The sequence below is a fragment of the Chiroxiphia lanceolata genome, chromosome 16 (genome assembly GCF_009829145.1).
Source record: "Chiroxiphia lanceolata isolate bChiLan1 chromosome 16, bChiLan1.pri, whole genome shotgun sequence".
Lineage (NCBI taxonomy): Eukaryota > Metazoa > Chordata > Aves > Passeriformes > Pipridae > Chiroxiphia > Chiroxiphia lanceolata.
In genome coordinates, this window is record NC_045652.1 from 590,803 (window position 1) to 660,694 (window position 69,892).

At 55.8% G+C, this 69,892-nt stretch overlaps 2 protein-coding genes across 2 annotated transcripts; both read right to left on the reverse strand.

Annotated features, from left to right (window-relative positions):
• Positions 1-13,050: 13,050 nt before the first annotated feature.
• NTN3 (netrin 3) lies at positions 13,051-44,039 on the reverse strand. The gene is made up of 7 exons (XM_032704056.1): positions 43,964-44,039; positions 34,063-35,061; positions 27,123-27,311; positions 20,660-20,809; positions 19,661-19,714; positions 13,769-13,843; positions 13,051-13,501 (listed from the first exon to the last, which is right to left on the reverse strand). Exons 2-7 carry the CDS (start codon positions 35,030-35,032, stop codon positions 13,173-13,175), a joined length of 1,767 nt encoding a protein of 588 aa, XP_032559947.1. The 5' UTR covers positions 35,033-35,061; positions 43,964-44,039; the 3' UTR covers positions 13,051-13,172.
• A 22,966-nt stretch (positions 44,040-67,005) lies between these two features.
• LOC116794902 (noggin-2-like) lies at positions 67,006-68,231 on the reverse strand. Its single transcript, XM_032704091.1, has one exon. The coding sequence runs from the start codon at positions 67,710-67,712 to the stop codon at positions 67,077-67,079; it is 636 nt and encodes a 211-aa protein (XP_032559982.1). The 5' UTR covers positions 67,713-68,231; the 3' UTR covers positions 67,006-67,076.
• Between the last annotated feature and the right edge of the window lie 1,661 nt (positions 68,232-69,892).

Here is a 69,892-nt window from a genome sequence, read left to right on the forward strand (position 1 = left end):
TGGTTAAGGTGTCCCTAGCTCTGAAGAGGCAGAAGATGCTCCTTCCGGCTGTGGTTCCTCAGCTTCTTCAAGCATTAATGAAGACCCTGATTGAGCTTTGGGACCCTCCAGTAGCAGGAAGTTGGGGAGAGCAGGTGTGTTTGCCTGAGAATGGGCACTGCTGCTGTGACTTGGAGAGTCTCAGGGGCAGAACTTGACCATCACTGTGCACTGCCTGTGAGGTGACCACATGCGAGTAGTCTGGTAGTGGGAGGGTTGGGTCACCTGTGCTTTATCCTTCACCCTTCATTTCCCACTCTCACTGGGAGCAAGGGGGGGTCTCTGTTTAACCCAGTCCAGCTCAGTAGGAAAACATTGGTGGTGCTTTTTGCACCAAGTGTAACTGCTGATGTGGGGAACCCTGGGTGAGCCCTGCAGAGCTTCTCCTGTTCTTGGGCACTACTGAAGCATGAGGATGGATTCCAGCTCCCAAAAAAACCATACAGTTGGCCATAAACCCTGGGTTCCTGGTACCCACCATAAGACGATGTGGGAGCAGAAAGCCACCTACAAGACCCTAGACAGCGCTGGGGTTGGACTGACAACAGTATGGTCAAATCATGGAATGGTTTAGGTTGAAGGAGCCTTAAAGACCATGGGCATGGACATTTTTCACTAGACCAGGTTCCTCAGAACCCCATCCAACCTGGGCTGAACACTTCTAAGGATGTGGCAGCCACAGCTTCTCTTTCCTTGTCGATTCTCATGACAATACGAATGAGGGAGGAGGATAGTTCTGAACGTAGTTGTGTCAGGGGAGGTTTATGTTGGATATTAGAGAAAGGTTCTTCCCCCAGAGGGTGGTTGGGCACTGAACAGGCTCCCCAGGTCACAGCACCAAGGCCATCTGAGTTCAAGAGGAATTTGGACAAGGCTCTGGTTGTTTGGGCAATGCTCTCAGGCACATGGGGTGACTCTTGGGGTATCCTGTGCAGGGCTGAGTTGGACCTGATGATCCTTGTGGGTCCCTTCCAACTCAGCACATTCTGTGATTCTGTGGTGACTTCCCTGGACCCGCACCCTGGGTTGTAGGATGCTGAAGAACAGCAGGTTAGAAGAGGCCACGGCTTGGCCCTGGAGTAACAGCACTGGGAGCTGAGGCTGGAGGTGTCAAAGAGTTGGTCAGGCTCAGATGGATGGGTCTCAGCCTCTGCAGGACATCCAGCATGGGGAAGGAACTGTCCTGGCATGGCACCACTATTGTCCTGGGGTGCCACTCTTCCTTCTGAGCAGCCTCTGGGCATTTTCCTCTGATCAACTCCCCATTCTGCTTTTTCACATCATGGCTCATAATTTATATACCACTCATGGGCAGAAGGAATATTTAACTCCCAAGCATCCCTGGATGCACTGGTTCAGTGATGGATGGGCACCACAGGGTGGGGAGCAATGGACCATGTCCAGGGTGCCACAGAGGGGCACCCCCCAAGAGCTCGAGCAGATGTGCCGTGTCCAGCCCATGAGGGATGACACCTCCAGCTGTGGCAGCGGGATGTCGTGGTACATGGAGCATGTCCAGCTCAGGATGGATGTTACCCCCTTGGCTATGGCAGCCCTTGTTGACGTGGTCCCACTGCTCTCCCAACCAGCCCTGAAGTTGGTATAAATCCTCGTGGTCCATTTGCACTGACACTGATGATTCAGTAGGACTGGTGTGTCAAGGAGCTCCTTTCCCCAGGGAAGAAGCTCCAAGGCCTGCAGCATGCCAGTGCCCTTCCTGCCTGTCTGCTCAGCTGTGTTCACCAAGAGATTGAAAGATCTTTCTTTGCCTCGCTGGGAAAGCCTTGCTGCCAGAGATCCTAGGTAGCTCCCCCACTCAGATTGTCCTTCTGCAGCCCTATTCCCAGCTCCTCGGACCCTCTTCTAGACACATCCTCTGCTGCCTGGCTCTGCCTCATCCAACAACAAGCAGCACCACCATGAGCTCTCCCAGCCTCTCCATAGCCCTCTGCTTGGTGATTCAGTGTTTTCTAAGCCACAAGCTTGTCCTGTTGATGCCTCATTGTGACACCCACCAAGATCCCAGACAAACTGCCCCTTCCTCCTGGTGTGGGCAGCACAACCAGAGCAGGACAAGGAGGAGGTGAAGAGGGGCAGAGTGGGAAGGAAGGTGATGTCGTGTGGGGATTTCAATGCCTGACATGTTGACGTTTCCCAAGTAGAAGCCAGTCACTCAACATCTGGCCAAGAATATTGCATCTTGCTTAAGAGCAGCTCCAGATGTTCCCCAAACCTTTTTTTCATTATTTTATTTCTTTCTTTCATTCTTTTCTTCTCCCCCCTCCCTCCCAGCCACTCTTGACTCACTAAATCAAGGGAGACAGGCTTTTAACTCTCTGGAAAGAAATAAACGGCTCAATGGTGATATGAAACGAGTTCTCTGGAACTGTGTGAGCAGATGTGTGTAGGGGGGAGGGAAAGGGGGAGAAAGGTGAGGGAGATCAAGGGAAAGAGAGGGACATGTGTACATGGACATCTCTTCAGCATGAGGTGCCCCAGCTGGATGCACAGCATGATGGCTGGAGGGATGGGCAGTCTTCACTGCTCATGCAGGACTGGAGAGGGCAGGATTTGTGACTGGATGAAAAAAGAGAAATGGACCAGTTCTGCTTCAGTGGGTTGATGGTGATCTCCTCTTCGGGATAATTGGGTCCAGTTCTTACCTCCTGGAAGTGGCTCAGAGCCGAGGAGGTCAAAAGAAGGATGAGTCTGGTATGTTGATGATGCTCATCTGTAGAGGTGATTTATCATCCTTGACAGGAGTGGGAGAATGAGCAGCCAAACAGCAAGAACTTGGGAAAAGAGAAAGTTTGGCAGGAGGAGGGGAGAGGTCAAAGGCGAGAGAGGTGAATGAGATAAAGATGGAGGAGGGTGGTGAGAACGTGAAAGGAAGATCCAGAGATAAGGAAATGTGGTTTCTCTGTTGTGTTCCTTGTCTCCTGCTGAAGATCTGTCTATCTTGGTCAGGCCTGCAGCCTCAGTGCCCTCCATGTGAGGCAAGGGCCTCACAGATTTCTGATGTCCTAGAGGTGCCACCTCTGCAGTCTCTTCAGGCAGAGAATGACCAGAACAGTGCCTGTGCCCCATTACCTACACTGTGCCCGCCTGAGCCATCACCTCCAGCTCCATCCATTTGTCAGAGCTGCTTTGCCTGGATTTGAATGCTCCCAGCCTCTGGCAATCCCACCCTTTCCTGTGGTGGGAGGGTAGTTTGTTGCCTCCTTAGGTAAAGCCTAAGACTTAAACCCTTCGCTTTCTTCTCTTCCTGCATCTCTGATGGTACCCTGAGAAATAGCTCCACAAGGGTAGCACAGGAAAAGCTCATTTTGTTGCGTTTCCATTCCCCTTCTAGTTAACAAGCCAAAACAGGGGGGACCACTGCAGTCAGCCTAGAGAAAAACCTGATCACAACCTGTATATGGCCACCAACAAGCCTGAGAGAGCTCACCTCAGAGAGGGGCAGTTTGGATGGCAAAATGCAGCTCAAAGTCATTTAAACCCACTCCAGAAACCTGTCAGTGGCTCCAGAGCACCCGAGGAGCCAAACACCTCCACCAGCACTCAGCACATGGTGCTGGCAGAGCCCTTCACAGGACACATCCCACTATTAGATGAAGGCCAACAATTCAGCAGTAGGTGAGGCTGATGCTTTGGCCTGGTGAGGTCCAAGCTCTCCAGCCTGGGAAGTGGTTCCAGATGCCTCCCTTGTGGCAATGATGGAAAGGCTCCCAGCTTTCAGAGGGCTGATGGTCAACAACCTCTGATGTCTGGATCTCCAAGAGGTCTGAGGGTTGGAGGTTCACACACATATACAATCTTACTGAGGAGTTTCCTCTGTTCTGTACACACTCGAATCTCACGAGAAACCCTCAGAGACCTTCTGTCTGACAGTAAGAGCTCTTCAGAAAATGATAGAAGAAGTCTCGAGAAACCACAAGTACTGTCCAGCTAATGGCTGCTCACACAGTTCTGCAGAGCAGTTCAGCTCATTCATGAGCCAGAATTAAGTCTGGAGCTTTGGAGCAGGAGAAGATCCCAAGGGATGACAGCTCTGGGGCTGCCAAGTAGCCGGAACCTGTTTTCCATACCAGCAGCTGGCATGCATCAGTCCCATGTCTCATCCATGATCAACACCATGCTTGATGGTCAAAGAGCTGGTTAGAAAATCCCCAATCCAACTGATTTTACCCTCTGAAAAAGTCAGTTTGCCTGAACTGAGACAGCTGACTGTCCCCCTCCTCAGCATCTGGCCCAGTCCCCTGCATCCAAAGAGCCCTGGGGAGGCTCCAGGTGGGCTTGTGGGGTCCCAGTCCTGTCCTGGCTGCAGGTGGCCTGCAGTTCCTTTGGGCTCCAGCTTGAGCCATGGCTATGAGAGCTTCCAGGCTTCCTGCCCTGGAGCTGGCTCTTGGCTCTTGGTTCCTGGCTCTGCAGAGCGAGGTCGAGAGACCGTTCTGGCTCTCGGGAGGACCTGCACTTCAAAATTTTCCAAACAAATCACTTGGATTATTTCTAACTGACATTTTTGGGAGGGCTTTTCCTCCTGCCAGAAGGGAAGGACCTGATTTAATAATTTTTCAAAAATTTCTTTATGCAAACCTCCTGGATGCTCAAACGAGGGTGGAGAGAGGGAACAGTGAGTTTGGGCAGACCGGGTGCACCAGCCCTGCCTGAAGCTGGCAGGCATGGGGGGTTCTAGCTCCTGGCTCCTCCTCGCTGTCCCAGGCTTGCAGATGGGCTACACCTGAGTGCCCACAGCCACCTCAGTTCCCTGCAGCACCCTGCCACTCTTGGGGATCAGGGTGACCTCAGCCCTGTGCCCACAGCCCACCAGTGGCACTGGCTATGATGGAGCCACCAGTCCTTCTATGAGTGGAATTTAGATTTTTATGCATTGGTGTCTTTTGTCTTTCCATTTTTTTGCTTTTCCCTTTGGCCGGGGGAGCTCTGGGAGATTTCCAGGCCATGGGGTACACCTATCCCTCAGCCAGGGCACATAACTCTCTGCCTGCCCTCAACCACGGGGCTGCACCATCTTCCTATGCCAAGGTGCATAGGTGGTGGGTCTGTGCTGGTGGGTCCCCCAGGCTGGATGGGCATCATGGGAAGGGCACAGGTGAAGCAGAGGGGGAGCAGCAGGCAATGACTGGCTTGTCTGCAGCCCCCCTGGTGACCCTCACCTTCCCAAAATTCCCAACATTGGCAAGCATCACAGGATCTGAGCGGTGTGGGGAGAGGTGAGAAATCAGGACCTTGCTTGGAGGAATTGGAATACTGGAACTGGAAAGTTCCCAGCTTTGCTGTGCATGTCTGCTCACATGGGAGGGGTGGCAGAGGGGTGCTTGCACTGGTCATGGGGACAGCTTGAGGACAGCCTTGTTGATGGAGGCCTCTGAGCATTCCCTGTTCTCCCATCATCCTCCCATTGCCTGGCTGTGGAGTGATGCCCACCTCCCCCCCTGATGCTGGGTTTGGGGGCTACGGGGGGGAGTGGGTGTGGGTGTGGCGACATCTGACAGGCTTCCCCAGAGCGTCTCTTCTGGGGACCTAATGGTGACATCTCTCCCATGGGCTGCTCTCTCCCATAGCAGCTCCTGCCTGTGCCCCTGCCAGCAGCACTTGCAGCTTCAACTGCTCTTCCCAGCATTAGGGAGCAGTACTGGAGGCTTACCACCTTCTCCTGCTCCAGGGAATCATAGAATCATAGAATGGTTTGGGTTGGAAGGGACCTTAAAGAGCATCTCATTCCAAACCCCTGCCATGGGCAGGGACACCTTCCACTAGACCACATTGCTCAGAGCCTCATCCAACCTGGCATCGAACCTGGCACCAGGTCCTCACACCCACCCCACCCCACCCCACGGAACCTCTGCGGTTCTCACCTCCACCATTGAGGCTGTATAGTGGGAGAGGTGGTGGCACTGTTCTTCTTAGGGACAGGAGCCATCTGGGCAGGGGCACGAGGGAAGCAAAGCCCTGAGACACCTGCATCCCTGGGAACCACGCTGTTTGCAGGGAACAGGGCAGGTCTCTCCTCTCCAGAGAGGCTGCGAAATTCAGATGGAAAAAAAATCTATTTTCCAACCATTATGTTTCACGAAAGGAGCTGTTCATCCACTTAAAATATAGGTGACAAGTACAAAAGGCATTTGGCATTCTAAAGCAGGCCAAATCTTCAGGAGATCCAAGATATATGGTACACACCCGCGGCCCAGCTTCAATCTGCTCTTACACTGTAAATTCCAATTACATCATGCTGCCTTGTTTAAATACCGTGAAACCTGGCTCATGCCCTAAGTATGCTTTATATATTGCCACATCCATTTGAAATAGATGGGCAATGTATTTTACGGCACATGTGCAAATATCTCCGTATTTTTCCATCTGGGGGTTTATGGGATCTTTCAGAAAATTAATAATGGGGCTCGGAGGAAATGTTCGACTCGGAGGCAGTAGCGGAGATTTATGACCGTCCCACTGGATGCCAGGGAAAAGTCTGAAAGCACCCGGAGCAGACGAAGGCCCCACGATTTCACCAGGCGTTCCCTGAGAGCTAATTTTGCAGAACGGCCAGGACCAGGAATTTCCCTGCACAGCCAGCAGGTTGATGGGAAGGGATTGCTCAGGAAGTGAGGAGCTGAGCACTGGAGCAACAGATGGGGATGGAGGCGGAGGTAGGGACCAACATCCTGGGAGCTGCTGCCAGTGGCTCAGGCCCGGGCAGGGCAGGGCAGAGGAATGGCTGAGCCCTGCTGGTGCTGGGGATAGAGCACTGCCCAGCCACCCCACAGGTCCCCTTTGGCCACCCTACTTCTCTCCCAGCTCCAGGTACTGTCTGATTTTCCTAGAAGAGGGATAGTGGGACACTCCATATGTGTGTACTGGCCAAAGCCACCTGATTTCTGGCTCAAGATGCCAGCCAGAGCCTGCCAAGGTCTGCTGGATTTCCTGATGGATGAGCAAACCCCGGCTGCCACAGCGTGGGCAGCACCCAGGGCTCCCAGGGCACTGACCTGAGCAGCCCCAACCCTGTCCAGGGCCACGGGGATCACAGCATGGGTGGCCAGCGGGGCTGGGAAGGGACACTCGAGAGTCACCACATACCAATAGCCTCAAATGGCCACGAGGTCGGGTTAGTGACCCATCGCACAGTCCGGAGCTTTAAGCATTGGAGAAGCTTTGCTCCTGCTGTCTGGCAGGACACAGGCAGGACACAGGCAGAGGACAGGCAGGATGCAACACTTGGCTTTAACCACTGCTGCTGCAGAGATCTCTATGGGGATGCTGGTGCCGGGGAGAGACCCAACCCAGGCTTCTCCAGACCCCTTGGATATGCTGAGCTGCCCAATCTCCATCCCCTCTCTCCCCGTGCTGTGAGCAGGACCCTGGTCCCTGCTGTGGCCAACCCAGCTGGTGGCTGTGTGTGCCCAGGCTGGCCACTGCCTGCTCTCTGACAGGCAATCCCTCCTTGGAGTTACCCCGGTGCCAGCCATCTTCTGGGAGTGCCATGTCTCCCTGCTCCTCCCAGTAAGCCACAGCCAGCTATTTCCCATCGTGTGGGTGTGCCGGGGGGGAAGCAACGTCTGCTGTTTATTTTGACAGTGGAGAGGCTGGTTGTCCAAGCTTTTGGGGTAGAGCATCTTGTCCAAGATGAAAACATTGTCCGTTTATTGAGTCTCACAGTGGCTGTGTAAACAGAGGACTGGCTTTGATGGATGCTGAGTGGATGCTGAGGAACTGATCCTGCCCCACACAGAGAAATCTTTGATTTAGGGAAATGTAGCTTTCCTCTGAAAAAGCAATCCCAGTGGGTCCTGTGCCCCATGTGTTGGGACACAACGGGCAGAGGATGAACTGGGAGGGGTGAGGCTGTGGTGGCAGCTGAGCAGTAAAGCCTGAGCCCATTGCAGGGGGACCAGCACAGCTCTGCCGGGGAAGCAACATCCCTAGGCAGGATATTCTCTTTTTGTCATGGCTCCTATACCATGGGCAAAGCTCCTGGCACATGCCTTAGAGCTAACACGGCGCATGTGCAGGTCGTGGGCTAGGGCAGGGTCCCCCCATCCCCAAGGTGCTGGTGGGGACCGCTCTTCCCTTCTTCCTCATCCTCTCCATCACCGCAGAGGTGGGAAAAACCCAGAAGGAGGGAGCTGACAGGTTTCTCCAGATGGTGCCCTGCTGACCCCAGCCGTTCCCCGTCTTCGGCTCTTCCTTAGGAAAACACGGTGCGGGCCAACCCATCAATTAATGGTTTCCTCATGTTCCCCCCACACAGCCGACGTGGGAAGCTGTCTCCCTGTTCCCCAGGCCCTGCTGAATCGAGGCCCCCCCCCCCCCCCCCCACGGCCCCGCACCCCGCGCAGGTGCCGGATATCCCACGCACAGGGGGAGCACGTGTTTAACCAGGGAACGGTGCCCTCGTAAAGATGAACAGGGAGATAGACAGGTTGGATGAAGAAATAAATGAACAAATGAATGAATGACACGGTGATTAACTCTGAAGTAATAAGTGCCCCCTTGGCTTGTAAAAATACACTTGGCATTTTGAAGAACAGCACATTTCTCACTGCTTTGCAAGGACAAGAGGGGCTGGAGCAGCTACACTCCCTAAACACTTGTTTGACATGGTCATGAGTGGAAAAAGTGCATGCTGCCCTAGTCCTGCAGCCTCTCTGGGTGGGTGGAAGAGCCCTGGTTGGGACTGGGAGAGCAGGAGAAGGGCTGGGAAATGCAGAGGCCGAACTTTGTTTAGGAAGCAAAATTTAGGATGTTAACAGGGCTTGTGAAGGTTGTAAGTGCCAAGTAAAACACTGTGCTTGGGCAAAGGGTGGTGGGCAGAGTGCTGCAGTACCAAGAGCATGGCAGAGCTGGGACAGAGGATGGGGCACTGAGCAGGTTGGTTGGACAGGTCACCACATCTTGAGGAGTGACAACAGGACACTGTTCCCTAGTACACCATGTCCACAGGAGGTGAAGTATGACTTTTCTATGTTATTAAGCACAGAAGCATGGAGAGTATGGGCTGGCAGGGCCACCATCACTGCTCCCCAACAGCTGGAGCCACTGCTAAGAGCCACATGGATCTGCACTGCAGAATGGAGAGAAGTTTCTCTGTGTACCAGGGAGAATCAGGGGAATAAGGAGAGCCAGGACACCAGGTCAGACCATGACAAGGGGCCACACAACTAGGTCTTGGTCTCTTTAAGCAGATGTTGCCCCTTCTTAGAGACTCAGCTCCTCACCAGGCACCTTGTTCCCAGAGCCCAGCACTGAGCTGTGCCCCACTGGCCAAGCAGAATGCTTTTTCCTTGACTATGCTGCACCTGAGGGAGGTGTTCTCCTGTGGGATTCAGTCAAATTTTATTTATGTGGGCTTTGGTTACCAAGAGCAAAACGATGGAAAATAATCTACGTATGAATTTATCTGTCTGTCCACTGAGGTTGGGGTTCAGCTCTCCAAGCTCCTGTGGTCTCTCTTGAGTGGAGCTGGCTGGACAACACAGAAAAATAGCATTGAGTTTTCTGTAGTATTCTCACATTTTGTGTCTTTCCTTGGCCACATTCTGGGTTTCCATGAAAAACATCCACTGGTGTATTGAAATGAGAAAAATTTCAACCAGCTGCAAAATTCAGTCCCAAAGCGGGGAGTGGAACTTGCAAGCCTGGCCTCTCTCTCAGCTGCCGTTTAGTCTCAAACATTTTGGCCCAGCTGAATACTGGGAAAAGGCCTGTTAAATAAAAAAACACCCATGGAAATGTGCATGGTCGTTTTGGCCCTTCCCGCGTGGGGACGAGGCATCTGCTGCCTGCAGCAGCCGGTCCCAGCACGGTGTTTCCCAGCTCTCTGGGCTCATCCAGCTGCTGCACGGGGTGAGAGCTGTGCTCTAGGAAACGGGAGTGCACTGCAGTGTGCCAAAGTCCTTTCAAATCCTTTGCTGAAATAATATTTTTTCCTTGAAGAGCTATTTTGGAAAACATATGCCTTTGCAGTGGCAAGGCGAGTTTGCCCTGCAGGACCTCTTTCTTGCCCTTGCAAAGCTGTTGGCTGTAGCCACCAGGACATCCCCTACTGCCACCTGAGTCCCCCTGCCCTGTGTCACCCATGGGCCGTGGCAGCACCCGGTGGTGTCAAGCGCTCCCCACTTCCAAAAGGGTGGCCAGGGCTGGGTGTGTGTGGGTGGATGTGGCAGTGCCCCTGGATTTGCAGCCCTTCCCCAAACTATGCCTATGGCACCAAGCCCTGCCCAGAGCTGCAGGGTGGGACGAGCAGCATCGCTGAGCAACCCCGTGGTGCCTCCACTGCCCCTTGGTGCCCTGGCACCATCTCAGGGTGGCCCAGCTGCAGCGTCCCAGGGACAGCAGAACCCATGTGCAGCCCCTGGTCTCCAGCTGGCTGTGCCAGGCAGAGGGAGAGGAATAACAAAGGTGAATTCTTACTTTGGATGCTGAGGTGACACAAGCAAGTGAAGTCAGGAAGAGTTCTCTAGGCATCAGCCTCAGTGAAGTTGCAGTGGCCTCCAGGCCTTTATCCAGGATTTTAGGACATTCCCCAGCCAAAGGTGGGGAGCTCTTCTCCTCAGCACAGACTATGGGGTATGTGGTGGTCTCTGATCCTCCCCAGCAGGACACTGGGATGCCAGCTGGGAGCCATCCCTTCTCAGCAGTCCCAGATGGCAGAGCTGAAAGAAGAGGGAAGAGCCACCTAGGAGGATAAATGGAGAACATCAATCACCAAGTTCCTCAACTCCAGTTTTAGGTGCCCCAGTTCAGTGGAGGAGAAATCAGGTGCCAAAGGAAACTCTGGAGTCACCTGCCCCAGAAGGCTGTGCACAGCACTCTTGGGGAACACAGACACATTGTGCCTCTCCTGAAGGCTGTACTTCCTTTTAGAGGGCACATGCTGCTGAAGCCCTGCCCTGATGAGTATCCATGCCCATGGAACAGTGCTGCTGCCCTGCTCTTTCCTGGGCTGTGGCTGCTGAGAAGAGGGACCAGAGAGTGCCCACAGCCCATGGGTTGATGCTGAGCAGCCCCTGGGTCGATGGGGATGATGCCGATGAGAGTCCTGTCCTCACACCCAAAGGGTGCTCCACCACTGACTCCTGTGTGAGCACTCTTGTGTTTATCCACAGAAGCTGTGGCTGTTTCATCGCTGGAAGTGTTCAAGGCCAGGTTGGATGGGACTTGGAGCAACCTGATGTAGTGGATGGAAGGTGTCCCTGCCCATGACAGGGTTAGAATGAGATGAGTTTTAAGGTCCCTTCCAACCCAAATTATTTTGTGATTCTTTGACTGTTGGGTGCATGGGGTTGAAGTGAGCCTGGGGCAAGGCCAAATCTGGTGGGAGGAAGAAAAGAACTGAGTGGCCCAACTACTTGGAGAGCCATCTCATGGCATAGGCCAATAGTCTGTGACAACCAAAAGAAGAGGAAGCAGGGATGGGAGGGTCTATGTTAGGAATGTGGATAGGACCAGCTCATCCAAGCCCATGTGGTCCCACATACCCATTGCCCCTCAGTTTCTGGCCTGCCCGTGCCCTGTGTAGGCACCCCAGCACCCACAGGACTTGAATGATGGCACTGCAGGCCCTCCACGTCTCTGAAAGGTCACCTCTAGAATCTCCAGCAGCTTCACCAATGCATCTGCGTGCCCACACAGACATCCCCCAGGACCTAAATTGTCACTCCCCATACTTCCTTGTCCTGAAACCCAGCAGTGCTCCACCAGTCTCTTCAGCTGGAGGCTCCAGCACCACTCTGGGAAGCCCAGAAGCACCAGACCACCCATGGGATGGGGAGTCCGCACAAGCTGCCGTGGCCTGAAAAGGGCAAAGCTTCATCCTAAAGAACTGGAAGACTGTGACGTGGGCTACAACACCTCACTGAGCCATTCAATAACCAAGGCAAGGTTTGTAGGGAAAGGAATATCTATTGTCAGAGCACCTACTATTTCTATTCATATTTATTAAACCAAGACTGCTACAATCTCAACATGGGAAGATACTGGTGTCTGTTTAACCAGAGACTTATACATGGTGAAGAAGATATAAAAGACTAGAGGTGGATCAATGAAAGCTCTTCTCTCTTCCTGCCACCTCTGCCTTGTGCATCTCCTCAGACAGCCTTGGCCAGAGAAGTACTTCCCAGGAGAGCACGCAGTCCGGTCAGCTCTGAAGGATGCACGCCAAGGCACATGGTCACTTGGTGTCATCTCAACAGAAGCAGGTGGAATTATGTCAGTTGGCACCAGGTGAGAATATAGGGGCGTAGACCTGGCTGGCTGGCCGATGATACAGCCCAGGTTCAGGGGGAGCAGGTGGACGTGGGAGGGGAAAATGTGTGTCTTCATGTCTTTCCCACTGGGTTGTCTGGACTATGCCCCAGGACAGGTAAAAATGAGAGGTTGAGAAGTCTGTCCCTTTCGCCCTGGTGGCCAGCAGCACACTGCCAGGGCCTGGCTCCTCCCTGTGGCACTGCAGCACAGCATGGGTCCAGCCCCAGCCAGCAGTGCTGGTCCATGTGAATCCAAGGTCACTGAGGAGTCAGGCCTTGCAAAAGTTCATTTGTCCTTTCTGGTGGAGCTCCTGGGGCTGGTGGCTCTGCAGGGCTGGATAGTTTCCACTCAGCCTCCCTGCATGCACATCTGGGTGAAGGACAGGAGACTCCAACCTCCTGTTCCTCCTGGGCAAGGAGAAAGGCAGACAGAGGTCTTACAGCAGCACATTTTCAGAGTGAGGAAGAGTCATACCCTGGATGCTGGAGAAGGGAGAGCTGTCAACTCAGATGTCAACATTGGGTCGAAGACAACTGTGTTAAAGGCAATATAAAAGCCTATAAAATGAGTGCTATGGACACCAATCCCCTCCAAGCTCCTTCCACAGACAGGCACCCACAGGACCTTGCTCCACTTTGCTCCTCATTACTGCATTATTTTTAATACACACTTAGAGAAAAAGACCGACACGCACACCCAGCTGTGCACACGCACACACAAAGGGAAACCATTGCCAAAATATACACTATAGACAGAGAGTCTGTTCACACTATATATATGTACAGAGTCTGTGGGTGCAGTCTGACAGTGCCCAGCCAGGCTGGGGCTGAGCACGGGGTGGGGACAGGATAGGTGGAAACACCTCAGGGCTTCACACACTTCCCCTTCTTCTCCCGTCGTTGCAGTTTCCGAAGGCGGCGTGTCCAGGCGTCCCGCCACTGGATGACCAGGCTGTTCTTGTCGGCCATCAGTCCGGGCCGGTCGGTGGAGTTTTCACTGATCCCCATGACCAAGTACTTCTTGCTAATCTGGATCTTGGGGCACTTGCAGGACAGGTCTTTCAGGTGAATCCACAAGAAGTTGTCACCACGCTTGACCCGCTCGTCGCGGCACTTGTAGACAGAGAGGATGTTGATGGTGAACTTGGCCCAGTTGGCCACCGTCTCCATTTCTAGGATGTTCACCTGGACCACTGAGGGAAAAAAGGGGGAGATGTGGTGATAGGGGATACTTTGCCTTGCTCCACAAAGGAAGCTTTGGTGGTGGGAACTGCCTGTCCCCAGCAGACCCCCCCGCCCTGCCTCATCCACCATGACTTTGGGAGGGCTAATTTGGGGACCCCTCTCCATACAGAGTGTTCCCCATCCCCTGGGTGCCTACATCTGCCCCACCCACTGCCAGCCCTCGTCTGCCTCTGGGGCAAAGCCCAGCATGGCCCAGGGAGGCTGGAGGTCCTTACCATAGTCCTTCTTGCAGTACTTCTTCATGTTAATCTTGTAGTTGCCCTTGGCTGGCTTGCAGTAGGAGTCACAGTCTGCAGGGGAAGAAAAGAGGGTTGAGCAGAAAGGAATGGATGGGAGGAATGCAAGTGAGGTGAGGGTGGCCACTGTGGAGAGCAGGCAGGGGCCATGGACAAGGAGAGTGGGAAGAGAGGATATGGCACCAATCCCACAGCTCTGACAGCAGACCAAGGGGGTTGTGATCCTCAGGGCAACTCAGTCCTCGGGGGCCAGAGTGGTGAGAAACACCCTCAGGAGCAGCCCCTTCAGAGACCTGTGCCTCCTTGGTTCCTATAAGCAAGGAAGGGGACTCAGGCTGGGGGAAGAAGGCAGGAGAGGGAAGTGGCTCTGCTCCACCAGGTAACTCCTGCTGCCCAGGCATCCCCTGCTCAGGCTGCTACAGAAGGGCTGGGGAGGCCATCAGGCTGTCCCCCACCATGCACACATCCCTTCCTGCTGTCCCCCAAGGCTCCTGTCCTCCGGGAGGCTTTTTTCTGTGCATTTCTAAAGCCTCCAGATTTGCATCTCAAGCAGAGGGAGGGCAGGGAATGCCTCTTTCCTTCTCCCCAAAGGCTTTGATCCCAACAACTGCCCCAAGCAGCCCTGTTCTTCTCCTTTCTTTCCCCTGCCATCTTCCTTTGAACATCTCAATTTGTCTCTTTCCAAGTGGCATGTTTTTTTCTAAACCCATCTTTCTTCTTTTCTCTCCCTTTTTCAGGTTCTCCCTCTGGCTTGGCCCCGTGTCCCGGGATGGAGCCAGCAGCCTCTGAAGCTGTCTTTTTTTGTGGGTTGCCACAGCAATCACTGGGGATGGAGGCGAGGGTCTGGAGGAAGACGGGGAATAACAGCACCCCGTGCCAAGGGGAGGAGGAGAAATGAAGAAAGGAAGAAGCCCGGGAGCACAAATTCCCCCTGGGCTCTGCTGTTCTTCTCTCTGCCCAGCTCCTTTTTATCTGTGACTTCGTGCCGCCTGTTCCAAATTTGTCAGCGACAGAAGCAGTGCAGCACGAAGCTAATTCTTGGCAGAGGGGGGTGAGCCCTGATTTGCAGCTCAGCTCCCCCTGTGCTGCCACACTGCCCCTCTGCCTGGGCTGACAGAGCTGCCTTGGCCCTGCTGCATCCCCTGGGACAGCAGTGGTGGCTGTGGAGGGAACACAGGATCCTCTGGGAGAGCAGTGGTAGCTGCAGAGGGACTCAGGCCCTCCCCAGGCCCTCCCAGGTGACTGCTGAGCACACTGGAGTGCTTGATGCCCTCATCCACTGCATCCATGGGAAGTGCTACAGCCTCAGCCTGCTATATCCCCTGGGATACGCTACAGCCCTATTCCAGACACCACTGCATCCCTGGGATGTGCTAAAGCCTCAGCCTGGACATTGCTATATTTCCTGGGATATGCTGCAGCCCCATCCCAGACTCTGTTGCATCCCCCCAAGATGTGCCACAGGCCCACCCCCTGACACACTGCTCCGTCCCTTCCTGCTACATGAAAGGGACTCTTTTAAAAGAGAGCTCCCACCTTATTTTGGGGAGCACCTGTCAGGACAGGAGACCTTTTCCTCCCCAAGCAAAGGGGCACAAAACCCATCCTGCAGCTGGCAGGGTGATGGGTGGTGGGACCAGGCTGCGGGGCAGTCTCAGCCAACCTGCCATTTCCCCCCTTGGTGATGGGGACAAAAGGAAAACAGAAAGAAATCCAGTAACTGCCCTGGGCTCCTGCTGGTGATTAACAACATAACACTGGTATCCAAAAGAGGCAGAAAATGGGGTTGGGAATTAACAATTTGGGATTAGTTTGGGGATTTTTTTAACCATGGCTTTGTGCTGAGGAACATTACTCAAATGTAAAATCAATTCCTGCTCCGTTTATGTAAGAAACTTGGGAAGAGAAAAAAAAGTCCATTAACTGGAAGCATTTCCCTTCCTTGCCCCCAAGAACATGGCCTCCATCACTGGGTGTGGGGCAGACATGGATGCTGTGGCTGGGAATTGTCTGTGCAGTTGGATGGGGCAGCTGAGCCCCATGGAAGGGCTGGGGGACAGCAGAGACTGACCCAGTCCCAGGGTGTGAAAGTGCACCTGCAAAGCACAAAATGCTGCTGCATCCCTGGGATCCACTACAGTCTGCCCCCCGACACTGCTGCATCCCTGGGATCCACTACAGCCCCATCCCTGACACTGCTGTATCCCTGGAATATGCTACAACCCCATCTCAGGCACTGATGGATCCTCGGAATAAGCTACAGCCTGATCTCTGAGACTGAGACATTCCTGGGATGGGGTACAACGCCATTCCTGACACTGCTGCATCCCTGGGAGATGCTACAGGGACAGAGTGGGAGGAGGCTGCTGGCAACCAGAGCCACTGGGCTGGCTCCCTGCTGGGGGAGTGTGTGTGAGAGGTGGCAAGTTTGCACATCTGGTTTACTTCTCCTCTCCTTGGGAAAAAAAAAAAGGAATATTTTGTTTTAAGAGAGATGTAACTTAATTAGGTGTTATGGCTGCAAATATTTTACTGCTTACTTTGAATTCCTTTAAAGCCCTGTTTTGCGCTCCACGAGTTTTGTTAATTCTGCTAACGGGGAACATAGATTTATTTTTTTCCATTAAGTGGAAAATATTTTGAGATAATAATAATAAAAATTATGAGAAGTGGACCCAGGATGTTTCATCACCAAGCCAGTCAGCTACTCAGACACAGAGATCAAAGCTGGACCTCAAAGGCTTTGGAAGATCGGAAAGGCAGGAGAAAGCTGGGAACAGTGATGCAGAAGATGGCAATGTCAGTGAAAATCCCGGACACAGCCGGGGATGGGACCCCCGCAGGGAGGAGGATGGGGAGAGGGGGGGAAGCCCAGCACCTGAGCACGGCAGCCCCAAACAATGTTCCCCTGTTCCTGCAGCCGGCACCTGCTGCCAGAGGCAGGGTGGGAGGTGGAGAATGGGGGGAGAAGGGGCTTGGAAGCTGCCTGGGGTGGGAGGACTGCGTGGCATTGAGGGGCTGAGGGCCCCTTGGGGAGTGCCCTGCTTAGGGGGAGCTGAGGGCTCCTGGGGCAGAGGGATGGAGGCAGAGGGGCATCAGGGTGCAGGCAATAGGAAGGGTGCTAGCAAGGTGCTGGCAGTAGGCAGGGTGCAGGGTACAGGCAAGGTCCTGGAAGCAGGCAGGGTGCAGGCAGGGTGCAGGCAGCAGGCAGGATGCACTGCTGTGGCCAGTCCTGCCCGTGGTACAAGCACACTGGAGTTGGGTAACCCAGGCAGTGTGGGGTAGGGCAGCATCACCCCCCACCTCTGACCCCCCCAGTGAAGGGGCAGTATGATCCCTGTGCCCTGCTCCCCCAGTGGCACAGGCCCTGGGCAGAGGCAAATACTTTGCATTAAAGATATTCGAGTTAGAAGCCAGAAATCTTAAGCCAACAAACCCACAGATAAACTGGAGGCAGTTTGAGGCAGACCTGCTCCTCTAAAACAAAGCAAACAACCCAGCTCTTCACCAGTACGGTTTATTTTTGCGCAGCTGAACAGCTCAGACATCACTGTGAGACTGTTCCTATTTATAAAGCATTGGAGGGGAATCACTTTGATTAACTCTGCTCCACACAACACTCTCTGTTGGCAATAAAACTGTTCAAATCCCCCTTTCCCTCTCCACAGTGTTTTCCTTTTCCTAAAGCCTGGTGTTCCCAGCTCCCTCATCACAGCAGGCAGGGTAGGCAGGGCAGGCAGGAGCAGAGGTGGTGGTGGTCTGCCGTGTCCCACACAGCCCCCCCAACAGTGGTACCATCTTCCTGTTGGGCAAGACGTGCACTCCAAGTCCCAGCTCTCCTCCGCTGCCACAGCGTGGAGTGAAACCTCTGCCAGGTCCAGGCAGGGCTGCTCAACTCGTGTCCTGAAAACACCTCCTGTTTTCCAGAGCCTCTGTGGAGTAGAGCTGTGAGGGCTGGGCAGTGCCCATGGGCGCTGGGTGGGCACCGGGCTGTGCAGTGCTCCCAGTCTGAACCACGTGCAAGGAGATGAGCTATCAACTTCCCTGGCAGCAGAGCCCGCCTCCCCCTGGCTCCCCCCTCCTGTCAGGGAGCTGCAGAGCCAGAAGGTCCCCCCTGAGCCTCCTTTTCTCCAGGCTGAGCCCCCCCAGCTCCTGCTGCTCCAGCCCCTTCCCAGCTCCGTTCTCTCCTCTGGACACACTCCAGCCCCTCAGTGTCAGTCTAGTTGAGTGAGGGGCCCAGAACTCCACACCTTCAACACACCTTGTCCCTGCCCCTCTCCTACAGCCACCGAGGGCATGCATAGGACTGCAGGGGCCATGCTGGGAGGTGTTCCCAGAAGCCTGGGGAGTACTTCCCAGGCACACACCAGCCTGGGAAGAGGCTGTTGGTGTTTTCCACCACCAAGGCAAGGTGGCCATAGGAATGGGAGCTGGGGAGAAGGTCACAAACAGAGCACTGGCTCTCTGAGAAGCACATAGGCTTCCCCGGGATAGACGTACCCTGACCAGGGCAGGGGGAAGCTGCTCATTAAATATGGGTGTGGGGAGATGGGGGTGCCCCTGCTCTCTTCATAGGACCGTGTGCCATGGGATGGAGTGGAGGATGGTTCAGGATGTCTATTCCACCACACTGGTATGCAGGAGAAGACTGAGGTCATGGGGAGAGCAGGAAGAAGAGTGGCCTGAGGAGGGAGGGGGCAGCTTCTTTCCATAGATTCTCCCCCTCCACTGGCTTGAAATCCCTACAGAGGGATAGAATTGGGATGGCTGAGAACAGCCACACTGCAGTGCTGATGGGACTGTGAAAGGAGAGGAGGGGAGAGAGAAAATCCCTGCTATGGCCCTCCTTACTCTGCTGGATGCATCCTGCCATGGTGGCACAGGGTCCAGGGGCCAGCACAGCACTTCTACTGGCATGTGCTGAGACACGAGGGAGCTCAGGCACTTTGGTGGGACCTTGGGCCATGGCTGGGCTGGAAGAGGGACACTAATCCACCAGTTCAGGTAGCATCCATGCACACCCAGCAGTGCCTGGCCCCAGCTGAGCCTCTGCAGGAGCATGAATAAACCTGCAGCATGCAGGGAGATGCCAACCTTGCTCCAGCCTGGGGAGCCAGAGCAGCTCTTCAGGAGCTCTAAGGACCATGGCAGCAGTGCTTCCCTTGCCTGTGCAAAGCCTGGAACCCCTCAGTGGAGCTGTCCCCTCTCACTGGGTGACCACAGCAGTGACATTGATCCTCCCATTGCCCCTGCACCCCATGGTGCATCCCATCACCCTGTGCAGCCAGGATGAGCAGCTCATACCTAGACCCTTCACTCCTGCAGACCCGGGTGAGGTGAGCCCCATGTCACCCATGTCCCAGGGGAGACCTGGCAGCCTGTGCCCCAGCAGAGGGGCCCTGGAGCCTGCCTGCAGTTGATAACCTGCCAGACATCCAGTGCCCCAGCACCTCCCAGAGCACTGGGGCCCTGCAGAGGCAAAGGGCACCAAGGAGAAACCTCTGGCACTGGCACCAATAAAAGGAGGTTGAATAAAGCCACTGGTGCCATGTGCCACAACCCCTGCTGTAACCTGCCAAGGGATGGCAAGGCCCCAGTGGGTTGCATCCCTGCCCTCCTCCCTGGAGAGGATGGAGAAGGCCTTTCCCAAGAAAGTCCATCAATCTTAGTTGTGTCTTTTCCAGAAATACATAGGATTTCAAATCTCAGTCGCTACTTTCACTGAAATTTTTCACTATTCACGTTTTGCCAAATGGTTTGCCAGAGCTCAGCCCTTCCCCCTGGTGTGCCAGGGACAGGAGTTGGGATGGGCCCCCCAGTCTCTGGGCAGGGCTGAGGCCATGGACTTAGCCAGGGACATGGAGCACTTACCTGCAGGTGCCTCTGTGCTGGTGACTAGGGAGGTGGGGTTGATGGCAGGGATCTCTGGAAAAGAAAGGAAGAGGTGTCTTAAGGAAAGAGGTCACCAACTCTAGGGGTGACAACTGGGAAAATGCCCTCTGAAAATGGACTAGAAGGGGGTTTTGTGGGTCACAAACGAATGATGGGGTGAGTCTGACCTGAATATCAGAGGCCATCTAATAGACCAGGAGATGTCCAAAGTGAGTTCAGTAAACTGGGACAGGCTGAGATGCTGCAACCCTCACGAGCCTAAGTTGCTGTGTGGAGGTGTGTGCTCCAGGGATGGATGTTCCTCAGATGCTCAGCTCATCTGAACTCAGTTTAGACATTGGACAGATGCTTGGCTGATCTCAGCATGCTCCAGGCTGCCCAGCACAGGGATAAATGTGGGCAAAGACAACACTTTCTGAGAAGTCTTGGCAATAAAAACTGGTGGAAATATTCTGTCCTAACCCTAAATCTGGGGAAGAAGAGAGGGAGAGGAGCCAGCTCCACCAGCTCACCCGCACTGCCACTGCTCCAGTAGCCTCAGTGAATGCAGCAGGGCGGGAAGTTGTTCCTCTGCCACTTGGGTCAAATTCAAACCCACTGCAACTATAAACAAGGTTTTGTGCTGCCCACAAGCCCTGGCCCTGCCCCAGACGTGACCGCGCTCTGGGCGCAGCCGCGTGAGGAGAGCACTTGCTGTGGCAGAGGATGGGACCCAGCAGAGTTGTTTCAGCCGGCTGGAAGCACTGACTCAAGGGGTCTTCCAGAGCCTCTTGCACTAGGGAATGTGAAGCACAGGCCACTCCACAAAGTGACCCACCATCCTCCTCAACCACCTCCTGGAGAACACCCATAAGGACAGACCCTCTCTTATCTGAGCCTCCACCCACTGCAAGCCATCCAATGTGGGTGGGGGACCAAGGAGCATCTCCTGGTGCTTGTGGGGGTCCCCGAGTGCCAGGCAGGGTGCGGGGCACTCACTGATGCAGGGGGCCACGGGCGAGCGGCTCTGCTGGTAGCCCTTGGCACAGCGGTTGCAGGTGAGGCCGGTCACGCCGTCCTTGCACGGGCACTGCCCCGTGGTCTGGTTGCAGGTCTTGCCGGCTGCACCAACAGGGTGGCAGTCACAAGCTGGGTGGGAGAGAGAGAAAAGATTATGTGAGAGGGGATGCAAAACATAAACCCCAAATTGGACCCAAGGTGCAACCCTGAGAGAGGTGAGGAGAATGGGGCCCTTCCAGTGCACCACTGGAAAGCAGCTGCTGGAGCTGGCACAGACCCGTGGGTCTGAACCAACCATGGCCCCACATGTGCTGTGAGCAGCACAGGCAGGAGTGTGAGCAGACAAAGCGGTTGGCCAGGGTATGGCCCTGCTGACAGGGATGCTCAGGATGAGTCCCCGGAGACACTGCAACTCCCACAGGGGCCTGCAGCCACCAGCTCTCTCACCTCAACCCCAGGAAAATGCTCCTATTGCAGCAGTAAAAGCCATTTTCTCCACTTGCTCCCTGACCTCTGAGCTTTTCAGTCCATGGAGCTGAACCAACACTGAGCTTTTACACAAACATTGACCTTGTCTTGGGTTTAGGATGAAGTGGGTCTTCTTGATGCTTCCCAAGCTCATGAGCCTCAATGCCCACCTGACTCCTGGAGACCCTGGGCAAAGGATGACCCCATGCCTTTCTAACACAGCCTTTCTAGGGACAAGCCATGCCTGAGGTGGGTGAAAGTTGGGTCTCCACCCTCAGAAGAATGCCGAAGTGGCTCTGCATCACACCACATTGGAGGACGGACACACTGAGGTTGTCTACATGGAGGGACGTGGAAAGGAGATGCTCCCTCAGGAGAGGGACCTTCCCATGTGTTTGCTTGGAGCTGGGCTGGCTACGAGCTGGAGGAGGTTATCTCAGCCTCCATCAGTGTAAGAGTTGAACGTGATTTCAAAGCAAAACAAAAACATCTCCCCCACCCGCCCCCGCAGCCCCCTGATGTTATCGTTTCCCTAATTTTCACCAGATGGGATTGGTGGGAGCACCATGGCACTCGAGCCCCCTCCTGCACAGCCAGAAACCAGAGTGAGCAGCCTCTAATGGGGACCAGATGCTCCATCCTTATCAGATCTTGGCTGGGACTGGAAGCGGACGTCTTTCTGACAGGGATATTTTGGGGCTCAGCTGTGATAACAAATGGCAGCGAGCGAGGGAGTCTTGGCACGACGCGGGGCCATTGGAAACACAGGGGTTTTCTTGGGCCCCAGTGGTCTGTTCCTGGTGCAAAGCTTATGGATGGGACATAAATCTCAGCCCAATCAGGATCCAGTTCATCTAAGCCCATCTCTCTTCATGCAGTGGAAGGAGGATTTCAGTGACTCTGGATGTTTTTACCTGGATTAGTAATTAAGGCAGTTTTGCTCATCCTAAGTCCACAACAGATCAGTGTCGTTGGGGGATGAGTTTGGTTTCTGCCAGACCAATCTCTGCCCCTTAGCCCCGCCGTAGAGGAGAGATTTCCCATAGTCCCAGAAAAATACATTGCTCCTTCCTGCTCCTACGGGAAGAGCGTCCCAGGCAGCAGTGGGTCCCTGTGCTGGTTTTGGCTGGGGTAGAGTTAACTTTCTTCACAGTGGCTGGTAAGGGGCTACGTTTTAGATTTGTGCTGAACATGGGGTTGATATGTTTTTGTTATTGCTGGGCAGAGCTTACACAGAGCCGAGGCCTTTTCTGCTTCTCATACTGCCACACTGGCAAGGAAGTTGGGAATGCCTGGGAGGTTGGGAGGAGACATAGCCAGGACAGGTGACCCAAACTGACCAAAGGGATATTCCAGACCATATGACATCATGGTCTGGGGAAAAAGAAGGAGGCTGGGGGGGAAGAAGGCAGAAGGAGAGGTTTGGAGTGATGGTGTTTATCTTCCCAAGTCACTGCTATGCAGGATGAGGCCCTGCCCTCCTGGGGATGGCTGAACACCTGCTGCCCGTGCGAAGCAGAATTCCTTGTTTTTCTTTGCTTGTGCGTGCTTCTTTTGCTTTCTCTATTAAATTGTTTTCATCTCAACGCACAAGTTTTCCAGCTTTTACCCTTCCAGTTTTCTCCCCAATCCTGCTGCTGGGGCATGGGGGCTGGCAGGGTGAAACTACAGTAGTCCTACATTGCAGCGTGGCCCATCACACTACTCCGGCTGGAGCATCTCCATCCTTCCTCATCCTGACATGACCTGTGCAGGGGGACCAGCCCAGGGACCCCCTCCTGGCCCCAGGGAAGGCAGGTACCGGGGGCATGGTGCAGCTTCACACCACTGGCCACACACTGAGCCCTGCTGCTCCCAGCCCTCTGGCTGCCAGGATCTGGCCCGTGGAGCTTGAATGGTGGATTAAGTCACTAGCTTGGAGCTTAACTCATCGAGCCGTGCTTGCCAGAAAGCATGTCTTGCACCTCATATTCAGAGTATTTCTGCATCTTGAGGCTTAGCTGCTACTGCTTCACCGGTTTTCATTGGAGAAAGCTCATGGTTTACAGCTTTGTTTAAATTACTGGGATTAATGCACAGCCATTCTTTATTTGACTTTTCAATTACTGCCATTGAATTAATCCTGTAGGTTGTTCTGCCTTTTCCACCCTCCCAGCTTTTCCGTCTCGCAGCATCCAGTGGTGGGAGGGAAGCACTCGCTGGTGGCTGAGGGCTCAGCTCAGTTAGACTCAGGCTTGGGCAAGCTGCAGTTGGTATTTTTGTGCCTATTTCAAAGATGCTGCATCCCAGGAGAGACAAACCACAATTGGAGAGGGATTTAGTAACATGAGCTGGGGTTTGTTGAAATAAGATGCAATGGTTCATGGCCTCTGGGCTAGGGATTTGCCTCCTGGTTATGAGCTGACCATCTGCAACCTGGTCTAGTGGAAGGTGTCCCTGCCCATGGCAGGGAGTTGGAACCAGATGATCTTCAAGGTCCCTTCCAACCCAAACCAGTCTGTGATTCTACGAGCATCCACCTTTGCAGCGATGCTCAGCTTCTGCCTTGGACCAGTGCTGTGGTAGGTGCAAAAGCCTTCATTCAAAGCCACAGCCCCCCATTCCCATCAACCTGTTCCACATCTGCTTTAAACATCTGTTGTCAGGATCCTTGCTGTTTCTTTTCTTTCTTTTTTTCTTGCAGGAGTGTAGATACCTGAGTTGTAGGTATGGGACACATCTTTGGAGAAACCAAGCCCAAACTGTGTTGTCACATCTCTGTCACTGTGTATTTCTATATCTCTCAGTGACAGCTCTCCCTTCCCAGCACCTGGGACCCTGCTCCTGCTCCAAAGAGCTCCAAATCTCAGCAGATCCACCACTGGATAAGTACAAGAAAGAGGTGGAAATGCCCTCTGCTTTACTGAAGAAGAGGCAGCCAAAGTAGCAGAAGCATCAGGGATTTTATTATTAACTTTGTTCCCTGAGGCAGAGCCAGGAATTTGCTCCCTAGACCCAGGGTACCGTCTTCACTGCCAGATCCTCCTCAACATATGCACCGTGGCGGGGGTCGGCCCCGTGCACATGTTCATCTGGCTCGGCTGAGCCTTTGCAGCACTTCCAAACCATGGGCAAACCCTGCCAGCCCTCTGGAAACAGCACCCCCTGCCCAGGCTGGCAGAGACCTGCCTGTGGCTTGGCACAGGGATGGAGGCTTGTCTGGGAGGGGGGACCTGCCACAGCACCCCCATTCCCCTGCCCCTCCTCAGCCCAGGCAGCGCTTGTTGGCATTTCTCCTGCACTGTGGCATCTGCCCTCACCCCATCCCATTAACTCCTGGGCATCCTGGGATGCTTTGCCTGCCCTGTCCCATCCAGAGGAGCCACCTCGGATCAGAGGTGCTTTCCATCACCTTAATGCTACACAATTCCTGCCCTGAGGGGGGTGGAGCAGGACTTGTGCTGACAAATGGTGGATACAGGCAGATGGAAGCAGCCATGGATGGAGGATGCTTCCTCCATCCTCAGCCCTGCAAGCAGAGGAACCTGAGCCACAGCCGAGTAGGAAATGCTGTGCCTGCAGTGTCCCTGGTCCCATACACTTGTGCTGTATCCAGTAGTCCTCCCTGCTCCCAGACAAATCCAGCTTGCTTTATTAATTTTGGGTTTTTTGTTTGTTTTTTTTTTTTTTTTCTATTATTACTTTTTGGTAAGTGCTCTCTTTCCTGTACGGAACAGAAACTGAGCCCTCAATGCCCAGGGAGGTGGCACCAGGGTCCCCAGGGCCTCTGGGGAGGCAAATGCCTGCAGGGCTTCCACTTTGGTCAGTATTGTGTCAGGTAGTTCTGGAGCACAAGTAGGAGAAATCACAGAATATCCTGAGCTGGAAGGGACCAATAGGATCATTGAATCCAACTCCTAACCCTACACAGGAAAACCTCAACAACCTCGCCATGTGCCTGAGCGCATTGTCCACGTGCTCCTTGAGCTCTGGCAGCCTTTGGGGCCATCACCACTGCCCTGGGGAGCCTGTTCAGTGTCCAACCACCCTCTGAGGGAAGAACTGAGGGATATTTTCCTAATATCCAGCCTAAACCTCCCTAATCCAAAGAGGAACAGAGACTCCTCCTTGGGGAAGAGTGGGAGGTTAGGTGCTGCCCACAGAAGTCGAAGGGTAAGGCACAGCCACCCCAGTGCCTCCCAAGCCCTGGTGCCATTGGGGGTGAGCTCACAAGTCTCCAGCACTTGAGCACTCATGGAAAAGGGAGTTTTGCTGCAGCTGCCCCAGTCTGGTGGTGCTGCAGCAGGAGCTGAGGGCTTCTGCCATCTGTCCCTGGCCTCAGCCAGAGCCAGGACCCCTCCCAGGAATGGGACACGATATTGGATGCTGTTCCATAGATTGCCAGGATGCATGCCCTGTCCTGCCTCCTCCTCTTCCTCTCTCCCAGTCCCTCTGAGTGTCACCCCAAGAATGCTGGCACCTGGCATGGCTTTGGGGCCTAGCTGCCACCTGGCACAAGCTTCATCAAGGGGAAACCCTCGGTGCTTCCAGGGGTTGCCACGCCCCTGTGACATGGCTTGGCTGAGGCCACCAGGTGGAAACAGCACGTGGTCCCTGGGGACATGGGCTGTGAGGTGGGACCTGTCAGGTCAGCTGCTGAGGTGATTAGAAATGATTAGCTCACTGTTTGCTAAGGAGCTGGCTGCAGGCAGGGCCCATCCTGCCAGTGGCTGCTCAGCCCCACTCCCTGGGATGAGCTCAAGCATTCCTGGGATGAGCAAGGATGCAGAGAGCCTGGGGCGGCTCACACAGCACAAGCGACAGAGGGACTTCACCTATTGCATCCCAACCCAGCTGAGCCAGACCTCCAACAGCACTACTGCACATGACAGGGGAACCCCAAAAGTCAAATCCTTCCATTAACACTGGTCTGCAGCCAGTGTTAATGGTCTGAAACCAGCTCCAGTACTTCCTGTAGGCCCTACATAAACACATGAGCATCATGTTCTTGCAGCAGCAAAGGTGCCCAGTGCCCACACAGCTGCAAAATGCATCGGAGAGGAATCAGAGGGGGACACTGTGCTCCCTTCCAGGAGGGACTAGCAATCTAAGATGGAAAAATAGGGATCAGGGATGAAATCCCAGCATCTAAACAGCTGTGGCTGATTTCCTGCCGACTCTGATGTTCCAGTCTGGATCCTGCCAGTCCTTGGGGACAGGCAAGGTGTCTCCTTACCTCAGATTCTTTGGTGAAACTACTGTTTTGAAAAAGGTTCTGCAGATGGGCTGAGTAGGGACAGGGAAGAGGAACCAGGCAGGTTTGGCCAGGAGTTAGAGGAGAGAGAGGAGACGTGCAGGTCCCATGATGTTTGGCACCGGCTGGGAACCTTGTGAGGTTGAACTGCAGCTTGATGGCTTGGAGCCAGCATGGCTCCTGGCCAGGTCAAGGACAGCTACCAGGAACCATGGTGTTCAGCATCCCCCCCAGACAGGTCCCAAGAGCCACCCCATAGCTGAAATGCACCCTGTGTGGTCCGATGGAACCTCTGCCAACATCCCCAGGCCTTCAGAGCAGGGAACTCACATTCCAAGCATGGCTATGTCCCAGACAACATCCATATCAGAGACAGGATTCCAGCACATTTAGTCAGATGTTGACTTCAGCACCTGCCCAGCATCTCTCCAAACACTGACCATGGAGATGGAAACTGCCACCACACCAGGACCCTCCCGGGATGGATGGGTTCCTGGCAGCTCCCTGCCTGTCATCCTCCCCACCCCTCGAGGACATGCTGGGCTCAAAGCAACATCCCTCCCTGGTGCCCTTGGGGTGGCAGAGGTCATCAGGGTGGTGGAAGCTGGAGGTGATCTGCAGCTGCCAGAGCGACTGGCCAGGCTACAAGCAAAGGGATATCCCAAGGATGAGCAGGGAGAACAAGGAGGCCAACAGAGATTCTCTCACCCTTGCTGCCCACATGGAGACCCTCCAGCTCACCTTTGCAGGCCTTGCGGTCTGTGATGGACTTGCTGAGGTCACGGTAGAAGCCCTCCTTGCAGTAGTGGCAGTGCCGCCCTGCTGTGTTGTGCCGGCAGTTGAGGCAGACGCCGCCGCTCTTGCGCCCCGACAGCTTGTACAGCTCCATGTTGAAGCGGCAGCGCCGGGCGTGCAGGTTGCAGTTGCAGGCTGCAAGGGAAGGGCAGAGAGTGAGGGCTGGAGGTGAAACCCGGGACCCCCTGGGTGGGCTGGAGCTGCCCTGCTGCCCCCCATGGCAGCTGGGGCTGTGCTGGGGAGCAGGATGGGCACAGCACAGTACAGCACAGTCCCAGTGTGCCGTCCAGATGTGCAGCATCCACCGCCCCACAGGGCTGGTGCCAGGAGGTCAGCGCAGAGCAGAAAGGGGACCTGCAGGGACAGGGCATCATTTGGCTGAAGGCAGGCAAGTGTGGGATTGAGGGGTGCAGCCAGGGGATTTGGCAGTGCCAGCTGGGCACCTGCAGCCCCGTCGTTCCCCCTGCCCCTTCCCTGGCAGCTGACTTTGGTGATAGAGCTCACCCAGCCTTCCAGCAGGACCACCCCCCTCATGCCAGGGTGTGTGACAGCATCTCCTCGAATTCTCTATGTTTAAGGCTCTGCCCTGTGTGCGTGAGCACATACACAAAGACACCCACCTAGCAAGCCATGTGTGCTCACACACACGCATGTGCACACAAACGTGCACATGTGAACGTGCATGCACACGGACGCGCACCAAAACAGCCCCAGTCATCCAAACGTACAGCTGTGCACAGAAACATCTGCACACTGTTACATGTCCACACACAAATTAGCCCCAGGAAGCACAGGGTCCCCCCAGCCGATTCCACGTGTGCGAGATAAAAAGGCAAAGCACTGCCCGTTCCCACTTAACACTCTTGCAAAAAGATAATGGGAACAAGATTTCCTTTGGCAAAACGCGGCGCCCTGCTCCCTCCGCCCTGGCCCCCTCCCCATGCCGATAAATTGAGGTTGGGTGAGAGTTTTTCCAGGCGTACTGTGAAATTCATTAACGTGTCAGCCTGGATTTAACTGTCCAAGCCTGGCTTGGCGGCCATGTGAAGTTGCCTCCCCATGGCCGGCAGAGCCAGTGGGAGCTTCACCCCACACAGTTCAAACACTCCCTCACCCACTTTGGCACTCGGGTCACAGAGATGCCAGGAGAAGAGAGCCAGAGCAAACCCCAACTGTAAAAAAGAGCTTTTCTGGAGGCTTGAGTGGAGTGGAAGGTTGGAGCCAGCACCACGCGCTCAAACCTCGGCTGCCCCTGGAGCTCCCCCCGTGGTATGAGATTAGTGACAAATCACATGGCAGGCATCAAAATAACACCCGGTGCAGCCGTAGGTGCCTTTCGGGGGCTTGTGCCTTTTGAGCTACTTTTTTTCCCCTGGTGCTAGAAGAAAACAAAGATTTTTGAGGCAAATTCTGGGTTGTGGTACGTTGAGGGAGAGAAGCAAATACAGCCCAAAGTGTCAGGCAGTTCAGGATGCTGCTGAGCGGGGGATGCTGACACTCAGCCGGGCTTTGTCAGGGCCAAAAGAGACACAATGAAGTATCCTGACATTCACGATGCTCTTGCACTCTCCAGATAACAGGATAGGGACAAGCCAGGGTGGTTTTTGCTGCTGAACTGAGGCAGCTGCACAGAACTATGGCAAAGGAGCAATTTTTGGGAGTAGAGGGTCCATGTTATCCCTTTGCAGCATTGAAAGGCATGTTGGGTCACACCAAAAGGCAGCTTTGTGTCCCTGTGGGAATGCCCCCAGCATCCTCTGGGGAAGGAGAGGGGCTGGCAGCCCAGAGGGAGGTGATGGGCAGTGGAGGAGAAGAGTTGGGTAAATGATTCACCACCCTTGGTGCAGGTCCCTCTCTGCCTCCAGTTTAATTGGTGAGGGAGTAACTGGCTGGGGCTTTTTCCTGGCATCACTGATCCCAGCACGTCCTGGGCAGGCCCAGGACCACCTTTCTCTAGGAACGTGCTGCAGATCTTCTGATCCTACCAGGAGCTGGGTTTCAGAGAAGAAACCTCCCCTTGCTGCCCAGCATCGTCCCCTCTCCTTCAGGCAGCTGTGGGCCAGGTGTCGGCAAACTGCCACCACCTTAGCAGGATTCTGGAGCCATACTGGCCAGCCAACAAGGGGAACTGGCTGGGCTTGGCCATGCAGGGTTGGGTGGCTGTCCCCACCCAGGGACAGGGTCACAGCAGCACGCGTGACCGTCTCCTCACCCCCCGGTGCAGCCATCCAGCGCTAATCGGGCAGACGGGTCCCCCTTACCCGGCTAAATACTCTCACTGTTCCTCAAGCTGAGGCAGTTGCAAGCTCTGTCTGTCTCCCGTTAATCACTAATTAAAGGCTTGAATGTTCCCTGCTGTTTGGGGTATTAATAAGAATTTAATTGCACAGTTTGGGGCTAATTATGTGGCAGCTCGCTTCCGCCCTTGTTCAGTATGCCCAATTAAACAATCATATGATCAATTAAACAATCACAAGATCTAATAATTTGCAATAATAGACTAATTAAATGTTGACACCTTGCAATGGAGCAACCTTCTGTCTCCCTTTTCATAGTGTTTGAACCCCTGCTCAGGCCACAGCCACCCCAAAACCTCTCCTCCTCTGGGCTGCTGTGGATGGAGAGCCTGGAATGATGGCATGAGGCGCTTTGGGATGGACCCTGGCATGGGACAGGCAGTGCCATTCACCGTGCCACACGTGTGGCAGGCGATGGAGCCCGCAGGGCAGGAGTGGGGCTCACCGCCCCTACAAATTCCCTGGGAATAATTAGGGAAGGCAGCTGGATCAGCGAAACCCTAGACTGGCTGCCGCTGCCAACCCACAGCAGATTCGAGCTACGCCCCTGCTTTGGCTGAAGGAGAGCCTGGCTGGGACACGGGGCAGGTTGAGGCTGCACCTCCACTCTGGGCATGGGAGCCCAGACCAGAGGAGCCCCTTCCCTCCCACCCACACTGCCCCTCCATCCTGGGGAAGGTGTTGGGAGAGAGGGCCTGGGGCTCACTCTGCTGCTGCCAGGAAGCAGGAGGAGAAGCAGAAGGAGAGAGCCCTACCCAAGGGGCTGCGAGGGGCAAGGCTGAGCCACTCCTGCCCCATCCCAGGAGGAGCAGGACTCAGGATGGTCAACGAAGTGTTAATCCCATCTGCCAGGGTGGCTGCCTTCCCCTGCACCCCAGATCTGCTGGGATACCGCACCCCATGGGACACAGATGCCCAGGCAGGGGCAGCAGGGGAATGCTGTCTGCTTGCCCACCTCCTAAAGCTGTCGCCTTCCCCTTGCTCTCCCCAGGGAAGGACCATGGCTGGTGGTGCTGGGAACACACTGGCTTTCCAGTACGTCTACTGGGGAGCAGGTACGGAGAACCCTGTTGGGGGAACTCACAAAGGAAGGGGCAAACACGTACAGGAAGGGACAGAGGACACAGGGGAATTACATGTGATCTTCCAAATCCCACCACTGCTCTGGGGTTTGGTGTTTTCAGGCACTGGCATCCTGCCTGGACCACCACATTCCCCCGGCCCAAAGTGGAGGGAGCACTAGCCAGTGAGGTCTTCCCAGGAGAGCGCAGCCCCTTCCCCGCCGAGGCTCCGGATCAAAGCAAGGCCCGGGCATTATCCTGGTGCTCCGGGGAGTGCTCCCGCCGCGGTGGCCACAAAGGGAACAAGAGCTCCCGCATCACCAGCGAGTGCATCAATTACTTCCAGTGGCTGCCTCGTGCTAATCCGCTTCCCCTCCTTCCCCAGGCCGGGTGTTTGGGGGCCGGGCTGCCGAGGGGGTGACCGGGCTGTCCCCAGCAGCTCACGGGTGCAAGCCGGGACCGGTAGCGGTGGCCGGGAGGAGGAGGTGAGAGTCTGCAAGGATAAAGCTGCTGCATCACGTGGGGGTCGCCGGGATTTGGCGATCCTGCTCCTGCCAGCCTCCCTGCTGGGATTATCCTTCACTGAGCCTGTCCTGGGCTAAAAGCTGGGAGGGACACACAGAGGGGGACACATGTCCCTCTTTCCCTGCCCTGGGCACACCAGAGGGCACACAGAGCATCCCAATATTAGCAGGACAAGCTCCCTGTGGGATATGCAGCCCTTACAGGGTATCAGGAGAACCCCAGTGCCTTTGGCCCAATGGCCACACCTTGTAACCATCAGGTACAGGGCCATGCACCCTGCAGCACTGTGCCCTCTTGCCAAGCCTGCAGCACTGTGCCCTCTTGCCAAGCCTGCAGCATGGCAAATCCACTGCCACTGTCCTGGCTGTGACATTCCCAAACCTGCCTGCTTGCCAAACTTCCGCTGACCCCCTTAACACAGCTATGTCCCCACAACTGCCACAGCCACAGTGGGGTTGTGTCCTGTGCCGATGCTCAGGCCTCAGGTGGCACTGAGCTGTTTCATGTCTGCATTTCCCAGAGACAAATTCTGATGAAATAAGAAATGGATGTCCCAGCATCGTGCCGTGCTATAGGACATCTGTTTGTCCCCATGCTGCAGCAGGCAGACTCCCATGCCCTGGAGGGAGACAAACCCCCAGGCAGGGTGCTGGGGAGCAGAGTCAAGAGGTGACACATCCCAACATGACCTGAAGCTGTACCAGCTCCGCGGCTCCATTCTCACTCACTTTCAGGGTGCTGCAACTCCCTATCCTGCCCCTCAGCTGCCAAGCTCTGCATCCACCCACCCTCCTTTTCCTCCTCCTCCCCACTCCCCAGCCACACCTGGCATCCACCACCGTGAGCCAACATCACCGATGCCCGACCGCAGTACAGAGTCCGGAACAGCCTCCAGGCTGAGCAAAGGGAACTTCCCGGGCAGCCTCTCCTTTTAATTGGTGCTAATTGCTGCGTCTGTTCGTGCTGGCTGGGGAGATGTCATTGTTGAAAGGCACAGAGGGGAAGGCTTGGGGAGCTAATCCAGCTTTCAGCCGCTAAGCCCTTCGGAGGCGGGTGATGGAGAAGGTCTTTCAGGTCCCTTCAGAGAGGGTACAAAGCCCGAGAGGGGAAAGGGAGAAAGAGGGGAGCGAATCAACAGGAAAAAACTACTTTCACACGCAGCTCGGGGAAGGCTCTTTGTGTGCGGGGCTGTCGGGGGGGGGGGGGGGGGGCGGGGGCTGAAGGGACCACGCGGCGCTCCCGCCTCCTCTTCCCTCCCTCGTTTATCTTTTCAGCCCCATCTGCCACAGGGGGGACGGGATCTGCAGCCGGGGGCAGGATGCTCAGAGAAATACTCTGCAACGCGGGACTCTCACCTCGCCATGGACGAGATGGACAGAAAACCTGCAGATGCTCCCCCAAAACAAGCCCCCTCTGGTTTAACCCCATATGTGCTGGCAGAGCCACCTCCACTGCTGTCCCACTGCTTTACTGGAGGATGTGGTGCTGAGGCAGATGTGGTGTGGGATGGCACAAGGGAGGCAGCCAGCAGGTCGAGGTCCCCCTTCTGTCCCAGGGGTTTCCATGGGCTCACGCACCTGCTGGAGGCCTCCTCTGCCCGACCTGCAGCAGCCCTGGTCAGGGTGCAGAAGGGAGGGTTTTTTGTGAGCTCTCATCTTTCTGAGACAAGTGGGAAAACACAAGGGCTGATACATTCCCACAGTGTGTGAGGTGGTTTAAAGCATCAGCTCTAGCACTTGCTTTGAATCCACTGCCTTTTCAGCCATTCTGAGAAGAAATCTGCTGTAACATGTATATATTGAAGCAGACAGCTGGGATCTCAACAAGGCATCGATCACAAATACTAACAAGTCCTTCTGACCTTTGGCACATCACTGAGCCTTTCAGAGGCTGATTAATGGTACAGCTTTCCCTTGTCTCCATCCTCCTGCCACCCCCTGAGACCTGGGCTCCAGTCCAGGAGGAGTGAGAGGCTATTCCTCCCTCTCCCAGACCTTTGCAGGACTCTGGCATCCCCCTGCCCCATTCCAAACCGGGAAAAAAAGGCAAAAAATCTCCACCAAAGTCCCACAAAGATTCATAAGTGGGACAGCCAAGCGACATCAGTGTCATATTTTGGAAATGTTTCATTTTGATGACAATATTTTTAACCCATGGAAACCTTTGCAAGGACAAACAAGCTAAAACCACCACACCAGAGTGAATATGAAGGATGAAATGTCAAATTAGGATATCTCCAGTATTTCCTCAACCCCTGCCAGGTTTTTCTTCCTGATCCCTGTCCCCAAGCACATCTTGAAGGGGACACTGCAGTTGCCTCTCAGGCGCAGGGATAACTGGTTTGCTGCCCAAGGGAAACACTGCAGAGGGGCATCCCTCACTAAGGTTTGCTGACCAGCTGAAAGACACCTGTGATTTTTGGGAGGGTTTTGGTGCTTTGGTTCATGGCTGAATCACTGCACTTCTGAGGGGAAACCTACAGCAAAGAGAGGGTGAATGGTTCACTGAATCACAGAATATGCCAAGTTGGAAGGGACCCACCAGCATCATCGAGTCCAACCCTCAGTCCTGCACAGGACCATCCCTAAGAGTCACACCATGTGCCCCAGAGGATCATCAAACACTCCTGGAGCTCTGGCAGCCTTGGTGCTGTGCCCACTGCCCTGGGGAGCCTGTTCAGTGCCCAACCAGCCTCTGGGGGAAGAACCTTTTCCTGAGATCCAACCTAACCCTGCCCTGACACAACTCCAGGCCATTCCCTATGTCCTGTCCTTGGTCCCTACAGAGCAGAGCTCAGGGCCTGCCCCTCCTCTGCCCCTCCCCAGGAAGTTGTAACTGCAATGAGGTCTCCCTGAGCCTTTCCCAATCCTCTGGCAAGGGGATGCTCCCCAGTCTCTCCAGACAAGCACAATTGCTTTGGCTCAGCACCCATCAATTCCTCCCCCAATGACCTGTTGTAGCATTTGAGCCCCAGGAAACAAAAAATACTTGAAAGCCCCTTACCCAGACACTCGTTTGCCTCGCGGGCGCTGGCGCGCTGCCAGGGCCGGTCGTAGTGGAAGGGCTTGCAGCGGTCGCACTCGGGGCCCTCTGTGTTGTGCTTGCAGTCACACACCAGCTTCTGCTCCTTGTCCTTCACGCAGCGCGCCGCGTGCCCGTTGCACTTGCAGCGCCCGCCCACCTGCAGCTCCCCCACCGCATAGTAGTAAGGGGTCGAGCTGGTGCCCCCGCCCTCCTCCTCCCCAGCGTCTCGGCTGCCCAGGTCGCGGAAGAGGTGTGGGCGGCTGAAGACCACGCGGATGTCGGTGGCCGTCACCCAGTCCTGGAGCACGGGGCTGCTGTCGAAGTCCTGGGCGGAGGGTCGCCCGTCGAGGGTGCTGAAGGCGATGAGCCCGCCGGTGAGCGGGTACAGGTCGGTGAGGCCATCGGTGCACAGGGCCTCCTGCTCGTTCTGCTTGGTGACAGTGGCTTTGCTGGGCTTGCCGTAGATCTTGCGGCACTGGGAGGAGTAGTACTGGTACGGCACCCAGGTCTTGCCGTAGTCCATGGACTTGAGGATGGCGGTGGACTCGGGCCGGGGTGAGCAGAACTGGAGGCTAACGTAGACCACCTCAAACTTTTTGCCGAGGGAGAGGGTGAGGGTGACGTTCTGGGGGGAGTGGTGGAGGGTCTCCGAGCGCCAACACGTCATGTTGGAGGCAGTGTTGAGGTCAGTCAGGTAGGCGGGTGGGTGGGCTCGGCGGGGGTCTGAGGCGTTGCAGTGCCGTGTTGGGGGCTTCCCGCACGTGCTGGAGGCTTGGACCTCCTTCCCGAAGGCAGCATTGACAAATTCAGGGATGCAGCGGCGAGGAGCACCACTTTCATCGTAGCAGGGGTCTGGGGGGGTCTGCTGGGCCACAAAGGGGTTCACTGTCTGGGAGAGGCCCAGCATGGCGGTGGTGAGGAGCAGGCGCAGGAGCTGCAGGATCTCCATTCTCCTGGGGTGGGGGAAGTGGCTCCTCCCTGGAGGAAGAGCAACAAGAGTGAATAGCACTGGCAGTGTCACGAGCCCATGTTAGGGGGACTGGTAAGGGATGGGAAACACCCCCATGGCTGGTCCTTCACCCATGCCCACCTTCCCACCCCACATTCACTGATACATCATGCTGGGAGTGGGGCAGGGAGGTGATCCCTCTGTGCTACCTTATCCACACCAACCCCTCACTGCTCATCAGCAGGAGTGCAATACCCTGGGAAACAGTGAAAGGAGGTGAGCTTTGGATGGAGGAGGTTGGAATCAGGGTACAGCCCTTCTCTGGCCTCTGACAAACCATCCTGGGGTGACAGGAATGTTCCTGCCTGCCAGCAGCTCTGGCTGTCACACACAGTTTCAGAGACCCCTGTCACTGCACAGTTGACAAGGACTGGTGGTTGAGAAGAGCTGGGGAGACCTTCCAGCTGCAGTAGGAGCTGCAAACTCCAAGTTATCCAACTGAAGCACAAAACAACTCCTGACAGTGCAGGAGAAAGGAACAGCAGTAAAAACACCTTGGAGGCACATTTTGCAAAAGGTAGGAGGAGCTTGTTGGGATGAAGCCCTGGGGCTCCTAGGCACAGCACCACTTTCCTTGCTGGCCATGGCACAGTGGTTTCTCCAAGTCAGGGGCTGGATCCCCACCAAATTCCTCTGCCACGCTACCTGTGTAATCCCAGGGGCAAAAGTAGGTTATTCTGGCCTCGCCCCCAAGAAATCCAGGTCTGCGTCTGGCCTGTCAGCTGATGGAGGGAAAGGCCAGGACCAAACGCAGGGCCTGGGTGGGCTCCTCTCCCAGCAGCTGCAGCACAGGACCAAGGAGCTGAGTGGCTCCTAGGGGATGTGCCCCATCTCCTGTGTCACTGGCTCAAAGAGTGGAAGAGGGATGGGAGGTCACATTCCCTTCTGCCAGCTCTGGTTGCAGCAGGAACATCCCACACGATGCAGATTGGCCACATCCCATCGTGTGAGTGGCCACGGCTCATGCAATCGCCAGAGAATGGCCCTGAGTGCTGCAGCTGGTGGCAGACACGTGAGCTGCCCAGATGGGTGGGTGGCATCAGCCCTGCCATCCTACGGGGTTGTGCTGAGCCAAAGCCAAATTCTTCAGCTTCTACCAGCCCATGCCATAGTCCGTCAGGAGGAGGGAATCCCCTCATCGTCCCCTCTTCCACTAATAAATCCTTACAGGATGACTTGGGATTTGTGTTTCACTTTGAGGAATGAAGCTCTGTGCCAGCAGCACAACCCAGCCCAGCATCCCCAGCTCTGCCCCCCACCTACAGCCCCAATGCTGCTCCTCCCCATCCAGCTGCCCATTCTGGCCAAAGGAGGCTGCAAGGGACAGCCCATTTCAAATGATTCAGGACTTTTTTTTGTTTGTTATTCCATTTTGCAAAGAAAAAGGATCTATGACTGTGGAACAAAGCTGCCTCTCCAGGCTGCCAAACCACAAATGAGAGGAAGCTCCTCCCTGCGCAGCCACACTCAGCCCGGCAGCCAGAGCCTGCCGAGGGGGCAAGAGGGACGGGTCTTGGCCTGTCCTAGGACATCGTCCCCAGGACAAAACCTGCCTCTGCCACTTCCATGCTGTTTCCTCACTGATTAATCCTCTGTTGTTGGAAAAGCTGATGCTCACTGGAGAATAATTGGCAGCTCCCTTGGTGGTCCCTACATCCCCCCAGAAGCACAGTCCCCGCTTTACGGCAGTGCTGCAGAGCCTTTTGGGGGCATGTCAGCCCATGGCTTGGTGACTTGGCAGCCGGCAAGACAAAGGATGTTGTCCCTGGAGCACTGACAACCTACATGAGGAGTGTGGCTGCAGGATTGGAGACTGCAGGGACACAGCAGTCATCAAAGCAGAGGAGGCATCGTGCCACAAGCACCAGGCAGTGAGGGGCATCCCCTGGTGCAGGCAGCCCACAGGGACTCTCAGCCCCACTGCAGACAGCTGCCTCCTGGGCAGGAGACGAAGCCATGGTTGCTGCCAGCTCCCTGGTATCTGCCTGTCCAGGGACTGTTGAGCAAAGGTTGCAACTGGTTAATTCCGCAGCACAATCCCAACTGGACCAGTGGGCAGTGAGCCAGAGCCCCTGCCAGCCCACCAGGAGAGCCCTGCTCCTGTACTCGCACCCAGCAAAGGGGGCTGCAGAGTGCTGATGGACCCTGCTCAGTGCCCAGCAAGACCTGGCCGTGCACATTCCTGCAGAGGCCAGCACAGCACCTTCAGCCCTGTGATGCTGCCAGTGCCCCCCTATCATCTCCATCCCACAGCACACCCCACAGAGGGGACCCAGTTGGGTGCTGCTGCCACCACCTCCCATCCCACCACCCCTAGGGCAGCATGTAGTGTGAGACAACCCTGTAGGAAAACATCTGCATCAGGAAGAGAGAGGTGAAACCTCCAGAGGTGCCTCAGCAACTGCATCCATCCACTTCAGGGGGACTCAGGATGTATAGAACAAGGCACCTACTAAACCCTGCCAAGGAGGAGTCTCCTCCACCCTTTGCCCCGCTGCTATGTGGCAGCAAGGTGACAGGGCTAGGGACATGCTCAAGCATACCACCTGTAAAGGCCTTCTAATTCCCTATCTGGTAAGACACAAAGGTGTGGGGAAACCCCTGGCCAGGGGAGAGTGACAACAGCAGCACCTTTGGTGGCCAGGGGAGAGCCCAGAGGTGAAGCAACTATGAGCACTGGGGCAGCAGGTCTAGGATCCAGGACAGGGTTACCCCTGTTTTTGGGTTATGTGGGGGGCACAAGCATCTGCTGCTCATCCTCCCTGCCCTGATGGGATGCTCTGTCCCTCCTGCCAGTCTTACCAAGTCCCTGGAATTCAGTGCCAAACTTCTGGGGGCTCTGCTGCCAGGGAGCAGCCCTCAGGGAGTTAAGGCTCACCCAGCAGTGCGTCGGCGCTGCAGAGGCAGGGCATGAATGGAAATCATTATCATCCCCAGGACCACACACAGGCACGCACGCTCCGTGCTCAGCTCACCCCATTATCCCACTGAAAGAGAGCCGGGGCCAGTGGTCGCCGTGGGCCTCACCTCCGTATTGGAGAGAAGGGCAATCTGCAATCTGCTCCCTTTTATGCATATTCAGCGTGACCCTGGGAGTGCCGGCAAGCTGCCAGAGAGGCCTGGGAGTGGGTATTTCTCTTCCCAGCCCCTATGTGCCCCCTTTTCCACTTCCCATCTTTGCTCAGTTCAAATGGAGACGCTGCTGACTAAGCAGAGAGAAATGGGATGACCCCTCGGTGCCAAATCCAGCCCAGCATACGCCTGGATCTGGCACGAGGAGGGACGTAAGCAATGAAGTGCCTTTTGCAGTGACAACATCCCGAAGGCCTAGCGAGGCTCTCCTGTGGCTGTCGGCTCGCTGCTACCAGCAGCACCCGCGGGCCGGGGGTTCACCCTTCCCGAGGAAGCGGCTGCCCTCCCAGCTCCTCCCCAGAAGCGCCTGCATTTTTGAGGTGGGCGATTTCCTCACTCCTCTGCTCGGGGAATGCTAACAGCCGTGCGGCTTGGAAGGAAGTCACGCCGCTGGAGTGCTTCAGAAGTGCTTTAAAAAAAAATTAGCTACCACATCCAACGCCTCCACACCCCTTCTCCCTACAGCCCATCCAACGCCTCCACACCCCTTCTCCCTACAGCTACACGCTTCCCAGAGCGACCAGCAGCGTTTTCCTGCCTTGTGAGAGACTTGTCAGGGTGATGCTCCAGCCCACTGTGGGTTCCTTTCCCATCGTCTTTCCAGGAGGCAGGGCTGCTGAGGGTGATGCCAGGCACGGATGCATGCCTAGAGCTCCAGGTCTCTCGATGCTGAGCCATGGGGTGGGTGCGTGGTCCCCAAAAGAGAATGCACGAGACAAGTGCAGCAGGTGAGGCAGGGCAAGGAGAGCAAACTTCCCACAACACAGATGCTGGTGCCTACGGCAGGCCCAGGGTCACCACCCAGCAGACCAGGGGCCGTGGCAGCTTTGCCGAGGTAATTACGGGATTAAGTGAAACAACACGAGACAGGGAGGGAAGGGAGTTATTTGCTAGATTTGATCCCAGGATGTTAGCTGCACCGGAGCAGCCCTCTCTAATTAAAGCAGAGGTGAAGGTGTGAGTGGTGTTCTGCTGTTGCAAAAATGTGGGCTTAGAGGGCCAGCAGTGACTAAAGCTGAGCAGCCAGCACTGCGTGGGAGTGGAGGCGGAACGCCCCAAGGGATGACAGGGGAATGGTGCTTCCTTCCTGCCAGGGACCTGCACTGCTCCCCCCAGTTTTTCTCACCAATACTGCTGACATGGTCCAGCTGGATGGGTTTCTGCTCTGGGCCAGGACAGTGCAGTGCATGGCATACTTGCATCACCTGAGAAAATCATGTGGCCTTACTTGGAACTGGCTGAGACAGGAATAACTGGTCCCCACAAGGTGCTGCATCACCCTGCGCACAGGGGTGAGGTCCTGGGTGCCAGTATGGGACAGGGACAGAGCCACACACCCACATGGGGCATGAACATGCTCCTCATTGCACAGCAGAGCTGTGGAGCAGCAGGCAGATTCCTGGGCAAGGACCAAAGGACCTGACTACTTAAGGCGGTCCAACAACTAAATCCAAAGTGCTTGTATCCTCCCTAAGATGTGGCGTACCCAGTAAAGCCCACCAGCACCTCAGGTGCCATCTGAGCAAGAGGGCACTAGGGGAATGGGATGGGACCCAAAGCAGAAGAGGAATGATGTGCTCAGAGAAGCTGTAACCAGGCACAAATGATGAGAGCATGTCCCTTAACCAGGATGTACCTGCTACCACACTCTGCACTTATCCACCTCATTATGGGTCCATCCTAATGAGGGCATCTGCACTCCCTTGCCACACATGCTGTGGGAGTGACCCCCTGCAGATCTGCCCCAGACCATGAATAAGACCCATCTTGGGGGGCTGGGGGAGTCCCTGGGTACCCAGGTCCCTCACCCACCATGCCAATGCCAGCTAGGGGAAGCTTCATTCCCCTCACCCAACAAGCAGAATGCATCAGGACCAAACTGCGCTTCAGTCATGGATAAATCATTCCATGTGTCTTTGGGACATAAAAACACAACCGAGAAGTATTTAAAGTGAAAGGAAAAACCCCATGCAGCCAAGGTGCTGGTCCAGGCTCAGCTTTCCAGAGGCAGGGAGAGGCTGGAGGGATGTAGTGCAGCTGGTAGTGCTAATCGCCTTCCCAGCCACTAATGGAGCAACCAGTGCCCACTTGGGACATGGCTAATGGCACTGAGGAGATGCCTCACTTTCCTTTACAGACTCTCTCCTCTCTTCTGACATTTAAGCATCAGAAGCTCCTGAGCGCTCATGGACCCACATCCGCAGAGTTGGCCTCTCTGCACAGCCCCTCGGGCTTTCAGCCCCCCGAAGGCACAGCTCACGGGGGCAATTACACGGCAGCGTCTTCCTGCAGCAGGCACTCGGGGTGATAGATCCTGAAACGCACTCTGGCAGGTCGAAGCCAGAATGACACAAGCCATACGATACCCCGGCAGTGCCAGGAGACGTGTACAAATTACACTGCAGGAAAGGATGGGCCAGATTCTGACCTCAGCCCTTTGGCATCGGCCCGAAGTAACTCCATTCACATCAGGCCAAACCAAGACGTAAGCGACTCCATTCAAATTTACACTGGCATACCTGTGGTCAGGATCTGGCCTGGCTTGAATTAGTTGCAGCCTGATGTTACAAAAGGCAGAAACGGAGCCCAAATTTCCAAGGTTATTGAAAACAACCAAAAAATAAAAGAAAAAAAGAATTCCACCAGGAAGCAAACAGTCCCCAGGCTACTCAGCCATGTGCATGGAGCTGTCAAAGGTGGGATACTCGGACACATCCTTGCTCATCAGTTTTGTTAACTCATAAGCCACACTGACCACAGAAAGGAGGGACCAGCACCCAGCATGGGTGGCCTGCTGAGTCCCCCATGCCTTCTCTGCTCACCTCCTGGGTAGAGGTGGTCCTGCTGCCAGGAGGAGAGACTTCAGCAGGGTATCATCCATATGATGCAGAGCTGAAATCATTTTGCTCCAACACTTGCACCCCCCAGCCAGTACAAGCTGGAGATCTCCTCCTCATGCTTCCAGTGCAACAGCAGCTCAAGGAGGCATCTGGAGCCCTTGACCTTGCAGGAGCAGCAAGCACTGTCTGGATGCATTTGGACTTAATAATCCTTGTGGATCCCTTCCAACTCGGGGTATTCTATGATTTTATTCTACTCTATTTATTGACCTCTACTACAGCTTGACCAGTTGTTTTACCCAACTCTAATCGCAGCCCAGCTCTCTGAACTCCTTCACCCACTCCTGCCATGGTGCTTGGCTCTGTCGAGTGCTCCCAGCAGCATCCTTCAAGGTGAGAGGATTTTCCTCCCACTGCTTCCAGCAGATGCATGGAACTCATGCAGTCCACTCATGCAGTCCCAGTCTAGAAGTCCTCATTGCTTCAACCCCTTTCCACTCCATATGGGAATAAAGTGATCTGGTTTCCATAATGTCCCTCATTGCCTTTTCACAACATGCTGGGCACAGATGTTGAAAATAGTCTGGATGAATATTTAAAATGGTATTCAGAGATGACAACATTTGGCCAGCTTTGAAAGATCTCTCACATTGGGCAGAGGATGGCTCATGACAACGGGCCGGAAACACGCTGCACTTTGACATCTCTTTTTTTCACCCCTTCTCTGGCTATTGGTACAATATTTCATGCCCCTGGTGTCCCACAGCCTGTTATTACTTGAGTGCCAGCCAAGCCTGCAGCATTTGGAAGAAGCTGTCACGTATGTTTTTAAACATCACGGGGCAAAGAGGAATATGGAAAATCTGTCGTGTTTCCATACCGAGCACGAGTGTCCTGCGCAGGCTCAGGGAGGGGCTTGAAGGGGCACAAAATAATTGCTTCCTTATGGAGCGGGGCCTGACTAACAGGGTGGGGGAACAGGAGGCAGAGGTGCTGCGGACACCCTCGGCACAGCAGGCTGCTTCCCTGCTGAAGGCATCTCAACACGCGCCCCAAGGTCTGCACTGGTGCTCAGCTCCTACTTCAGGGCTGGGAAACATCTCTTGGACGCACACCTCTGCCAACCAAGGTGGGAGCTCAGTCCCGGCTGATCCAGGCTGAAGGCATCATGTTCTGGTGCTCAGGGAGCAGTGGAAATGCTCCTCAACCTCGACGCCTAGCAGCTTGCGTTTTTGGTGAGCTCCTCATGCTCAGCTGCATCCATAGGCCTGGCTTCTCTTTTCCACAGGCTGCAGACACACCTCAGCTCTTTCCCAACCTGGCATTACACTTGCTCTCTTCTCTGCAGGGACCCACCTTGCCCTCCTCCTACCACACACAGATGGAGGAGGAAGGGGTGTTGGGATCCCCAAAGCCCACCCTTCTCTTGGCCTGCTGGACCTCCTGTCCCCTCACCAGCTGGCTCCAACCAGGTGAGTAGAGCAGCACAGCAGCTCCCTCTATTTTGTAAATGAGATACTACAGAAAGAGAGGAAAAAAAGTTGTCCTCCATCCACCCAAACACCTTGGAGGGTGTTTTCAGAGGACAGCTGAAGCCACATCCCTCTGCCCTGGTTACAGAGAGCTCCAGCCTCTCCTGGCTCAGACACAAGCAACAGCAAACCTGGCCAGGGAAGAAGGACCTGTGGCATTTCCAGCCATGTGGGGTTTGCACATCCTGGTCTACACTCAGTATCATCTCAGCCCAGCTACAGTCCAACAAAAACAGCACAGATGGAGATGCTCAGCCCAGCTCACATCCCATACACTCGTGGGGTGAGCTCCCTGAGAGAGGAGCATCCATGCCCAAGTGCTGCCCAGATGAGCAGCAAGCCAGCAGGACCACTGCACTGCCAGAGGAGCTCCTGCCCCTGCCCACGGGACCTTCCTCACCCACCATGCTTGGCGAGGCAGCAGACTGCCAAGCACCACGTCCCCCATCACACCAGTTATTCCTTATCCCAAGAAAGGTATTTCCACCCACCCACTCTCCAGTGGGCTGGGGAAGCTGTGGGTGGGACGGCGTTTTGAGGAAATGAGGGTTCAGCAGCTCTAAGAGAAGAAAGCAAATGCAAACCTACCAAACGCAGCCCAGCCTCCCTTCTCCCCGCGCTGCCGCCCGCTCGCACGTGCCCTGCCCAGGCTGCCCTCACCCCGGCTCTTGCCCAGGGCAGGGGGCTGGGGGTGCCGAGGGTCTCACCCAGCTCAACCCAGCACTGCAGAGCAGCCGAGCCCATCACGCAGGGGCTGTTTCCAGAGGGAACACACGCTCTGAGCCACCGCGGGGCCTCTCCGTGTGCCGGGAAGGGACCGACGATAGCCCCAAGCCTGGGATGGTGACAAGGGCGATGCCGGCCGCCAAGGTGGATTTGTGCGGTGGAGCGCCCGGGCTGAGAAGGGCCTGCGGCGGGAGCTGCGGGCAGGGGAGCACGTGTGCGCCCCGTGTCCCTCAGCCGGGGCTGGCATCGCAGGCACGGCCTGGCAGCGCTCCCGCCGCTGCCCGCACCGCACCCGCACCTAGCGGAGCCGGGGCTGCGACACCGCGGGGCTTCGTACAGCGCCGAGCACCCGCACGGCCCCCGCCAGCTCTGCCGGGCGGCCGCGGCGAGCCAAGCCGGGCCGAACCGGGCCAGAGCGCGGAGCGACCGCGGCCGGAGCTGCCCGGGGCCGGGAGCGGGGCTCGGCGGCGGCGGGCGGCCCCGCTGCGGGGAGGTCCCGTCTTCGGCGGTGAAAGGATGGAAAGGGAAATAAAGGGAGGGTGAGTGCGGGGGGAGAGGGAGGAATAAAAGGCAAGGAGGGAGGGAGCGGTGGGGAGGAGAGCGGGAGCAGGGAGCGCCGAGAAGTTGGGAGCGCAGCTTACCGCGGCCGGGCAGGTAGCGGGGCCGGTCCGGGCGGCAGGTCCGGGAGCGGCGGCGAGAGGAGCCGGGGCCGCGGCGGAGCGGGCGGGGACAGCCCCTTCCCGGGGCTGAAGAAAGGAAAAAAAGTAAAGAAAAGGGGGAAAAAAAGCAATAATAACAAAATTTCCAGGGAAGTGTGTGTGTGTGTGAGTAAAATAAGGCGAAATAGTGGAAAGCGGGAGCGCTGCTCCCGGCGGTGCGGGCGGGTCCCAGCGCCGTGCCCGCAGCCGGCCGCGCTCCCACCCGCTCCGCCGTACCGCCCGCGGCTGCTTCGGCTGCGGGAGGGAGGGGGGAAGGCGGCAGGGGAGGGCGAAGAGGAGAGGAAAGGGAAAACAACAACAACAAAAAGTAAAACCTTAGGAAAAAAAGAAAAAAGAAAAGAAAAGCAAGAATTGGAGAAACTGAGCTCCCACCGCTGCCTGGAAGCGGAGTAAAAAGGCTCCAATAAATCCCGGGTTGAAAAGAAGGGAAAAGTCACCTCCCCGAGGAAATCAGAAGCAGATTTCGAGCCATTTAATCACATGCAGGGAGGTGTGTGCGTGTGCGCCGCCCGCCGCCGCTGCCAGCCCTGCCTCCGCCCTCCGCCCCGCCGGCAGCCCAGCGGGCAGGGCTGGGCCGGGCGGGGAGCCCTCCCCACGGGTGTCCCGGTGGCCGCCCCACCACCGGGAAGCCCTCCCCGCCGGCCACCGCCGCGGGGGTCCCGGTGGCCGCGGTCCCACCTGCCGCTCGGGCGGCCCCGCCGCACCCCGGGAGTTCGCCGAGCTCGCCGCGGGTCCATCCCTGCGGTGTGCGGGGGGCTGCGGGGCGTAGCCCATCGCGCCGAGGGCTCAGCGGTGCCGCAAGGGAGGCAGCCGGTTATCCTCCCTTGGTTTCCCGAAGCAAATGAGGGATTTACCAGGCGGGAGCAGCTCCTCTTATGGAGGAGGCTGGAGTCTCCAATTCATCCAGTAGTGCGGGGGCTTTTCACGCACTGCTGCACCAGGGCCGCCTTGGTCTCTGATTTTCGGGCGGGGGCGGGGGGGGGGGGGAGAGAGAGAAATGGGGCACTTCCGTGCCCAGCACAGCTGCCTCCGGGCTGCCCCAGGGGGGCTGCCCCGCCATCCCCAGGCCACCTGCGAGTGGGGCAGGAAAAAGTTGAAACTAATTTAATCAGTTTGTGTGAGGCGGTGGAGGAGAGCAGAAAACCCGGACCTGGATCCACTTCTTCACCGCGGTCGTGTTCACAGCCCTGCAGCCCCCACATCGGCCTGGGGAACATCCTATTGTAGATGCTGTGGCAGTGGATGTGAGGACTGAGGACAGCACCGGCGGTGGGGAGAAGGGCAACGTGCCAGCACAGTGTTCACCCGTTATGTTCAAAGCTCCCACCCACCATCACCCTGCTCCCGGAGGACCCTCGTTACCCACATCCTGTTGCTCTGGGGCAGCAGGTTGCAGGAGCAGCTCTCCCAGCCGGCTGGCAGATGCTCACTGAAGGCGCAGACCCCAGCTGGCCTCGAGCCTCAGGGGAAATGCTGTTTGCTGCTCTCTGCCTTGTTGCACAAAACACATCTCCCCCCTTCTTCAGCAGCAGGGACACAGATAAACAAGGGCAAAGCCATCAGGTGACAGAACAGAGGAGGCCCGGGCCATGAGCAGGGGAACATCAAGGCTCTCCAAGCCCAATGCTACAGGTGTCTTGTAGCCCCCCTGTCTCTCTCGGGGACACATGCATTTGACGAGTCAGATGGCCAGGCCAGAAGCCACAACAGCAGCCCATGTGCAAATCCCAGAGGAGAAGCAAGTGCAGGGCCAATGTTAGCTTAGTGTGGGACCAGATCAGACCATGGGGCAGAGAGAGGCCCGTGGTTGTCAGAACAATGTGGGATTTAGTGCATGGGACTGGGGGCAGGCTGGGGTGACCAAGGCAACAGGGCAAAATGGTGTATGGCTCAAAGATCCTGAGGTGACACAAAGCAGGAATTGTCCAAGGGATGGACCTGAAGGCATTTTCCTCAGCAGAAAGCATGAGGACAACCATGAATATGAGCTGTGATACTGAGCCAGTCTGGCCAGGCTGCTCCAGGGTGGTGCTGAGCTGGCAGGCTGAGTCACCACAACCTCAGTGCTGCTGTTTTCACACCCATTGGACCCCTTACTCCCCCATCCTGGGACCCAAACATGATGCTAGAGGTGCTGGCCACCATATGGAGAAGTCCTAGGACTACTGTTTACAGGTCTCATGACAGTGAAAGCCTAGCTGAGATGGGCACAAGCTGTTTCCTGAATCCTCATTTCCACTGTTCCCTCTTTGCAAGATGAAGAGTCTGAGAGAAAGATGTGGATCTGGGTTTGGCAAACAGGGGGATGCCATGGACATCAGCAGGGATGGAACACTCACTGAGGTAGGAATCAGACTGCGAGACCCTGCTGGTGTCCCTCAGCATGCCAACATCACCATGAATAGGGCACCCAGTGCTCACTGCCTTCCTGGGCAGGGAGAAGAAGAGGGCAAATCGATTGTGTGGTTTGTCTCCCTGGTGTCTGCAGGAAGCTCTGCCTCTTACAAGCTGCTATTCTGCATCCATTGCCTCATGAAGGCACAGTGTCTGGTGCCAGCCAGGCCTCTCAGTCAATGAAGGATTGCTGAAAGGATACAGACATCCACAAGCTGTTGGAGCAAAAGCACCAGCACCAAGTCAGCTAGGGCAGACACAGAGCACAGAATGGATTGGAAGGACCTTTAAAGATCATCCAGTCCAACTGCAGCAGGGATATCTTTTATTAAACCAGATTGCTCAGGCCCCCATTCAACCTGGCCTTGAACACTCATAGGGATGGGGCAGCCACAGCTTCTCTGGGCAACCTGTGCCAGGGCCTGACCACCCTCACAGCCAAGAATTCCTTCCCAATATCCCATCTCACCCTGCCCTCTGTCAGTAGGAAGCCGTTGGCCCTTGTCCTGTCCTTCCAGGCCCTTGTCCAAAGTCCCTCTCTGGCTCTCTTGGAGCCCCTTTAGGCACTGGAAGGGGCTCTAAGATCTCCCTGGAGCCATCTCTCCCCCAGGCTGACCCCCCTCCCAGCCCCGCTGACATCAGTACCTCGTCCTCCCAACCCCCCCAACAACTGCAGCCAGCCCAGCCCTGCAGAGACTCCCTTGGTCGTTGCTTTCTGCCCACAGAGCGGCTCAGACCCTGCGCCTGAGACCCCTGAGCCCCAGACCCCACCCGACCCCTCCTGATTCCCCCAAGCCATCCTGGATCCCCGGCTCCCTTGGACCCACCTGAGCCCCCAGGCTCCCGTGGCTCCCCCTGATTCCCCCAAACCCCCCCAAGGGACCCCTGGATCCCCAGGCTCCCCAAGCCCCCTGAGTCCCCCAAACCCTTCTGGCTCCCCCAGTTTCCTAAGCCCCCCAACCCCCCCGAGCTCCTCAGCTTCCCTGGCTCCCTCAGACCCCTGAGCCTCCCAAGTCCCCTCTACTTCTCCAGGAACTCCCGGACCCCCGAGATCCCCCCTGGCTCCCCAAGCACCCCGAGTGTCCCCAGCTCCTTCCAGGACCCTCCATTCTCTCATATCCCCCGGCTCCCCCGAGCTTCCCGATACCCCGAGGCTTCCCCGAGACCCTCTGTCTCCCCCCGATCACCCCAGGTCCCTCTGGCACCCCGATCCCCTCGGGTCCCCCCGATGCCCCCTTGCCCCCAGGTCCCCCCGATCCCTCTGCTCCCCGTGATCCCCCCTCGCCCCCCGATCCCCCCAGTCCCCCCAATCTCCCCGATCCCCAAGATCCCCCCGGTCCCCTCGATCCCCTTCGATCCCCCCGATCCCCCCGGTCCCCCCAATCCTCCCAATCTCCCCGATCTCCCCGATCCCCCCGGTCCCCCCAATCCTCCCAACCTCCCCGATCTCCCCGATCCCCCCGGTCCCCCCAATCCTCCCAACCTCCCCGATCTCCCCGATCCCCCCGGTCCCCCCAATCCTCCCAATCTCCCCGATCTCCCCGATCCCCCCGGTCCCCCCAATCCTCCCAATCTCCCCGATCCCCCAGATCACCCCGGTCCCCCCGGTGGTCGGTGCGCGGCGCTCGCGCGCCCCCTGCCGGCCCCGTCGGGTACCGGGGGAGCGGCCCCGTCCCCCCCTCGGGTCCCCCCGCGCCTGTCCCGGGGCAGGGCAGGACACCGGCGGTGGGCGCAGGAGGCCACGCACCGCAAGGCCGGGCCGCTTGGCGGGTGAGCCCGACTGTAACCAGCGCCCGGCCCCCCGAGGAAGGAGAACGTGTCACAGCGGGCAGCGCCAGCCCCATCCCACCGGGTCGGCATGGCTCCGAGGGCTGGAGGCTCATGTTTCCAAGCGAGCAGGGAAGACATCCTATTTACTGCTCCCCCACGTCCTTCTTTGGCCTCCTCACTGGAGGAGGAAGAGGTTTGCTGCCAGAAGGAGGACTCTTTGGCTAGTCCCACAGGCCCCTCTCCCTGGGCAGTGACAGAGGAGGGTCTCATTTCAGCCACTGGGTCATCTTCAGCGTGATTCCATAATTCTCATGTTTCCCTTCTTTCTGTGCCATTTACTCTTCTGAGGGTACCTCATCTGCCTCCCTTTCCAGACTCCCAGTCTCCTGGCAGACATATCTTCCTTCCCACCCTGTGTTCAGAGTCTGTCCCCACACTCAGTTTCTTCTGGAGTGCAGGTCACAGCAGCTGTCCCCAGGACCTGAACCATGACCTTGCCAGGGTGTGCAGAGAGGTACAGACACCCTCTTCACGGGGTATACTGCCAGGTATCCTGCCATGTTCCGTCACACCAGCGGCTCGGGGCTCTCCAGAGCCTCAGCAGCTCTTGGGGTCTACCCCCTCCACCCTGACCCTCCTGCTCACCACCAGCCTTCCTGCAGGCCCAGCACACCTATGGTGCATTTGAGTCCTTCCTCTCATTCTGCACAGCTGGAGAACAGAGACCTGGGCTGCCTGCTCAGCCTGGGGTCCAGGTGCTGGCAGCACTCAAGGTTTGAACACTGTGGGGGTATGGGGACAGCCCAAATGGGCCTTCCCTGGGGACCAGCAACACTGCTCTGGGCCATAACAGCTCTTCTTTGCCACTCAGGAAGGTCAATGGGGGCAGGTCACTGTGAGGATTTCAGGTCTGGGTGCCCCTATGAATTTGTGTAAAATCAGCACAACATTGCCATGGGCAGAAACACACTATTGCCTCCTCTGCCTAGGGGAAAGCTGAGCATCTGGGGCTCGAGTCTCATTTATACATGAACCATTTCACCACTGACATAAATACCCATTTCCAGGCAGACACAAGAGCCAGACCTTGGTGGAGGCAGGGATTGTTGGTTGAAAGGTACGCTGTGAGTGTGGCTTGGGGAAAAGGAACATAGTGACCATCTCCGACATTTCCAGCATATAACACGACTGCAGAGTGACATTACATGGATTTGTGCCCTGCCCTGCCCCTGCTCACCCCAGCATTAACATCACACAGGTCAGGCATGGTGCTGGAGCTCTAGTTAACAGCCCAAGGCCAAGCTGGGGCAGCCCAAGGCATTGCAGTGCCCCAGTAAGGTGGAGCCAGGGGAAAGCTGGAGAGATATTGAACCTGCAACAGTCTGTATTGAGGCCATGTCCTGGTGCCCTTGTCCTTCCCAGCCTTGGACTGGGGGCGTGCTATGGAAAGGTGGTGCAGAGGCCAGGAATTATGTGTGACACTGTCCTCAAACACCCTCTCTGCCCCCAGGAAGTTGCAGCTCCGCAGGCACTCCAGGTCCTGCTCTTCCAGCATATCTCCAGCTCTGTGTTATCCCCCTGTGGCTGCTCTCAGCCCATGACAAAGGGGCTTGCACGTCCCTGCTTACAGTGAAGAAATCCCTGGACAATGCTGAATGCAATGAGCGTGTCCCAGGTCCCCACACCCAGCAAGCAGCTGTTAGTGGGGTCAGGAGTCGATTTTGTTTCTCTTTCTTTCTCACATCGGTTTCCTGAGCTGCAAGACCTGAGTTCGGCCCTTTCCAGCCACGCTTGGTTCATCTTTAACTACTCCCATTCCCGCATCCCTGCCGTGGCTGTGCGTGCACTGCTCAAGAATGTCACCCCTACACCTTAACAGTCCTGTCTGCATCCCCCTTGCTCTGCAGTGACCGCTACGGCACCGGCGTCTCCTTTCCCCACGGCAGGCAAAGGGACACGAATGCCCCAGGGGCGCAGCCACGAGACTCTCCAGCCCCCGTGGGGAGCAGCGGGTGAGATCCCAGCCCGAGCCCAACCTGCCGGCCGCGAGGTGGAGCCGTTCCCCCGCAGCTGCGATCCCGATCCCGCGGCCCCGGAACGGCCCCGGCTCTTCGGGCTTGGCCGGGGAGAGGCTCCGGCAGCCGGGAGCGGGTGGATCGGTACAGCGGACTCAGGATAAGCCGGTCCCAGGGGGCACTGACAGCTGAGTGTGTGTTCCCGTCGACAAGAGGATGCTGTGCCTGTCCCGTTCCCGTTAGTGGAAGGATGTTGTGCTTGTCCCATTTTCCATTAGTGGGAGGATGCTTTTTCCACAGATGAGAGGATGAGTGCGCGTGTCCTGTTTCCACAGGTGGGAGGGTACTGTGTGTGTCCCATTTCCATCAGTGGAAGGATGCTGTGTGTGTCCTGTTTCCATCCGTGGGAGGATGCTGTTTCCATAGGTAGGAGCGTACTGTGTGTGTGCCATTTCCGAGTGGGAGGATGCTGTACATATCCCATTTCCACAGGTGGGAGGATGCTGTGCCTGTCCCATTTCCACAGGCGGGAGGAAGCTGTGTATGTCTTGCACTTCTTGTGTGACTGCAGGACCCTCAGCTGCTCCCAGGGCAGCTGGACCTCTCAAGGAAACACAGCCACCTGCCAGCAGTATCTGGATTATATGGATGTGGAGTGAAGGTTTCTCCTGCCTGAAGTCAGAAGGAAACCTCAGCTTTAGCACAAGGAGTGCTTTTAATAAACCTCATCAAGTACCTCAGCAGCTTTAGGTGCTGGGGAGCCTGCTCCTGTCTGCTCTCCATTCCCTGCTCCAATCCTTGCGCTTGCTGCATGGATCTGAAGGAGCTGGGCGATGTCCTTGCACACCGGGGGAACATGAGCCGTGCTGGTTGGGGGTAACACCTTGTCTGCAGCGTTGGAGGAGTGGGTGTCCGCTGCAGAACGTGGCTGCCGATGTTGCAGTGGGAGCACAGCGTGGTCCCGGTGCCACAGGGGTGTTCCCAGACAGACACCAAGGGAAGAGGCGTGTAAACCTGCCTGGCAGATGGAGGCTGTCCTGTGTGAGCTGGGAGCAGCTTGCTAGGCTGGCTCTGTGGGTTGGCTTGTGTCTTGTTTGCTCCAAACCAATTCAGCCTTAGTGTTTGGGTAGATTTGGGCTGGGATTCCAGAGAGCCTCAGCAGCTCAAACCGTGCCTCTGCTGCTCAGTTGGGCACGACATAGGGGGCCCTTGGTTTGGTCCCAGCCTGCTTCTGGGACCGCAAGTCACAGCACAGAGACACCAGCCCAGGTCTCCAAGGCAGCAAGGCCTGATGCTGCTCAAACTGCCTCAAGCAGCTCCTGTGGCTCCAGAGCCTGCTCAGTTCCAACCAGCAGCAGCTACTGTGATATAAACAAATCCCTATTTTTTGAAGTGTTGGTGGGATTTAAGTGCCTGCTTCCTTGCCCTCTTCGGGAGTGCTGGCACATGGCAGGCCTGTAGGGCTGAAGGCAATTCATAGTCCCAAACCTGCCAGAGCTCAAGGAGTGTTTGGACAACGCTCTCAGGCACATGGTGGGTTGTTGGGGTGTCCTGTGCAGGGCCAGGAGTTGGGCTGGATGATCCTTGGGGGTTCCCTCCAGCTCAGGAGATTCTGTGATTCTATGAATTCCTGTGAGGCAGAAGTGTGAGCACCTGGTCAAATGCATGTGGCCACACGTCTCCAGTCCTCCAGACTGTCAGGGGAGGTCTCCCCTCCACTGCCTCTGCTGACAGTCTGGGGCTGAGCTCCCACTGGGGGAGGAGCCCACGAGGTCCCTTGGTGCGGCTGTGTCACACTGAGCTGGTAGCACTGCTGAATCAACTACAGGTCTTTGTCTGAAGGTGTCCTGAAAATGAATCTGTCTGGAAGGTGATGGGGGTACCTGGCTGGCAGCCACAGGGATGGCCAAGGGGAGCAGGGATATGAAGGGAAAAACTGGGACAAAGGCCTAGGAAGGGGAGACCAGGGTGAAGAGTGAGAGAAGGAAAGCAAGAGAGGGAGAGGAAAGATGGGAGGGAAGGGAAGGGGAAGAAGCTCATAGGAAAGCAGAGCGTGAAGAGGGAGAGAAGAAAGACGGGTTGGGGGGAAGAGAAACACTAAGAGTTTTGTAACAACTTAAATTCATTCCAGACAATGTCCAAGGATCCCTGGCAGCACGGGTTGAAACTAACCCTGCCTTTGATTTTATGAGTTCATTATATGTTGTTTGGGACAGTGATTCACGCGTCTTGGCTGCTTCACATTTTCCCTTGTGTCACAAATGAAGAGGGGACCACGAGATGGATTCTTTGGGTGGAAAATATTCCCTCAATTGTTAGGTAGACGTCTCTGTGCCATGCAGAGATCCCAGGAGAGTGGTCTCCTGGACTGCCCCAGAACACACAACCTCTGTGCCTCTGTGCTCCCTCTTAAAGAGAAAGCACTGGGAATGGCCAGGCAGAGGGAGGTGGGAAGATGCCCGGTGATGGCCACGTGTGTTCTGCACCCACCCTTCACTGTGGGATGGGCCAGAGGATGGACACCTGGAAGAGCTCAGACTCATGTGGGGAGGACATGCAGCCACCAAAGATGGTCCTGTGAGAGCCAATCTCTCTGGATGGTGAGGGAGTGTGACCCCAAGGTCACATTCCCAGCCTTGGGGACCCCACCAGGGTCACACTGCAGCACCTCCGTCCCCATCCCAAGAGCATCACTGCACTTACAGGTTATTGCTGCTCAAAGGTGTGAGGCACTGGATGAACTCCAGGGAAAACCATTCAGGAACGAGTTGGTGGCTTCTAGACCATTTTGGTTGGGAATATTCACAACCTGTTCAGAAAAATAACAAAACATGCCCAAGCCAACATCAGTTTGCATTAGAACTTATAGAAAAACACCAATGACTTGGTTGGGTATTGTTACTATTTTTAGCTTCATGTGTCATTTCAGGTTTTCCAGTGAAAGGAAAAAAAACCTCACTGATTTTTAAAACGTTGTTGGTAGAGAAAATACAGGACACAAAAAGCTTTTTGCCTGGCATTTTCTAGTTTTGATTTACAATTTCTCTTCCAAACCCAGACAAAGTTCAGTAAAATGTTACATTTTGACCAGAAAGTCATTCTTCGGTGTGGTCAGTTCTAGCTTGAGCCCTGGGAAATGGCAGTGCTTCCAACCTGGACAGCCACGACCAGCCTGCAGAGCTTCCCACGCTGGTGTGCCTTACACTGACAGCGTGTAAGTGCCTCAAAGATCCATAAACTCCTTCTTGGGGCATGGAAGGTTTTGCAGAGGCCTGAATTAGCTTGAAAGGAGAGCTGAGACTTCCTCACAAGCTTGTGCCGGTGCCAGATGAGCTTCATGTGGTCTCCCAGGCAGAACCACCATGCAGAAGCCCATCCTGAGGTGGGCTGTGAGGATGAGAAGCACTGAAGTGGGGTGGTAAGGGAAGAATGACAGCCCATCCCTGCAACCCCCGAGACTCCCTGCTCTGAATGCATCCCAGAGACCCGCTTACCCCGTGCCCCCTCCTTCCCTCAGGCCTGGGCTCAGGCGCTGCTAGTCCTGCGGGGAGTCTGTTCTGAGGATAAAGCACAGTCTTTATTCTGCTGGGATTGCAGGCCAGCATCTTTCCCCAGCACAAGCTTCACTTCAGGAAAATGAGGGGGGGTTTTTTGTTTGTTTTTGTTTGAATGTTGTTGTTTTTAAAGAGAATTCTTAGGAAAAACACTCGCTGAGACGGATCAGCTCATTTTCAGAGTTGTCCTGAGGCAAGAGGCAGAGGGTGTGGGCTGCGATACACACCCACATCTGTACAATGAGGAAGGCAACAGCGCAGAGCAAAAACAATTGCATGAAAAGCTTTCCAACAACAAAGTTTGCAAACCCACAGAGCCCAGGCTATTTCTTGTGGTCGGTGGGTAAGAGTTCCCAGATAATGCAGCCTGACAATGGAACAATGGGGGCCGAAAGACGTGGCTCATGATTAGGAGTTATATAACAGCGGCTGGCATTTATTAATAACACTTGTGTTGGGCTTCATTTTCTTAGTTAGCACTTTTCAGGTTCAGAGCACTTTACAACCCCTGGCTATTCCATATTTGATGCTCAACATGAGGTGGCTCAGAGGAAATGTTGGCCTATGGCAGTAGGAACAACTTTCACGTCTGCTTCTCTTGCAGACCTTAAACAGGAGAAGGGAAAATGCCAAGAGGTGGGCTTTCACTGACTATTTGGGACCTCTCCCATACTCCACAGTCACAGGGTGGAGTACAAGACCACAAAGGAACATCATTTGGGAAAACAGGGGTTTCCTAGGATGAATTACTGAACCTTAATGTTTTCTAAGTGCTCCTTTTCCTGGAGAATGAGCAAAATTGGGACTTTCACTGGGATGCAGGAACCTGGTTGGGTGTGATCCCAAATGGGAACCATCCCTGGAGGAGCAGTCCACAGCCAGCCTGCAGTGGTGGCATCTGCCTCTTGGCACAGCTTTGGGAATAGGAGTGAGATCCCACTGGAACAAAAGACATGATGGCTGCCTATCATGTCCTTGGGACATGCCGATGGGAGCAGGGAGCATGGCTGTTCTTGGAGGACCTACTCGGTGCAGTCTGGGCTGGGCTGGAGGCTTTCTTTCCCCGCCTCACATGAGACCTTGACGCAGAGCAGAAGTCATTCTGTCCTGCTCAGGGGATAAGCGGTCCAGTCTGAACAGGTTGTCTCCTTCTGGTCTGAGTAGGCTATTTATTGCTTCTCTGACTGTTGCTCATGGTATGTGCTGACCACTCAGCCTGCCTGTGAAAAACAAGAGAATTCCCGTCCGAGCTCCAGTGCCAAGCAGGCAGCGACGGTTTTCTTGAGCAGGCCTGAGAACCTCTCCTCAGCCCTGGGAGGCAGATGTCTCAAAAGCAGCTCAGACCTGGGAAAGCTGTGGCCCGGGATGAGGCTTTGGACTCAAACACCCAAAGAGCTCATCAGACAGTCCCCTGTCTGCTCCAAAAGCAGAACTAGCCCAGGCAGGAGTGAAACCTGCCCGTGTGCATGGAGGTGAAAGCAAAGGGCCTCGTGGACCCACAGCTCTACTCCTAACCAGGAGGCATGGGGGACTTTCAGATTCCCGTAGGAGAACCTTGCAATGAGAAGGAGGCAAGGTTTGCAGCTACAAGGGATGGGACTTCGTGCCTTTTTCCACCGGTTCTAGAGGTGCATGTGTTCCAGTGATCAGTCCTGAGACGTGGAAATTCACACTTCCAGCTGTTCCTCTCACAGGAAAGGCCTGGAGATGCTAAACAAAGCCAAGGGCAAAGAGCCACCCTAGGGACAGCCCAATGGCAAGTGCTGGGGAGGTGCCCAAGCAGCCTCAGCTGACTGAAGGCACAGGGCTCTGATGCTGAAGAGTGATTCCCAGAGCCCATTGAGCAGTAGCCAAGCTGATGCATCCTGTAAGGAAGAAATCTCCTTTGTTGGGAAGATCTAAATCATACACATCTCTCCAGATGTGTCTGCCTGCACAGGAGAGATCTTGAGATACTGCTTTTTTGCCACCTGGTGCCTCAGAGTCACTGGCAGCACCAGGAGCACTTCTTGCAGCTGTGAACCACTGTCCCACATGGGGAAAAAACCTCCCACTCCCTCAGCTAATGCTGTCTGGTGGTGAGCAGATTGCACTCCAAATGCCAGAAGCACTGTGCAGGGGCTCTGCTCACAGGCAAACACCTGCCAGTCAGTGGTTTATCAGCTCTTCTTCCTTAAAAGTACTTGAGATGTCACCCCCACAGTGCAGTCCCTGCACATCTTCCCAGCCCTTTGCTGCCTGCAGTGTGTGAGACAGAGAGAGCAGGACACTGGCGGCTCAGCATCCTCTGTGATGCAGCCAAGCACAGGCAGGGCTGGTACCAGGAGTCACTGGTGACACATGGGGACCACAGAGGGTGGGCCGGGGTTGCCCTCAGGTCTCTGGCTGAAAAATGTATTGCTGGTGGTGGCAGGGGAAGCCAGAGTGTCTCCTGAGATTCATCTCTCACCATGGATCTGCCTCAGGCTTGGGAGAGTCAGTCCTTGGGGCTTCTTCCTGCCCCTCTGTGCCTTCCTGTACAGTTGGGATGGATGGCAAGCAGGCTGGGTCAGGGGGACCACACAGCATGACCATGCCATGGTGACATGGCTACTAAGAGGGGAACAGTGTCCCCGAGCCTCACCCCGGGACATCTGGCCCAGGAGAGCAGTGCATATGGGATCCAGCTGCCCGTGCCTGACTGCAGGTGTGGCAGGATGAGGTGAGACTGACTGGATGAGACAAGCAGCCACAGGAGATGATGAGAGTAATTTCAGACCTTTTAAATCAAGACTTAGATGTGCCCTTTGCTGCTGAGATTGAAATCAGGACCCTCCCAGCTTCAAAGACAGTGGACATAAAAGGTCAGATTTTTTTTCCCATACCTCCAAGCTCAGAGCTGCATCCAGAACTGTCTAACAGCACACTATTTCCAGGCAGGAAAACCCTTTTTGTTATCCTTTGAACAGAAAAGGCTTAATTATAAACTATCTTCTTTGCGGGAGAAATACATACTGACCTAGGCAAGTTGATGAGGAATAAAACATTCTCCTCACACTTACTGGGAAAGGATCACATCCACCATCTGGCTTAAAAGGACTTTTTGGTTCTTTCTTGGAACCCTAATCTGAATGCACAGAGTCTGTGGATTCAAACAGGATCAAAAGGCTCTGATGCTGTTGGAACGAAATTTCTGAAATGCCCCATCATGACTTTTTTTCCTATAATTTAATTTGGTAGGAAATTATATGGACGGACAAATAATGTGGTTTCAAGGTAAGTTTGGTCTAAAAAAGTTTTCTGCCAATGGCAAATCCAGTTCCCGGGGCTGTTCCTTTCTGGCATTTGTCTCCACACCCATCTTCAGTGCCTTCCCACCTCCAGATGAGCTGCATTTAACAGTATGGCACTGGCTTAATGCCATCTGGAGCCACAACTGGTCTCTCTGGATCCCAGTGGCAACTACTCAATGGCTTGTCTTCTGGTATTTCTCTATCTGCTCTGCTTTGCTTGAGGTTTTACCCTGTTGGAGGTTGGGGGCTTTTTTTGGACTTGTCCTTCTGAGCATGGCCAGCACCTCAGAGATCGCATTTAAGAGGGGAGAAGGGACTCCATGTTCTCTGAATCCATGGCCTGGGGCTTCCCTGGCCACACTCCAACAGCTCTCAGGGCACAGCAGAACGAGCCTTTTCCCTTGGAACTCAGTGTCATGGAAGAGGAAAGGAAGAGCAAGGCAGTAATGATTGGAATGGCAAGTCTGTGAGGTTTGTTAGTAGGAATTAGTGCCACATTTACCAGTGCACTCCTTTATGCCCAGGATTAAGTCCTCACATCCCATGTTTTACCAGGTTTGCACAGAGCCCACAAACAAGAGCTCTTATTCCCTTGTGTAGACATCCACAGACGTCTCCTGTCTGCACTACACAGGGGTGGAGGTTTGCAAATGGCCTTTCCTAGGCAGATGTGCTACATAGTCCTTGCCAGCACTTTTTGATGAAAAATGGCATAAAAACACAAAATTTTGATGAATAACAGAGGGGAAAAAACCTGACTGAATTTTCACAATTCCTTTCCTGACTCCTGGCTTGCTACAGAGTTGATCGAATGTTTCTAAATTCAGCCATGCTTTAAAAATTTTTGACCAAAAAACACAAGGATTTTTTTAGAAAAACATTTCTCATTTTTTCCCTTCTGGTTTGGCCATGTGTTTGACTCACTGAGAGGAGACTCCAGTTGATTTTTTTGACTAGAACCACACTTTAAAGAGCACAGCCATTCCCTTAATTGGGCCTGATAAATCTTGCGGGCACAGATGAAGATAAATCACATTTTGAGCCCAGAGTACAAATTCTCAGGGTTTAAACATTTGTGTGGTATTTGTTAAGCAATTTGAAGGCTTATTGAAGTAACTGAGCTGGACAACAGGGCTGGACCTGGCCCAGAACAACAACTGTGTACAGACACTCGGCGTGCAGAGAACAGGGATAGAGGGGCCTGGATGAATCCCACTTCACTCAGAGCATTCATGGAGGATGTCTCCTTTCTTCTATGCAGGGTATCTTTGGTTGTGCTTCTTCCACTGCTCCCTTCGGGAGGATGGAGGGATGCTTAGTCAGCCCCCATGGGAAGCCTTTATATTCTAGGCATGCTAAAGCTCCTCATGAAGAACAAATTTGCTTCAGCCTGGAAGAAAGTTGAGGAGGACTTTGGCTTCTTGGGACTGTTTGCTGCTGCAGCATCCAGAGGAAAAGGAGGCTCCTGCCACACTGGGGTGGCCCAAATGGGACCCCAGGGTCAGCAGTGGCTGCTGAGAAGCTAGAATTCCCAGAGAGCTGTTGCGTGTCCAACACGTCCCATCCCACCTGAGCTCAAAGCTTCGGCACTGCGGTCCTTGGCTGCTCCACAGGACAGCACAGCTCCCTCAGATGGACTTGCTCCTCTCCAGCACCATCACACCATGATTCCTCCAGGGCTTTTGGCAGAGGCTCCGGCACATCCTCACTGATGGCAGCTCCCCTCGGGCATAGTGGGGACCACGCCGGCTGCTCCAGGTGCCCTGAGGCTCCGGGCCCTGGGACAGGAGATGGGAGCGTGGAGGCCACGAGGTACTGGGACCCCTCGATGCTTTAAGCCCTGTGCTGGGAGCTGGAGCCCTTCGAGGCCACGACCCCAGTTGGGGTCCGGCGGCGGGACCCGCCTGTGCCCGCGCTGACCGCCAGGTGGCGCTGCCGCCCCGGGCCACGGCGTGGGATCCCCGGGGTGGGATCATAGGGATGGGATAACGGGGATGGGATCATAGGGATGGGATCATAGGGATGGGATCATAGGGATGGGATAACGGGGATGGGATCATAGGGATGGGATAGCGGGGATGGGATAACGGGGATGGGATCATAGGGATAGGATCATAGGGATGGGATCATAGGGATGGGATAACGGGGATGGGATCAGAGGGATGGGATAACGGGGATGGGATCATAGGGATGGGATAACAGGGATGGGATAACGGGGATGGGATCATAGGGATGGGATTATGGGGATGGGATAACAGGGATGGGATCATAGGGATGGGATCACTGGGAGGGGCTCCTCAGGATGGGCTCACCAGGATGGGCTCACTGGGTACTGATGGCTCCAGGACCACCGGTCCTGCTGGCACCCTCAGAACAACATCCGAGAGCAGGCAGAGCACCCGCGTTCCCAGCAAGAATCGCAGAGTCACAGAACATGCTGAGTTGGAAGGGACCCACCAGCATCATCGAATCCTCTGTCCTGCACAGGCCCATCCCCAAGAGTCACACCCTGTGCCCCAGAGGATCATCCAAACCCTCCTGGAGCTCTGGCAGCCTTGGGGCTGTGCCCACTGCCCTGGGGAGCCTCGGCAGTGCCCAACCACCCTCTGGGGGAAGAACCTTTTTTGATATCCCACCTAACCTTGCCCTGACACAGCTCCAGGCCATTCCCTGAGGTCTTGTCCCTGGTCCCCCCAGAGCAGAGCTCAGTCCCTGCCCCTCCTCTGCCCCTCCCCAGGAAGCTGGAACAGCAGTGAGGTCTCCCCCTCAGTCTCCTCTTCTCCAGCTGAACACACTAAGTGTCCTGTGTCCTCACACAGCTTCAATCAAGGCCCTTCCCCATCCTCGTTGCCTCCTTTGGACACTCTCTAATGGCTCAGTATCTTCCTTCCATTGTGTCCCCCCAAACTGCCCCAATGTTGCAGGGGAGGCCGCCCCAGGGCAGAGCAGAGCGGGACAATCCCCTCCCTGGCCAGGCTGGTGATGCTGGGCCTGATGCCCCCAGGACAGGGTTGGCCCTCCTGGCTGCCAGGGCACTGCTGACTCAGGGCCCTTTCCCGGCACTGCTCTCCAGCCTCTCATTCCCCACTCTGTCCATTCATCTGGGGTTGCCCCATCCCAGGGGCAGAATCTGACACTTTCCCTTGTTGAGAAGCCACATCCCAGCCCGGTCCAGCAGCCTGGGCAGAGGCACCTCCAGGTACAACTCAGCACTGGGCTCTCTTGGGTACCACAACATCACACATATCCTCACCACATCCTTTTTCAGTGTCTTTCTCTATCCAGCTTCATGGCTGCACATTGACCCACACACTTTGCTGGCTCGAAGAGGTATCCAAGAGAATTGCTGGCTGCAGTTCCATGTGGGAAGGGAGGAGAGAACTGTAGGCTCTTTCCTAAAATACGGTCAGAGAGCAGAACACCAAGTGCAGCTCAGTTCTTAATCTCAGCTCCAGGATGAAATATGGTCTTTGTCCCAATAAAGTAGATAAACTGAGCCAAGGCTGGAGGCCCAGTCCTTTGTAAGTACCATGTCCCGGAGAGAAAGTGTCTTTTGGCAGCAAATGGGTCGGAAGCAGACCAGACAATGCTTGAGGACACAGCCAGCCTCAGAGGGGATCTGATGCACAACCCTCCAATAAACTTATGGACTCAAACACCTGTACATGATCCAGCATCCAGGACAAGGAACTTTTTTTCTCCAACACCCTTGTTCTCATTTCCCACCCCAAACTCAGAGCTCTCCAAAGGCTGTCCTGCCCTGGCACCCAAGATGCAGCCTTTACTTCCCTTCTCAGCATTCCTGCTGCTCCACTCTGCCTCCTGCTACCTCCCCAAAGGCTGCCTCCAAAGCAGCCAATGCTGAGACAGAGGAGCTACAAGGAGCACCGGGAATGCTGCTGCTCAGCATGTGGAATCGCCATCCTGGGAGCTTCCAGGGTCCTTGCTGTGGACACCCAGCAGCTCTGGCAACTCCAAAGCCTCAACTTCTTGTAGTGGCCCATGCCTTCCCCAGGGGAGAGGCCCAGATCTTACCTAAAGGGGGGGGCAGTGAGCCTAGCTCACTGGGCATGTTGCTCTCCTCCAGCATAGAGAGATAACTGGTTTCTGTGGTCCATGTTCACAGGTGACAAGGCACAGGACATGGATGTCCTAGTCAGGTCCTCTATGAGCAACCATGTCCCATGTCTGGATACCCTTCACTCTCACCTTCCAGATTCAAGGAGAAGCTTTTCCCATCATGTGCTCTGTCATATCTCTGGGACCATGGGCTTCTGTGAGGGCTCCTGTCCCTTTTTAGGACATCTCTGTGATGGTGGAGAGCAGGTTCTCCTATCATACCCCAACAGTGGTCTATGGGCCCTCAGTAGTCTGTGTCACACTCCAGGGAGCCTGGCAGGATGCCAAGGTTCTTTGGGCAGGGCATTGAAATTTCTTGGGAGAAATGGCGGGACCTACAAAAAGAGAGGTGAAATCAGTCTTCTAAAATTCACTGCACCTATGCTGGGCTTGGACACAACTGTGCAGCCACATCCCACACATCTGCTTCAGGGTTTGGATCAGACTCATCCAGTGAAAAAAACCCAACCATGTAGACAGTTCTGCTGTTTGCAAACAGGCTGTGCTTTTTTGTGAATGGATTCATTCACCATCTGCCTGAAAGGGCCATTTTAGCCAATGGTCGGCTCACAGGCGCTGCCTCCCAGCTCCTCAGGATTTGCTCCTAATGGATCTGCCTCTCTGATTGGGCTCCCAGTGCCACATGACATGGTCTTTTCTCCTTGATGGGGTGTCTGACATTTTTAGGCAGAATATCAAACAGCTAACGCGAAGAGCAGCCATGTCCCTGGGATGGTGCTGCTGTTCATGTTTGGTTTTAATCACAGAGGGGGAAGGGAGGCTCATGCACAGGTTGTGCAGATGAACCAGCAGCCTGTCTGACACCTCTGGAGTGACAGTGAGTAAAGCTTGGTACTGTTCCCTCATGGCGAGGGGTCAGGGTTCTGCTCTGCTGAGCAGCAACTGGACATGTGGTTGGGTTTGCTATCCATGGAAACAGCTAAGGAGAACTGCAAAGGAGTGGAAAGGCAGCCTGAGGTGCATCTTGCACAGAGGAAGCAGAACCTCCACCCTTGTACCTGGCAGCCCTGAGGAGACAGTGAGACAAGAGCCCACCTCTGCCCATCCCATGGGGCTTGTCTATGGTCATCACAGATCATTTAGGTTGGAAAAGACTTGTGCCATCACTGAGCACAGTGCACCCTGGCCTGTGCCAGCACTATTAACCTCAGTGGTGTGGCAGGGTTTGCATTGTGGTGATGAAAAAGGAGCTGGGTGTGCCTGAGGAAGTGGGTCCAGCTCAGCTGTCAGCAGCACAGGCTCACCAGGGACCTGCTTGTGGACATGCAGGGTGTGCAGAGAGAATGGCTTTCCCTGGTAGTTCCTGGTGGCCGTGACAGGCTGCAAAGACAGAGTGACACCAAACGCTCAGGCCAGAGGGGGAGACGAGCACAATTTTGCATGTTGCAAAAAGTCCCAGTTTAGCCTGAGCTTTAAAGTTTGAGGAGGCAAATTACTGCCTCCTGTCCATTCATCTGCCTTTCTAGGAATGATGAGTGATGGGCTTAGGTCATCACCCAGGCCTGAGTCAGATATCTCAAGAGCTGCCATTAGACATCTGCAAGCTCTAGCCCTGTGAATCTGTGTCACCCTGGCAGAGCCAGTGTGCCGACAGAAACTGCATTCCTGGAGACCAGCCTTAGCTGAGGAGACCTGAACTAAATGGGGAGAGGCAGGATGGGAAAATGGGGATGAAATACCCTTTGCCAATGGAGACAAAAAAGTTAACCTGCTACTGGTGTTGAAACCAAACTGAGATGTGAAAGAGGAGTGGAAAAGTGCCTCCATCCCACTGAGACAAATGTCAGGAGCTATCTTGAGTTCATTCTCCCTCCCAAGACAAACAGGGTCATCTAAATCTGGGGTCATGCATGAGAAAGCAGTTCACCAAGTCATAGAAGGACCTTGACACACAGAAGGAAGATATGGAGACCTCTGCAGACCTGAGAGAGGGGCTCTGCTCCAGCTGGGCTTTGTAGGGACTGTAAGGAAGAGATCCAGCTGTGACCCAGCCAAGGGAGCTGCCGCAGCACAGCATGTGGTGTTGGAGCAGGTGAGCTCTGGCCAGCACTTGCTGTAGAGAGGAAAGCTGCCTTTGCTTTCCCATCATGCCTGTGGACATGTGCCTGCAAGACATGGGACAGCCATCGAGTCCATCTGTGCTCTGCCCTGCCTGAAGGAAGAAGGGGTTAAAGAGCTGATCCTCCAGTTAACCACCTTCTGCTTGAGCCTGGAGACTCAGTGTGGAGAAGGGAGACTTCAAAGCTCGCTGTGGCTTCACAGGGCGTGGACATGGTCCTCCCGCAAACACTGCTGACAGAGGGTGCCCAGGAGGGGTGTGCACACCATGTCAGTGCGTGGCCGTGGCCGTGCATGTCTCCAGACAATGTAATGACAAGCAGAACCCAAGTTAGAGGATGGCACCCACCCTTGGTGCTCCAGCCCTTTTCCGAGTCCACCACCCTGGAGCTCAAGGGGAAAGGCCCATGTTTTCAGAAGCTGGTACCCACCGCCTCTCGAGGTTCTGCCAGTTCTGCCAGTTCTGCTCCCTTCCCCCTGCAGCTTGTCCCTTAATCACAAGCAGCTTTGGGGAGACAATGCAATAACCGCACCAAAGAACCAGGCTTGTTCCCCTTTGTCTTTCTCTCCTTTGAGGCTCGGCAGACAGGCGAGCTATCATGCCCACGGCCCAGCCGTCACACGTCCGACTCATCGTCTCTCGGGGCAGCCGCATGTGAGGCTCCCCGGCACGAGGTGACCGTGCACTGGCACGAGGTGACCGCGCTCCAGCGCCGCGGCAGATCGGCGAGGCAGGGCCAGGTGAACTGGCACACACCCCGTGGTGGCTGCCCTCTGCTCCCTGGCCCGGCCTACACCCAGCACCTCATCTCTTGTGTTTTCTCCTCCAGACGAGCAGTCATCTCAAGCGGGACCACTGAGTTCTCCCCAGAGATGGCAGCAGCCCCCCTCCTCCCTCCAGTACATGGCACGGAGGCTTTTAGGCTGGTTTTCACTGGAGTTCACACAAATCTCGCCTTCCCTGTTCCCAACCCCCACCTTCCCTGCGCAACTGAACTCAGCCAATGAGCCCAGCGAATGGTTTATTTCCCAGGTTAGCACAAAGCAGGGGTCTCTGTGTGCCCCTGGAACCAGCAGAACAAAACGCACAAAGACGTTAGAGGGCCATTTGTAACCAAATCCCAACACACCAGATACTGTTGGGATTATGTCAGAAATATTTTCCCAGAATGCCCTCCCCCCATGCTCCCTCCTACAGATGTTCGGCCCCCACACCACAGATGTTGTTCCTCTTGCAAAATGAGCTTTCCCCTTCCTCTCCCAAATGCCCCTGATGTTTTGCACATTGCTTTTGCCGAGGTCTTCTTTTCACCCTGACCTCTGCATCCCCCCCTTCCCCAGTCCCTCGCTGCTGAACGTGTGAAAAGGCCAACCTGCCTCCTCATGCGGGGCCAAGTGGGTGGCCGCAGGGCTCTGCGGGGGCCTGGGCTACTGGATGTCACTGTCCCTCTCACACCTTGTCCCCACCACGCCCTTCTCAAAGCTCTCTCCCTCTTTTGACTTCAATCTCTGTGCATCCTCCAGCTCTGTGGGCCTGCTCCATGGGGCTCTCTGGACCTCAGTCCCCTCAGAGGATGATGGAGGGATGTGAGCTAGACCCCTCAGAGGGCCCTGGTGCCTTCCCATGGACTCAGTGCTGCTTTCCTCTCCTGCATGTCAAGCTGGAAGGGGACAGGGTCTCCCCGGCACTCCACAGCAGGCTTGGCAGAGCGTGGTTCCTCACTGGCAAGAGCCTTCCGCAGCAGTTTGTTCCTCGGGGATGCCGGGTGCGTTTCAGACACCGAAGGGGACGGCCAGACCTTCCCCCCCAGCACCACCAGCCCACGTGGAACACGCTGGGGATCGGCCTGGCAGCCCGTCAGAGCCGCGCTCCAAGCCCTGTGACAGACAGACAGACAGATCTCCGTTGGGAGCGGGCTCGCCCTGCCAGCGCCCCGCTCACCAGCGCCGGGCTCCTCCCCAGCCTGGCTGCCGGTAGCCTGCCCGTGCCTAGCCGGCCCGGCTCTGCCTTGCCCTGGCTCCACGAGCTCTGGTGGGAGTGCAGGGGTCCCGCCGGCCCCGGCACACGAGCTGAGGGCACTGTGTGCCACCGCAGGGTCAGCGCTTCCTCCTGACCCCACACACCCCCGGAGGTGCCGCGGGGAGAGGTGCCAGCCCTGGGGCTCCGTCGCGGCAGCAGGGCCGGGCGCAGGGCTCGTTTCCATCCTTCCCTCCTGCGCTAGTGGCGGTAGCCGAGAAAAAACATTTGTTCTGACACACGCGGGGCTGCCAAGCTGTGTCAGGCGCTTTGACGGCCGGGGCAGTAACCTCGACCGCTTCCTCTGCCAGCGGGAGAGCCGAATCCAAGAGCCACAGAGCATGGAATCTCCCAAGGACTTCAGATGACACCTCCAGTCCGGGACATCGCAGCTCTTTTACGCTTTACGAGACATTTCTTTCCCGTCTGTGCTTTTTTTCTCTCCCCAACAGGTTATACACGCAAAGAAAACCCAGAGCGGGATCCCGGAGAGGCAGAAACCAATGGAGCTGTCCCGACCTTCGGGGTGTCTCGCGATTTACGCCAGCGCGGCCCAGCCAAAGCTCTTTACTCATCACCTGCTCCGAGCAAGAATCCGAATCTCCGCTGGTCTCCCAGAGAGCTGGGGTGCAGCACGGGGTTTTTCTTCAAAGATAGAGTTTATTGCTAAAAATGTTTTGATCAGTGATAGCTCATATTTACATTGATATGTTTTTAAAGGAATATTCAAGTAAACATTTCCAATAGTTTCTGGTATAATCTCTAGCTTTTTTTTTTTTCCTATACACAAACGTTAAAAATAAATAAACTGTACAATGAAAATTTCCTTTAACATCTCTACACGACTATGTGTATTCCCACACAACAAAACAATTCCACTCTTTCATAGATTTGTACTTTTCTTTAAAATTTCCTCCTTAATTAATTGTTATACACTTAAAAAAAAAAAAAAACACCAAACCCTAGAGAGCTTGGCAAATTAGTTCAAACATCAGTGACAAGGTCTGAAGAAGACAAAAAAAAATACAGCACAGAGAAACAACCGTCTTCAGGGATGCTGCCTTTCTTGCTTTTCTTTTTTGTACACCCCCCGCGCCTTTTCTCCTTTTGATAAAATCATCTTTACAGGAAATTTCTGCTCTCCCCTTCGGCAGGGAAGTGCTCGGGTTCTGTGGGGATGGGTTTAAAATGTGGTCCTATGTCTTTAAAATAATAATAATAACAATAATAATTATAATAATAATAAAAAAACAGCTGCGATTTCCCCCCCTCCTTTCCTTTAAAATCTCTCTATTTACACGGCTGGTAGGTTTTTTTTTTTTTTTTTTTTTTTTAGTTTTTTTTAGGTTTTTTTTTATTTTCCTTTTGTTAGAAGGCTATATATGTATAAAAATAGACATCTGATTGTAGTGCTTTACTGTGCCTTTGGCCTGCCCTGCAGTTCCTGGGTTCGCTTTTTCCCCTTTTGAATAAAATAACATTAAAACAAGTCCGAGGGAAAAAAAAAAACAACCAAAAATAAAAATCAAACAAAAAAAGAAATTAACAAAAAAAACCCTAACAAAAATAATTAACAAAAAAACCCCAACAAACAAACAAACAAACAAACAAAAACAAAAACAACCCCAAAAGCGGTTCATGTTCACCCACTCCGCCCTGGGGGGTGGGAAAAAACAAACAAACAAACAAACAAAAACCACCCCAAAAATACCCACCCCAAAACCCCCACCCACCCCCCAAAAAAACCCACCCAAAAAACCTCCCCCCTAAAGTGATCTGGAGGAGGAGGGCGGCAGTGCAAGGGGCCGGGGAGGCTTAGCAGGAGCACTTGCACTCGGAGATGAGCGGGTACTGCACGGGGATCCAGGTGCAGTATTTCTGGCTGGACCAGCCCTGGCAGTGCCAGCGCAGGAAGGTCTTGGTGACCGACTTGACGGGCTTGCAGAACATGCCCTCGGGCAGAGAGCAGGACTTCTCGGCCAGGCAGTTGCCCTCCTTGATGTAGCGCGGCCAGAAGCGCACCCCCAGGTCCTTCCAGGCGTAGAGGACGGGGCAGTGGGTGTGCGCCCACAGCCACTGCAGCACCTTCCGCCGCGCCTTCTTGCCCAGCCGCAGGCGGGGGCCCCGGGGCGGCCCCAGCTCCAGCCGCCGCAGCTCCGCCGGCAGCGCCGCCCGCCCCCGCCCCGCCGCCGCCGCCGCGGCGCCCGAGGCGTTGGCCGGCCCCGGCACGGCCACGGCCATGAAGCCGGGGTCGAAATGGCTGCCCAGCTTCTTTCTCAGCGTCCTCTCGTCCAGGTCCTGCTCCTTGGGGTCGTACTCGGGGTCCGGGTGCTCCACGATGTCCTTGACGGGCAGGTTGTCGCTGGGCGAGGGTCGCAGGCGCAGGAAAGGCTGCCCGCCCGCCGGCAGCCCCAGGCACAGGCAGAGCAGCAGCGCCCGGATCGCCGTCATGCTCCGGGCGGGCCCCGGCGCTGCTCCCGGCGGGCTCGGCTCCTAGCGCTGCCCGGCGGCGCCCGCCGGCTCCCGGGGGCTCATAAATAGGCAGAGACACCAGTGTCCGGCGGGGCCCGTTACTTTAAATAGCCCGGCCGGGGTTGTGTGACAGCCGCATCTGAGGCTCGCCCCGCGCCCGCGGCCGCTGGCTCCCGGGGCTCCCCGCCGGGCCGGCTCCAGCCGCGGCCGGTAGCGCCGGGGGGTCCGAGCCTCCCCCGCGGGGCAGGGCAGGGCACGGCACGGCGGCGGCCGAGCCTTCCTCCTCCTCCTCCTCCTCCTCCGCCGCCGCCGCCGCCGCTCTCGCTCGCTCCCCCCCAAAATTCACAGCGGACTCGTCTCCATCGCCATGGTGACAGCTGGGCCGAGCCCCACGACAGCTCGTCTAGACGGTGTGACAGGGTTTGGCGTGAGACCGGAGCCCGAGAATAAAACGCTCCTTTATAGCCGGGCGCGCCGGGCGAGGGGGCGGGAGGAGGGTCACGGCGCCGGGGCGCTCGGGCGGCCCCTGCGCGGGCACGGCCGGGGCGCGGGGCTCAGGCGGCGGCGGCCGGTGGCGGCAGCGCCCGCGGCCCGGCCGGGCTCCTCCTCATGGCGAGCGGCGGGGGCGGCCCGCGGGCCCCCGGGGCATCCTCGGCTTGGCGGGGCGGGGGGTCGGAGAGTGTCCCCGGCACCGGCGAGGCGGCGCGTCCCGACTCCCGGCGCGGTTCCCTGGCGGCTCCTCGGTGGGGGCGGGCAGGGGCGGGCACGACCACCGCTCAGCAGCCCCGGAGACCCATTGCTGCTGCCACCGCTGCTGCCGCTGCTGCTGCCGGTGCTCCGGGGGCCCGCTCGTTCCCACCGCTCTCAGAGCATCCAGCCGCGGCTCCGCTCCGTGCCCTGCGCTGCCTGCTCGGCTCGACTCGGCGCGGCGAAGGCCGGCCCGGTGGGGCTCGGCTGTGCTCGGTGTCGCGATCCCCGTACCGCCGCTGCCGCCCGCCCGCCGCGTTCTGCCGCGCCGCCGCTGTCGCCCAAGTTAAATACGCGCCCGGCGCGGCCGCCCCGCCCCCGCTGTCACTTTCACCGCGCGCTGAGTGACAGCCGGGTCCTGCCACCACCCCCTCGAAGCTGCCCACCTCCATCCCCGGAGCGGCGTCCCACCTGTGGCCCCGGGCTCACCGGGCGCCGTCACCCCGGCAGCGGGCAGGGCCCGGGGCAGTGACCCCGGAACAACGGGGCACTGCGGGCCCTCGGCGTCCCCTGCCTGCACCAGCCCGGGGCCCGGGCACCGCACAGAGTAGCCGAACCCCTCTCTCTGCTTCTGCCTCTGCCTTCCACAGCTGCCCCACCACGTCTGCTTCTCCAGAGGAGCCCTCCCGCCGTCAAACCTCTTTCCAGCTTTAAACAGAGCTTTAGTTGAGTAGGGTACCATGTCTTTAGAGCCCCTGGGGCAGGACCCCTGGGGCAGGATCCCCGGGGCAGCACACCAGAGTGGGACACTCCAGCGTCAACATCTTGGCACTCTCTGCAAGGGCATCTGCAGCCTTCCAGGAGCATCACTCTCTCTGGAGAGGAAGTGTCTCTGCATCCCTCAGTGCAGGGTGTGATAACCACCCACGTTAAACCAGTGGCTTTTCCTTCACCTCTTTCTTAGCCGTGTGGGGCTACATCTTTTGGAGGAGAGCTGGACTCACAACCTTTGAGGCACAGATACTGGCAGTCTGGTGCGTGTCAACACAGTGAAACCCCAAACCCTCCTCACCTCCTTTACCTCCACATTGCTCAGCACTGAGCTCACACTTGAACCATGTCCAGAAATTGGACACACAGCTGGTTCCTCCAGACTGACAGTGTGTAAGAACATTCCTGCCCATGCCAGTCACTCCCTCCCAAAGCCATGAGATAACCAGTTACCCACTGGGGCCAAGGCAGGGACCGAGGTGGATCACAGGGCCAGTTTCTCACCGTGATGTGCTTCTTACCCACCAAGCAAAGTGAGGGGCTGCAGTTACAGGCCAGCCCAGAGTGTCCTGCTGGCACATGCTGGGATGTGCAGAGCTGGCTTCACTCATCAGACTAATGAACAGAGCATCTCTCCCAGGTTTTTGTCTCTTCATCATCTCAGAAATGCCAAATGTTGCATTCAGAGAGGAAAAGAAAAC

Coding starts and splice junctions, on each gene's coding strand:
- NTN3 (XM_032704056.1), bottom strand. CDS start 35,032: ATGGAGATCCTGCAGCTCCTGCGCCTGCTCCTCACCACCGCCATGCTG. Junction 19,715..20,659: donor GCCCGTGGCCCCCTGCATCA/GTGAGTGCCCCG, acceptor TTTCTTTTCCAG/AGATCCCTGCCATCAACCCC. Junction 13,502..13,768: donor GTACTGCAAGAAGGACTATG/GTAAGGACCTCC, acceptor TTTTTCCCTCAG/TGGTCCAGGTGAACATCCTA.
- LOC116794902 (XM_032704091.1), bottom strand. CDS start 67,712: ATGACGGCGATCCGGGCGCTGCTGCTCTGCCTGTGCCTGGGGCTGCCG.